This window comes from Nicotiana sylvestris, chromosome 5, assembly GCF_000393655.2.
Source record: "Nicotiana sylvestris chromosome 5, ASM39365v2, whole genome shotgun sequence".
Taxonomy (NCBI): Eukaryota; Viridiplantae; Streptophyta; class Magnoliopsida; order Solanales; family Solanaceae; genus Nicotiana; species Nicotiana sylvestris.
In genome coordinates this window covers 127,671,486-127,743,574 of record NC_091061.1, presented here as the reverse complement: position 1 = coordinate 127,743,574, position 72,089 = coordinate 127,671,486, and the positions used below count along the sequence as shown (strand labels likewise).

Below are 72,089 nucleotides of genomic sequence, written 5' to 3'. Positions count from 1 at the left end.
TGAAAATGTTTAAGGAAATTAGAAATAAAATCTGATTAAAAAGCAATGGTATCGGGCCCGTATTTTGGTTCCGGTTCCCGATACAGGTCTTATATATGTTTTAAGTTCTTCCTGTAAAATTTGGTTGAAATCGGACGTCGTTTGACGTGTTTCGGACTTAAATTTCTAAATTGGAAACTTGATGAAGTTTGAGTAAAAATTCTTGATTTTGAGGTTTGATTCATTGATTTTGAGGTTATTTAGGCGATTTGATCGCACGGATAAGTTCGTATGATGTTGTTGAGTTAGATCCTGTGTTTGGTTAGGAGCCCCGAGGGCTCGGGAGTGTTTCATAATGGTTTTTGGCTTTAGAAGTGTTGCAAATTTTCTGCTGTTGTGCCCAGGGATTTTGTTCTTCGCGTTCGCGTGGTCTCACACGCGAACGCGTAAGGCAAAGATCCCAGGTGCCCAGTTTCTTCTTCGCGAACGCGGGGTTGAGACGCAAACGCGAAGCTCAGGGGGGAAACCCTTCGCGAATGCGTAGGGTTCAGGGGGAGGGGCCACCAGTTTGTTCTACGCGAACGCAGCCACTGGCCCGCGAACGCGAGGGCTTTAGGTGCTAAAGCATCGCGAACGCGAGCCCAGTGTCGCGAACACCAAGGTCTTCAGACCTGACTCATCACGAACGCGTTGAGCTTATTGCGAACTCGAAGAAGGCTTTTGCCCAGTTATTTTAAAGTCCCAAAACAGAACCCATTACGGGATTTCACCAAAATTTCACAAACTCTTTCTTCTCCAAAGTTCTAGGGCGACTTTTAAAGCATCCTTTCACCATAAACTCTTGGGTTAGTAATCTTTAACTTATTTTCTTCCATTTTCATCAACATCTATTGAATTTCTAGGCCTAAAACATGTAATTAAAGGTAGAAATTAGGGAATTGGGTAGAGTTAGGGCTTTTTTCAATTAATTGTGATTTAGACCTCGTTTTTGGGTCGAATTCTGGAAATAATTATATATTCGGGCTCGTGGATGAATGAGTTATCGGATTTTGGTTCGAACCTAGTGTTTTGACTAAGCGGGCCTGGGGTCGATTTTTGGGATTTTGGGAAGAATACTTGGGAAGCTATAATTAGGCATTGAATTCGAATTGTTTAGCATTTATTGATGTTATGAAGTCATTTGTGTATAGATACAATCGATTTGGAGCCGAATTCGAGAGGAAAGCGGTAATTGAGGATTGAATTAGCCGTGAAAGTTTGAGGTAAGTGTTTGGTCTAACCTTAGCTTGAGGAATTAGGAGTTAAGTCCTATTTGCTATGTGATAATTGTTGAGTACGACATATAGGCATGGTGACGAGTATCTATACGTTGGTGTCTAGCATGACCGTGAGTCTTTATGTTGTGAATATCCTGATTTTGTTGTGTCTTTCATGCCTTAGTGATGATTTCTTTATGTTGTGAAAAGCCTGTGAAAGAAATTATGACCTTTGGGCTTCGAGGAGAATTGGCTCGAGTTATATTACAACGTGTGAAAGTATATGAGATGATTGAACCCTTTGGAGCATTGGCTCAAATGGTAAAGTGAGTTATGAAGTAAAAGTGAAAGAAAGAGAAAGAGTTATTAAATTGTCCCCTTGCCGGATGTTTGTTGCCTTGTTGATTATCTCCCTTGTCGGGATGCTGAGATTATTGATATTGTTCTCTTCCCGTGATTTAACTATTTAATTGTGTTCCCTTTCCGGGATTTCTATTGTTATTTGTTTACTCCCTTGCCCCTTTGTTTGTGATTGTTGTTTGGGTGAGGTAGAGCATTAAAGCACGAAGGGTGATGCCATGCATTGTTTGCTATGGTGAGGAAAGAGAGTAAAGCACGAAGGCGATGTCGTGCCGTACGATGTACCATTTTGTACCGATTATCATTGACTATATGGTGAGGAAAGAGAGTAAAAGCACGAAGGGTGATGCCGTGTACACTTTTGTTATAAAATATTGTTTGGTGAGGATGAGAGTAAAAGCACGAAGGGTGATGCCATGCACGTTGTTATTATATGATTGATTTGGTAAGGACGAGAGTAAAACACGAAGGGTGATGCCGTAAAAATTGTTGATTTCTGATTCTTGATGATATTCTAGTTATGTTGTTACTTTCCTTACCTGACGATTTCTATTCGGAACCATTATTTTCCCCACAACATGTTTCCCCTTCCCACATTTACTGGTTATTTCTGCATTTTCCTTTCCGCTGTATATATTTAAATTGCACAGGTTTATTTGGTAGTCTGGTCCTAGCCTCGTCACTACTTCGCCGAAGTTAGGCTAGACACTTACCAGCACATGAGGTCGGTTGTGCTGATACTACACTCTGCACTGTGTGCAGATCCCGGAGCAGCTTACAGACTGTAGTTGGAGGGCTTCCTTCAGTCCACCCGGAGACCCAAGATAGACTTGCAGGCGTTCGCGGGCCCTGGCGTCTCCCTCTAATAGTCCCTGTTTCATTTTCTTTCGTTCAGAAACAGTTTATTGTATTTTCTTCAGGCCTTGTTTGTAGTGACTCTTAGACAGTCTGTGACACCAGGTTTTGGGTATTGAGGTTTTGAAAGTTGTAATAGACATAGTCTTGAGTTATAAAAATTGTTGACTTCCGCTTATTTATTTAATTCAGTTGTTTTCATGTTATCGCTGGTTATTGAAAAAAATGATTTGTTAATGAAAAAGGTAGTTAAGGGTTGGCTTGCCTAGCTCTCATTAGTAGGCTCCATCACGACTCCCGAGGATAGAAAATCCGGGTCGTGACAAAGATCTATTTAGATTATGTATAAGATTCATTAAACTACTTCCATTAATTATATTTCTATTTATAATTTTTAATAATTAATGTTGTCTTAAAATTGCCAAGTGGCTTCATTTTCGATTGCCACTTGGCTTAACCACATGCTTCACTACTCTCCTTTTAATAAAATATATAACTAGTATTAGCACCCGCGCGGATGCGCGGACACTAATCATGTCAAATATTTATTTATTTGAATTATGTGTCAATAGTCTTAGAATTTAAACCTTCTTGATATAATTATTGGATATAAATTAAGAAACACTACATGAAAAAGATTAACCATTTCTCAAATTTCCTCGTTATAATTCTATTTTCTTTTTTGGTACCATTCTCAGCGGTGTCATTGGATCCTGAAAATAGTCAGGAAGCAAAATAATAACTCATATCTATGGCAAAACAATCAAAGGTTGAGGCTATGAGGGATTCTTTGGATATGGCTTGACTCTTGTATTACTACTTGAACTCTTATTTGGTGTGTTGATATCTTTCAAAAAATATTTCTATTTTAAAATTTCAGTTTCTAAAATTTTATTTTTCAATAATAATTATGTTTATAATAATGGAAGTAAAAATATTATCCTTTAATTCAAAAACTCAGTTTAGTCGGGTATCTAAAAATTTAAATAATTCTTTAGCTAGTGAATTTATTTTTTCCAGTATGACTTCATTTTGATATTTGACACTAACCATATTAAACATCTGAGTTATTTGAATTATATATAAATAACCTTAAAATTTAAACCTTCTATATAATTATAGATAATTGTCACATATTAATTAAGAAATACTACATGAAAAAAACTAATATTTTTTCAAATCTCGAAGTGATTTTTTTTGCACCATTCTTATTGGAGTCATTGGAACCTAAAAATAGTCACGAAGCGAAATAATAACTTGTATTTATGGCAAAGCACAAAGGTTGACACAATATGAACGACTTTTTGCTTACGACATGACTCTTTTACTATGACTTGAACTCTTCTTTGGTATGTTGTTATCTTTCGAAAAATATTTTATTTTGAAATTCTAATTTTATTTTGGTATGTTGTTATCTTTCAATAATGATTAACTTTATAATGATGCAAGTGAAGATATCATCCTTAATTTAAAATCCACTTTAATAGACTATCTAAAAATTTAAATAATTTTTTAGCCAACGAAACTTTATTTTAGTATGGCTCTATTTTGAGTTTATTGATATCTCTAGCCACAGATTTTAAATTTTGAATACCCTATATATACAAATTTTTTTCTTTGAATCATTAAATGTTAAATTAGTTGATTGTTATTATATAACATTGTACATATTCTCTTAAAATTATCAAGTAGTTTTTTCTCGACACAATACATGGCTTAACATGTCACGACCCGGATTTTCCAACCTCGGAAGTCGTGATGGCGCCTACTAATGGGAGCTAGGCAAGCCAAACCTTAACTACTTGCTACGCTTCCATATTGCTTCATTTTAACAAACACAAGGCGATAACATGATAACAACAGAACTTTAAATAATTAAGTGAAAGTCAACAATTAAATATCTTAAGTCTACGTCTATTACAACTTTTAAAACCTCAAATACCCAAAACCTGGTGTCACAGTGTCACAGACTATCTAAGATTTCTACATACAAGGTCTGAAGAAATAACAGTACACTGTTTCTGAATAAAAGAAAATGAAACAGGAAGTAGAGATAGAGGGAGACGCCAGGGCCTGCGGACGCCTGTAGTCTACCTTGGGTCTCCGGGTGGACTGAAGGAAGCACTCCAACTACTGTCCGAAAGCTACTCTTGGATCTGCACACAGTGCAGAGTGTAGTATCATCACAACTGACCCCATGTGCTGGTAAGTGTCTTAGCCTAACCTCGGCGAAGTAGTGACGAGGCTAGGACCAAACTACCAAATAAACCTGTGCAGTTCAAATATATATACAGCAACAAAGAAATACAGAAAATAACCAGTTAATGTGGGAGGGGAAAACATGTTGTGGGGGAGATAACAGTTCCGAATAGAAAGCATCAAGTAAGGAAAGAAATAACATAACTCGAATATCAACAAAGAATCAAAAATCAACAATTTGCACGGCATCACCCTTCGTGCTTTTACTTTCGTCCTCTCCAAAGCAATTTTATAATAAAAGTGTGCACAGCATCACCCTTCGTGCTTTTACTTTCGTCCTCACTAAATCAATCATATAATAAAGATGTGCACGGCACCACCCTTCGTACTTTTACTCTCTTTCCTCACCATATAATCAATGAAAATCGGTACGGAATGGTACATCGTACGACACAACATCATCCTTCGTGCTTTATACTCTTTTCTCACAATAGCAAACAATGCACGACATCACCCTTCGTGCTTTAACACTCTTCCTCACCCAAACAACAATCACAAGCAAAGGGGCAAAGGAATAAACAAAATAGTAATAGAGATCCTGGTAAGGGAACAACAGTTAAACAATTAAATCCCGTCAAGAGAACAACATCAATAATCTCAACATCCCGGCAAGGGAGATAATCAACAAAGCAACAATATCTCGGCAAGGGGACAATTTAATAACTCTTTCTCTTTCTTTCACTTTTATTTCATAATTCACTTTACCACTTGAGCCAATGCTCCAAAGGGTTCAATCATCTCATATACTTTTACAATTCATAATATAACTTGAGCCAATGCTCCTTGATGTTCAAAGGTTACAATTCCTTCCACAAACTTTCCACAACAATTAGAAATCATCACCAAGGCATGAAAGATACAACGAAATCAAGATCTTCAAAATTTAAAGACTCACGATCATGCTAGACACCAACGTATAGATACTTGTCACCATGCTTATACATCGTACTCAACAATTATCACATAGCAAATAAGACTCAACTCCTAATCCCTCTAGCTAAGGTGAGACTAAACACTTACCTCGATGCCACGAACACAACTCAAGGTTCAATTATAGCTTTACCCCTTGATTCCACCGCCAATTCGCTCGTATCTAGTCACAATTTACTTAATTACATCAATAAATGCTAAATGAATCAATTTGAATGCATGAAAATGGGTTTTCCAAAGTTTTACCCAAAAAGTCAAAATCGCCCCCGGGCCCACGTGGTCAAAACCCGAGGTTCGAACCAAAACCCGATTACCCATTCCCCCACGAGCTCAAATATGTAATTTGTTTTGAAATAGGATCTCAAATCGAGGTCCAAATCCACAATTTTTGAAAAACCTAGGTTCTACACAAAACTCCCAATTTCCCCATGAAAATCTTTGATTTTAAGTTGAATCCATGTTGAAAGGTGTTAATGATTGAAAAAAACTAGTTAAAAACGACTTACAATTGATTTGGAGAAGAAAGGTTGTTTGAAAAATTGCCTTTTATGTTTTTGGGGTCTTAAAAAATGAAAAATAACTAAAAATTCTGTCTAAATATACTACCTTCGGATGCCCTGTGCGGACCGCACAAAATCAACCGCAGCCGCACAGGCTTCCTGTGTTCTGCAGTGATAGGTCTTAGTATTTTGGCCATAACCTTCTCTACAGATATCCAAAGTGTGATTTCTTTACTTTTCTGGAAACTATACACGAAGGACTACAATTTTTGTTTTTGAATCATCTCAAAATTCCTTGTAGATCAAAAGATATAGGCATCTGAATTTGGACTAGTGAATTGCTCTTCACCGCGGACCGCACCAAAACTAGTGCGGCCGCACGGGCCTCTCCGCGGCCGCAGTCCATATCGTGCGGACCACACTACCCTGTTCAGAGGTCCTCCACCTCTTTGAGCCTGCAACAGCTCAGTTTTTTAAGCCTAAGACACTTCGGAACCTACCCGAAACTCACTCGAGCCCTCGGAACTCCAACCCAAGTGCACACAAAACCTCAAAAACATCCTACAGACTTATTCGTGTAATCAAATCATCAAAATAACAACATGAACATCAAATTAAATCTCGAGATCAATGAAATTTTTTCTCAAAACTTCTTTAAACATAAATTTGGCAATTTAAGTCCGAATCACGTCATATAACATCCGTTTTCACCAAATTCTACAGAAATATCTTAAATCATATATAAGACCTGTATCGGGTACCAGAACCAAAATACGGGCCCTATACCATCATGTTCTAATCAAATTTTATTTCAAATTTCTTTAAACAATTCCAGAAAACAATTTCCTTTGAAAACTCATTCCTCGGGCTTGCAACCTCGGAATTCGATTCCGGGCATACGCCCAAGTCCCATATTTTCCTACGGACCCTATGGGACCGTCAAGTCATGGGTCTGGGTCCGTTTACCCAAAATGTTGACCGAAGTCTAATTAGCTCATTTTATAATCAAAACTTATCATTTTTCACAGATTATCATATTTAAGCCTTCCAACTACGTGCCCGGACTGCACACGTAAATCGAGGTGACTCTAAATGAGATTTTCAAGGCCTCAGAACATGGAAACATTCTCCACCTCTAAAACAACCATTCGTCCTCGAACGGACAAAAGAAAAAAGTACTTGAGTCGGGGAAAAGATGGGGATAACGGCTCCACATATCAGACTTGGACTCCCAGGTCGATGCCTCAGGAGGCTGACCTCTCTGCTGAACACGAACAGAAGGAAAACTCTTCGACCTCAACTGATGAACCTGTCGGTCTAGAATAGCTACCGACTCCTCCTTATAAGACAAGTCCTTGTCCAACTAGACAGTGCTGAAATCTAACACGTGGGATGGATCGTCGTGATATTTTCGGAGCATGAACACATGAAACACTGGATGCACGGCTGATAAGCTCGACAGCAATGCAAGTCTATAAGCCACCGCTCCCACTCGATCAAGAATCTCAAACGGACTGATGAACCTAGGGCTAAGTTTGCCCTTCTTCCCAAATCTCATCACGCCCTTCATAGGTGACACTCGGAGCAATACCCGCTCTCCAACCATAAAAGTCACATCTCGAACCTTGCGGTCTGCATAACTCTTTTGCCTGGACTGAGCTGTACGAAGCCTATCCTGAATAATCCTGACCTTGTCCAAAGCCTCCTGAACCAGATCCGTACCCAACAATCGAGCCTCTCCCGGCTCAAACCATCCAACCGGAGATCGACACCGCCTACCATATAAAGCCTCATAAGGAGCCATATGGATACTCGACTGGTAACTGTTGTTGTAGGCAAACTCTGTGTCATGACCCAGAATTTTCACCCTCGGGAGTCGTGATGGCGCATACTCGTAGAATCTAGGCAAGCCACGAACTTAGAAATCTTTAACTATTCTGTTTTAATCCTTTTTACAACTTATATTAACAAGTGATGAACAACTAAATGGCAGTGGAATATGAGATTTAAGTGGAAGTCTTAAATAAATATAAAACCAAAATGTTTCGAAAGTAAACATATGCCTCTAACAAGAACTGGTGTCACAATATCCACGGACTACTAAGATCACTACACACAACTGTTTGAAAGAAAGAAACATTGTCTATTTCGGATACAAGAGATAACATAACATAATAAAAGATAGAGGAGACGCCGGGCCTACGGACGTCTGCAAGGCTACCTCGGTATCTCAGTGGAATGAAGGCTGGCTCCCCTAATGTTGTTGACCAAGGGCTGCTCCTGTATCTGCACATAAGTGTAGAGTGTAACATCAACACAACCGACCCTATGTGCTGGTAAGTGTCTGGCCTAACACCGGCGAGGTAGTGACGAGGCTAGGACCAGACTCCAGATAAACCTATGCAGTTATATAATATACAACGGAAATATAAACAGGTAATAACAGTTTAAAAGGGAGGGGAAACATATCAATTCTATCAGAAACTTAATAAAGTATGAAAGAACACTCGATGTCTACAATCAATACAATGACAATACTGTTGCGGCATGCAACCCGATCCCTTATCATTTAACATTGTTGCGGCGTGCAACCCGATCCATATATATAACTGTTGTGGCGTGCAACCCAATCCAATATATTATCTATTGCGGCGTGCAACCCGATACAATATAATATCTGTTGCGGTGTGCAACCCGATCCAATATAATATCTGTTGCGGTGTGCAACCCGATCCAATATAATATCTGTTGCGGCATGCAACCTGATCCAATATAATATCTGTTGCAGCGTGCAACCCGATCCAATATAATATCTGTTGCAGCGTGCAACCTGATCCACACATATAGTCAACAATAACCATAATTAACCGTCCCAGCAAGGGATCAACAATAGACTACACTATCCCGGCAAGGGAACTCAATAGTACAAGTATATACGTCCCGGCAAGGGAGAAACAACCATAACCAAACTTGTTCCAACATCTAACTATCTCAACTATAACTCAACTAGTTTGAACATCTAACTACCCATCTATAACCAAACTTGTTACAACACCTAACACGAAGAATTATCAACCTAAGCGTACGTAATATCAATTAAGAACACAGTGCAAGGGAACCTCAACTCAACCATAGCCCGGCAAGGGGGAAACATAATGATCTCTTCTCCTTCTCACTTTTACTTCACAATTCACTTCACAACTCGAGCCAATACTCTAGATTTTCGATTATCACTTATACTTTCACAATTCGTTATATAACTGGAGCCAATGCTCCTCAATGTTCATAGGTCACAATTCTTTCCACAACTTTACACAACAAATAGAAATCTTCACCAAGGCATGAATAATACAACGAGATCATGAAAATCACAAGATAAGACTCACGGTAATGCTTGACACCAACGCATAGATACTCGTCACCATGCCTATACGTCGTACTCGACAAGAAACAAATAGCAAATAGGACACAACTCCTATTCCCTCAAGCTAGGGTTAGACCAAACACTTACCTCGATGCCACGAACACAACTCAAGGTTCAATTATAGCTTTACCCCTTGATTCCACCGCCAATTCGCTCGTTTATAGTCACAAATTACTTAATTACATCAATAAACACTAAATGAATCAATTTGAATGCATGAAAATGATTTTTCCAAAGTTTTACCCAAAAAGTCAAAATCGCCCCCGGGCCCACGTGGTCAAAACCCGAGGTTCGAACCAAAACCCGATTACCCATTCCCCCACGAGCTCAAATATGTAATTTGTTTTGAAATCGGATCTCAAATCGAGGTCCAAATCCCCAATTTTTGAAAAACCTAGGTTCTACCCAAAACTCCCAATTTCCCACATGAAAATCTTTGATTTTAAGTTGAATCAATGTTGAAAGGTGTTAATGATTGAAGAAAACTAGTTAAAAATGACTTACAATTGATTTGGAGAAGAAAGGTTGTTTGAAAATTTGCCTCTTATGTTTTTGGGGTCTTAAAAAATGAAAAATAACTAAAAATCCCGTCTAAATATACTGCCCTCGGATGCCCTGTGCGGACCGCACAAAATCAACCGCAGCCGCACAGGCTTCCTGTGTTCTGCAGTGACAAGTCTTAGTATTTTGGCCATAACCTTCTCTACAAATATCCAAATTGTGATTTCTTTACTTTTCTGGAAACTAGACACGAAAGACTACAACTTTCGTTTTTAAACCATCTCAAAATTCCTTGTAGATCAAAAGATATAGGCTTCCGAAGTCGGACCAGTGAATCTCTCTTCACCGCGGACCGCACCAAAACTAGTGCGGCCGCACGGGCCTCTCCGCGGCCGCAGTCCATATCGTGCGAACCGCACTGTCCTGTTTAGAGGTCCTCCACCTCTCTGAGCCTGCAACAGCTCAGCTTTTTAAGCCTAAGACACCCCTGAACTTACCCGAAACTCACCCGAGCCCTCGGAACTCCAACCCAAGCGCACACAAAACCTCAAAAATATCCTACGGACTTATTCGTGTAATCAAATCATCAAAATAACATCATGAATATCAAATTAAATCTCGAGATCAATGAAATTTTCTCAAAACTTCTTTAAACATAAATTTGGCAATTTAAGTCCGAATCACGTCATATGACATCCGGTTTTCACCAAATTCCACAGAAATGTCTTAAATCAAGTATAAGACCTGTACCGAGCGCCGGAACCAAAATACGGGTCCGATACCATCATGTTCTAATCAAATTTCATTTCAAATTTCTTTAAACAGTTCCAGAAAACAATTTCCTTTGAAAATTCATTCCTCGGGCTTGGGACCTCGGAATTCGATTCTGGGCATACGCCTAAGTCCCATATTTTTCTATGGACCCTCCAGGTTCGTCAAATCACGGGTCCGGGTCCGTTTATCCAAAACGTTGACCGAAGTCAAATTAGCTCATTTTATAATCAAAACTTATCTTCACAGATTATCATATTTAAGCTTTCCGGCTACGCGCCCGGACTGCGCTCGCAAATCGAGGTGACTCTAAATGAGGTTTTCATGGCCTCCGAACACGAAATTTTGTTTTAAAACGTCATCACAAACATCAATGCAAACTACTCAAATTGCATCTAAATTCAGACTCAAATATCATATCAGTTTTTAGTAATAGTAATTTTTTGAAAACGACACACAATGTAAATTAGAAAAAAATATATTCCAAGATATCCTTATCTTATAATCTATGTATTTGAGTTGAATTTTTTTTTAAATCGATGAAATCAACTTCCAAATTTTTTATACTCAACAAAGATAATGAGAAGAAGAAATTCGTTGTCATCTCTATTTTCTGGTTCTTAGATTTCCATATATATTTTCTATATTCATTTTCTTTAATCTTATTTTTTATGTCTTTCTTTCTTTTGTAACAAAAAATTAATTTATTTCGCTATAAAAGGATGATTTTTAATAGAAATTGTCTACATAAGAAATTTATTTATATTTTTAGTTTTTGGTTAAAATTATTTCATATTTTTCTTTTGGCTTTATCTAATCAACCTAAATATGTGTTCACCTAACCACTTAAATTAAAAAATTAAAGAATGTGTAATTTAGATATAATCCATATATAATATGTGTATAATCATGTATCGTCAGTATATCATCTATCTATATCAGCTATAAAAGATCAACGATAAATCTAGCCGGGTATTTATGTAAATATTCCATAAGATTTCGGTTACTTGATTTCATCCATGATATGACTTCTATTATAACAATTTTAAAATTCTCTACTAAAATTCAAAAATATCTTATCCTTTTATTTTTAATATTACATTATATTTTAAAAAATAATCACATTTTGAAATAATTTTTTTACATTTAAAAAAATATATATATTTGGCGTCATACCATTTATTTTCAAAATATACTTTTTGTTATACTTGAAAATCGATACAGAAACTACCAATTAGAATCCAATATTCCTCTCGTTGAAATTCGAGAAACCTTTCACATAATTTAATGATTCAAAACTAATATTCTTCAATGAAAAAAATATTATACCCCTGCAATGTTGGCTTGACTGCAGCTAAATGAAAAGGTTTCAACTTATACCTTTTAATTCCTAAAAGATGCTAAATTAAAAGTAATGATAGCAATTGTATAACCAATATTTTGTTATTTTTTTGATGTCCATTTATACAATTTGACTCTTCAAACAAACATTCTTCAATAAAAAGAAAGACAAATAGCTTTTTTTTGAATATTAACGCATTATTGTGATGTTTCCTTCTATACCATGTAACTTTACTTCATTATATATGTAAGTAAACTTTTATTTGATTTTTAAACTCTTTTTTGTTATTTGAATAAACATAGACATGTACCCTATATATTATATTTATTTTAAAAGAAATCTGCTTTATTCAAATCCAGCTATAGTGTTTTAAAGAACTATAATTATAGGGTTTTAGATGTGAAAGAATTTAGAATTATATGGAGAATTTTTTTTTCTTTTTTGCCCGAGGCAAAGTAATATTTAAATAATTATAAAAAATTAACAAAAGTTCTTAACATGATTGCATTTGATCATTAACTGAATTAAGCATGATAACATGAAAACAAAAGATAAATTTCTTTTTATTTTTATTTTAACTCAAATTTTAAAACTTTATATATAAAATTCAAAATTATCTTTTAATTCAAATTCAATTATATATATATATATATATATTATATATATATATATTTGTATTTGACTAACATAATCAAATATAGAATAAAGTTACCATATATTATTAGCATTTATTAGCTTGCCACTTGGCTTAACCACAATGCTAATTATATTTGGTAACTTTATTCCTTTAATATATATATATATATAGATTATATATATATTTGTATTTGACTAACATAATCAAATATAGAATAAAGACCATACATTATTAGCATTTATTAGCTTGCCACTTGGCTTAACCACAATGCTAATTATATTTGGTAACTTTATTCCTTTAATATATACTAGTATTAGTACCCGCGTGGATGCGTGGACACTAATCATGTCAAATATTTAAGTTATTTGGATTGTATGTAAATAATCTTAAAATTTACACTTTCTCAGTAAATATAGATAGTCATTGGATATTAACTATATGAAAAAAATTAACAATTTCTTCTATTTTTCTTTTTTGATATCATTCTTGCCGGTGTCATTGGATCCTAAAAATAGTCAGAAAGCAAAACAATAACTCATTTATGGCAAAACAATCAAATGTTGAGACAATGAATGACTCTTTTACTACTACTTAGGGGTAATAAGATTTCCACAAAGAAAAAGTGTGTAGTTGGAAATCCGGGTATAGGTTAGGGGGTACTTATGCATTTTCCCAAAGTTTTTCTTTCTTACAGTTTCAGTTTCTAAAATATTATTTTTTAATAATAATTATTTTTATAATAATGTAATTAAAAATATTATTCTTAATTCAAAACTCATTTTAGTTGGATATCGAAAAATATAAAAAATTCTTTAGCTAGTGAATTGTTTTTACTCCATTTTGATATTTGACATTAACCATGTTAAATATCTAAATTATTTGAATTATATGTAAATAACCTTAACATTTAAACCTTCTAAATAATTATAGATAATCGTCAGATATTAATTAAGAAACACTACATAAAAAAAGACTAACATTTTCTCAATTCTCGTAGTGAAAATTTTATTTTTGCACTATTATCATAGGTGTCATTAGAACCTAAAAATAGCCACAAAGTAAAATAATAACTCATATTCATGGCAAAGCACAAAGGTTGACACGATATAAATGATTCTTTGATTACGACGTGACTCTTATACTACGACTTGAACTCTTATTTGATATGATTTTATCTTTCAAAAAATATTTCTATTTTGAAATTTCAATTTCTAAAACTTTATATATATATATATATATATATATATATATATTATAATAATAATGATTATCTTTATAATGATGGAAGTGAAGATATTATCCTTAATTTAAAATTCACTTTAATCGGCTATCTAAAAATTTAAATAATTTTTTGGCCGGATTTATTTCAGTATGACTCCACTTTAAGCTTATCGATATCTCTAGCCCCAAAATTTAAATTTTTAATACCTTATATATACAAAAAATTTATCTTTGAATCATTAAATGTTAAATTAGTTGATTATTATTATAAAATATTGCATATATTGTCTTAAAATTATCAAGTATTTTATTTTTCGACATCATACTTGGCTTAACGTCAATACAAACTACTCAAATTACATTTAAATTCAAATTCGAATATCATATCAGTTTGTTAGTAATAGTGATTTTTTAAAAACGACACATAATGTAAATTAAAAAAAAATATTCGAAAATATCCTTATCTTATAATCTATGTATTTGAGTTGAAAAAAATATATTTGAAATCGATGAGATTAACTTTCAAATTTTTTATATTCAACAAAGATGAAACATAAGAAGAAATTTGTTGTCATCTTTTATTTCTCGTTTTTAGATCTTTCTATTATTTCTTTCAATATTTATTTTCTTTTATCTTATTTTTATGTCATTATTTCTGTTGTTACAAAAAATTAATTTATTTCACTATAAAAGGATGAGTTTTAATAAAAATTGTCTACATATGAATTTTAATTATATTTTTAGTCTTTGGTTGAAATTATTTCATATTTTTCTTTGGCCTTTATCTAATCAGCCTAAATAGGTGCTCACCTGCCCACTTAAATTAAAAATTGAATGATGTGTAATTTATATATTAATCCATATATAATATGTGTATAATCGTGTGTTGTCGGTATATCATTTAATTATATTAGCTATAAAAAGTAAACAATAAATATGGCCAGATATTATGTAAATAATCCATAAGATCTCGATTTTTTGAGTTTATCCATGATATAACTTCTATTATAATAGTTTTAAAACTCTCTACTAATGTTCAAAAATATCTTATTTTTTATTATCTTTGAGTTAAAAAAGTAAAGAGATTTTTTGAAATAATTTGTTTACATTTAAAAAAAGATATTTCACGTCATACCAATTTTTTCTTTATATATACTATTTGTTACACTTAAAAGTCACTATAGAAACTATCAATTAGAAATCAATTTAACTCTTGTTGAGTTTAAAAAAAAACCTTTCACATACATGATTCAAAACTTATATTCTTCAACGAAAAAAATATTATACCCTTGCAATATTGGCTTGATTACAGCTAAATGAAGGGGTTTCAGCTTATACCTTTCAATTCCTTGAATGTGCTAAATTGAAATTAATGATAAAAATTGTATAGCCAAAATTTTATTATTTGTTTGATCTCCATTTATGCAAATTGACTCTCATACATATATTCTTCAAGAAGAAAAAAGAAATAACTTTTTTTTAATATTGACTGATTTTGTGATGTTTCTTTCTCCAGCATGTATGTTTACTTTATTATATATGTAAGTAAACTTTTATTTGGTTTTGTAAACTCTTTTTTGTTATTTAGATAAACATAGACGTGTACCCTATATATTACATTTATTTTAAAAGAATTTTTTTATTCAAATCTAGCTACAGTGTTTCAAAGAACTATACTTATAGAATTTTAAATGTGAAAGAGTTTTATAATTATATATAGTAATTTTTTTTGCTAGAGGCGAAGTAGTATTTAAATAATTATAAAAAATAACAAAAGTTCCTAACATGATTGCATATGATCATTAACCAAATTAAGTATGATAACATGATAAAAAAAGATATATTTTATTTTTAATTTAAATTCGAATTTTAGAAATTTATCTATAAATTCAAAATTATCTTTTAATTCAAATTCCGTATATATATATTAGATTATATTTATATATAACTAAAATAGTCAAATATAGAATAAAGTTACCATATACTATTGACATTTATTAGCTTGCCACTTGACGTAACCATAATGTCAAATATATATGGTACTTGCCACTTGCCGTAACCATAATGTCAAATATATATGGTAACTTTCTTGCTTTAATATATATATATATATATATATATTTATTTAACATTTAATGAAATTTAATAGAAAAACATTTAAAGTTCTATGATTAGGGAGACCAGTATTTCACCCAACCTATGCCCCTCTTTGCCGCCTGGGCCGCTACTCCACTTTTAGGATTTTTTGATTTTTTTTAGCTAAACGATAATTTATATGTTTACTTGAAAATGACGTACGACTTTAGCTCGAGTTTGATGGCGTTATTGTACCTCTTTTATCAATACTACAATACGCTAATGCATGAAAAAAGTAGAGTTTTTTTTTTTTTTCAAATTTACGAGATTCATATTTAAGATGTAAAGTTCAAATTTCATCAAAGGTTTTTCTTTTCTTCTTTTTCCTTCCCTTATTCCCTTTCCCCAAAAAAAAATTAGGAAGGAAGAAGAAAAATTCAAGTTTACCTTTGAATACAACTGCAAACTTTATGCTCACTCACAAAAGGAAATGGGGTTTGAAATAAAATAATGAGAGTGACAGAAAACGTTAGCTAAATGCAGGATAAAAAGTCTACACAAATTTTATAATTAGAGCAGCATACTTGATGTCACATATTTTAGTAGGCAAACCACAATAGCCGAAACAAAATTCGTCTCGTACGTATTTTATATGTTTAAGAAAAACATTGACACCATACTTTCACAATTTTTTTTCTCTTTCTGTTTAAACATATAACAAACTATAAGCATACAAAGACGATAAAAGAAAAAGATGTGGAGTATTAGCCAAAAAACTTATAATGTAAGGTTCTGGACATATACATACTCACAGAACGAAAAGGAAATTCCTCCAAAATTGAGTACTTAACTCTTGATTTTGACTTTCACTTTTGGAATCCGTTTGGTAGAAGGGATCATAATGGTTGATAGTTAAATCTAGATGTTAGACACAACAGTTGCAAGGTAGGCAGTAGCATTCACATTATTAATAAATAAGACGACTGTAAATGCACTTGTATACAAATGGAAATGATACGTTGACAACTAATGAATATCTTTGTGAAAGCTGATCGACATCTTTTCTCACGAAATTAAAGAAGGTAGTGTATAGGCCAAAAATTATCCTAGTTATTTGTGGGACACGTCAACACTAAGAAAACCCTCGAAGGCTGCCACGCGTCATTGATATGATTTCAACAAAAGATGGAGACGAAGTTGAAGTAATTTGATAAAGGACGAAGGAGAGATCGAGGAGTCAACAGAGATCGAGGTCGAGGACGAGTAGTTTCTTAACGTAGCAGTAACAACTAGTTTTAGGGATAAAACTCTAAAGAGAATATTTTAGTGAATATTCCTGGAATATGTACTATTAGGGTTTTGTGACCCATGTTCCCCTATAAATATATATATATATATTAGTTATAGAAGAGGGTTGAACACTTATTAAAAAAGGAACAACACTTTGACTTTCTTTGAAGATTCATGCTTTACATACATACAAAATATACCTTTCCTCAGATCTGATTTTTAACTTTTCTCCACGATCCAAGAAAAGTACGAATATTCAAAGGTCCATAAATCACTTATCATTTTCAGGGGGAATAACACCGAATTCAACCCTTTTCCGATTATCTCACTTGCATTTATTTACTTAAATACCATTATATTTCATTTATTACTATTAAATGCTATCTTCTTAGTTCTTGGGTCATTAAATACTATTGTTATTACACATTTATTGATATCTGACGGAACTTGTGACAGTTTGTCACAAAATCAGTTAAATGACCTTTTGGATATTAATATTGGATAAGATTAACTCTATTCTATTAGAAAATCTAATTGTTTAAACCTATATCTAAATTTTGGGTCAAACAGGTTGGTGTCGTCTGTGGGGATTTTCTCTGCCAATTTTTTAGTTTCCACTAGATCTACAACTCATGTGACTTGTTAATCTAACAAACCATAAAGTTTATCTCTCTTCTTTGTGCGTACAAAATTTCCATGGCAGGTAACCAAGGAAACAGAACGAGGGAAATAGATAATGTTCCCTTCAACCTTATAAATGTTATCAACGAAATCTATAACACACGTGATTAGGGGTTAACGCCTACGGCCTCTCTCGGACGAGAAAGGTCACTCCTACCTTTTTGCAGCCCAACAAAACCAAACGGGAAAGGACCCCCCACGTCCGCGGGAGAGGGGACGCCACACACTATGAAAAACCCCTCGAAGCATGACTAACTGATACCCTAGTCAATATACTCAGCAAACAAGCTCCATTCACGATTATAAAAACCACGAGAGCCCATGAAACACCATGAGGGGACAAATAGGATGACCAACCGAACCCTCCAACTTCAGGTAAAACTCACGATGTTACTGATAGTGCAAGTGATAGCATCCTCGCCAGTATCTTGAAAAGAATGAAGGAAATAAAAAATGAAAACAAGGTGCTTAGAGACCAAATGAAAGGGCACTAGGAACAAGTAGACGAGATACCTAGCGCCCCCAAATTGCTACCAAAAAGGGACGCCGGTAGGTTCATAGAACAACTATATAGCGAGGAAGCGGCTCCACTTGCCATATCAAAGACCTTCAAGATGCCCCCATATCTCAAAATATACGATGGGATGACCGACCCCAAAGATCATGTGACTCACTGCGTTAGAGCTGTAAAAGGCATCGACCTTACCAAGGAGAAAGTGCCCTCTATTTTGCTGAATAAATTTGGCGAAACCTTCATCGGAGCGGCATTAACATAGTATTCAAAGCTACCATCTCATTCCATAGAAACGTTCGAAGAGATGGCCGATAAGTTCGTGAGGCACATGTCGGGGCCAAGAAAGCTGAAACAAGAGTAAACGACAACTTTGCCATCAAACAATCCCCGAGAGAGGGGCTGAGGGATTTCCTCGCCTGGTTCAATAGGGTAAGGATAATCTTACCAAATGTTTCCAAAGGGATAACCATAGCAGCCTTTCAGAAATGATTGAGTATAGAGGGTTCAAAAGCGACTAGAAAGCTGCTGAGCCGATTAACGAAGTATCCTCCAACCACTTGGGATGAAATTCATAATGCCTACTCTGTTGAGGTCAGAGCAGATCACGACGACCTCAATAGACCAACTCGATGACTCATCTCGGTACAATCAGAGTCCAGGAAAGAACGAAGAGATAATACAAGGATATCACCCAGCCTCACGGTCGAACAAAAAGCGACACCAACCCTATATCAGGGCGTCCACTCCTCCCTCCTTTCGTTATGAAGATGGCCCATCTAGGCCGGGATCGGGAACTCACAGGAACGATAGAGGTATGTCCCCCTTTCTATCTGCTCACAATTTTTGTGTTTTACCTACAGAGGTGGTCCACGCCCTTGAGAATCTTGGAAAAAGGTGAAATAGACGCAAAAGATGAGGTCCGATACGAGCACCAGGAAATTCGAAGCCCTCTGCGAATTCCACCAGGAATGCGTACACAAAACAGAAGATTGCATCTCTTAAGGAAAGACGTAGCGAACATGCTACAACAAAGGCACCTCAAAGAATTGCTCAGTGACAAAGGCAGTAACACCACAGAAAGGGTTCGAGAACGTCAAGGCTTGCCAAAGCCACCTTCACTAGCTCGTGCCATCAATATGATTATTGGTGACAACGATGACGCCTCTATCAACGGCATCAAGTTCACCACCACCCATAAGATAAAAAGATCAATCACCTATGAACGGTATGACAGACTCGAAGAAAGCATCATCTTCGACGAGTCATATACCGATGATTTGACTTTTCCTCACGATGATGCCCTTGTAATTACTTTACGAATTTTATATATTGATGTTAAACGAATCATGGTAGATGAAGAAAGTGGAACGTGCATCATCCATCCCCGAGTCCTTGCTCAGATGAGACTCGAGGATAGGATAGTGCCACGTTGCATCACACTAACCTATTTTAACAATGCAGTTGAACACAATTGGGGAGAAATTACACTCTCTGTTCTCGCCAGTGGGGTGACTCTAGAGACAAAGTTCCACATCATGGACCAGGACACCGCGTACAACGTCATCGTGGAACTACCATGGATATATCCTATGACAGTCGTCCCTCCCAGCTTATACCAAGTGATCAAATTCCCAACACCTTGGGGAATATTCAGCATACGAGGGGAACAATGCACGTCCCAGAAATGCTATCGAATCTCCATGGACAGCACGACAACTCAACAAAAGAAAGATAAGGAAAAAGAAGCATAAGAATCAGCAGGGTCAAGGTTGCCACAATATGAAGATAGGGAAGTAATTTTGGAACCTGAAATAATCAAAGTCGCAGAGTCAACAATAGAATACCTCGACCCCGTCCAATTAGACCATAGCGACCGTCGTAAAAAAAGTCTACATCGACTTCAAACTCTAAGAACCAGGTAAATTTAGTCAATTCTTAATAACTAACGCAGATTTGTTTGCCTTCAACCATACAGATATGTCGGGCATCCCCATAGAGATCGTCGCACACAAACTGAACATCGATCCCTTTTATCCCCCAGTATGGCAGGTCCGACAAAAGTTCAACCCCACTATTAATGATACTGTCCACGAAGAAGTAGAGAAGCTATTAACGAACGGCTCCATCAAGGAATCGAAGTACCCCCAAATGGATACTAACATGTTGATGGTGAAAAAGAAAAATGGAAAATTGAGGATGTGTGTGGACTTCACATACCTAAACAAAGCATGCCCGAAAGATTCATTCCCATTGCCACGTATCGACCAACTCATTGACGCAACGGCGAGGTATGAGCTGCTGAGTTTTCTAGATGCATATTCGGGTTATAACTACATACACATGCAGGAAGAAGACCAAGAAAAACCACGTTCATCACTCTCAGGGGAATATATTGTTATAGGGTCAATGCCGTTTGGGTTGAAGAAATGAGGAGCTACCTATAAAAGATTGGTCACAAAAACATTTAAAGACCAACTCGGCAAAACCATGGAGGTACATATCAACAACATGTTGGTCTAATCCGTGAAGGCAGAGGATCATATCAATCACTTGAAGGAAGCTTTTGATATACTAAGACAGTACGTGATGCAACTAAACCCCGAGAAATGTGCGTTTGGCGTAGCCTGGGGAAGTTTTTTGGGCTTCTTAGTATCACAACGAGGAATTGAGGTCAACCCAGATCAAATCAAGGCTATCGACGGAATACACGAATAGTTGACTACTAAGAAGCAAGTCCAAAGATTGGTTGGTCGAATTTCCACGTAGTTAGATTTATCCTGCAGTCGTCCGATAGATGTCACAGGTTTTTTAGTGAACTCAAAAAAGATAACGGTCTCGGGTAGACGCCCGAGTGCGTACAAGCACTACAAGAACTAAAGGAATATTTGCCGTCACTGCCTTGCTCTCGAAGCCCGATCCTAGGGAACACCTCCCCGTCTACCTCGCCTTCTCCGAAGTAGTAGTAAGTACGGTCATAGTACAAGAAAATAAAGGTACACAATATCCATTTATTATATCAGCAAAACACTTATCGACGTCGAGACGAGGTACCCACACCTCGAAAAGTTAGCCCTGACCTTAGTCGTAGCTTCACGAAAGCTTGGACCCTATTTCCAGTGTCACCCTATCTCGAACGTCACCACTTTTCTTTTAAGAAGCATTTTACATAAACCCGAGATATCGGGGAGGATTGCCAAATGGTCCATAGAGATAAGTGAGCACGACATCACATATCAGCCTCGAACAACAATAAAGTTTCAAGTGCTCACTGACTTCATCGCAGACTTTAGCGCAAAAGTAATGCATGAGGCCAAGAAGGAAGCCGCTCAAGCTTCTCTTCAAACACAAGACCTCTGGGTCATATACGCCGACGATGCATCCAATGATTCCGGATCTAGACTAGGACCCGAGGTCCCTACTGGCGAAGTAATTCGCAATCCATAAGATGCCTAGATATGACTAAGAACGAGGCCGAGTATGAGGTTGTAATTGCAAGGTTGAGGCTAGCACTCAAATGTGGGGCGAAGCGGATGAAACTCCATTGTGAATCTCAACTCGTAGTCAACCAAGTTACAGGGACTTTCCAATTCAAAGAACAAAGGTTGAAAAAATATCAAGTCAAGATCTATAAATTGCTGCCCAATTTTGACGAATGCCAGCTCGACCAGATCCCATGAACTCAAAATATCGAAGCAAATAGCCTCGCTAAATTGGCTGCCACCACCAAAAGCATAACGGCTAGAGACAAAAGTGTAGTCCATATCCTCAACTCTTCACTAGACCAAGTCGAGGTAAAATCTATAAGTTTAACTTGGGACTGGCGCAATTGTACTATTACGTATTTCCAGGATGGCACCCTTCCAAACGACAAAAGGGAAGCTAAAAAACTAAGAATGCAAGCAGCTAGATACGGCCTCCTTCATAATGACTTATACAAGAGAACGTCTGGCGATCCTTTGGCAAAGTGTTTAGGCCCAAACCAAACCCAACACGTTCTAGAGGAAGTCCTCAAGGGCCATTGCGGCACTTATTTCGCTACTATTGACCCACCATGAAAAAGGACACCTCAAAGTTCGTGAATAAATGCGAGCAATGTCAGAAGTACGCCCAAATAATCCACCAAGCAAGCAAACACCTTCATTCGATCACCTCTCCATGGCCATTTATTAAGTAAGGAATGGACATCGTGGGTCCACGCCTGCCGGGGCGAGGTAATGTGCGATTTCTTTTAGTTTTAACTGACTATTTCTCTAAATTGGTGGAAGCAAGGGCATTTTCCCAAATTCTCTAACAAGAGGTAATCACTTTCATATGGAAAAATGTCATCTGTCAATCCAGCCTACCTAAAGAGATAAGCTGCGACAACGGACCTCATTTCACAGGAAGAAGAACCACTGAGTTCTTCGAAAAATGGCATATCAAAAGAATACTTTTAACTTCCTACCACCCAGCCGGCAACGCAAGAAGAATCCTTCAATAAGACAATACTAAACATCATGAAGAAGAAACTTGAAGAGGCAAAAGGAATATGGCCAGAAATACTCCCAGAAGCATCATGGGCACACAGGACTACCCCGAAGACGAGCACAGGAGAGACACCTTACTCCCTCGTCTACAGAATAGAAGCGGTCATACCAGTCGAAGTCGGAGAACCCAGCCTGAGGTACTCCCATGAAAACGGTACCAGCAACGACGATAATAGGAGGCAAGATCTCGACAAGGTCGAGGAGCGACGAGACATGAAGTACATAAGGATGGTCGCTCAGGAACAACAAGCAGAGCGCTATTATAGCAAAACAGAAAAGGTTCGACTGCTCAAAGTCGGAGATTACGTACTCAAAGCCAAAACCCAAGAAAATAGGAACCACGAGAAGGCAAACTGGGAACAAACTAGGACGTACCGCACAAAATTATAGGCAAAGTAGACAAAGGCTCATTCCAATTGGAAACTATGGAAGGGAAGCTCCTACCAAACAATTGGAATATCAACCATCTCAAGTACTTCAACTTCTAAGAAATAAGAAGTACCATGTAAGTCGTACTATTTTTCCCTCACTTGAGTTTTGCCCCTATAGGGTTTTCTCAAGGAGGTTTATAACGAGGCGACGAGCGGGATACCTCAAGTTGGAACGCACAAGAGCAGACAAAGTTTTCATTGCCTGACTCCTCAAAATTCTCCAACTTGAACTATGAAGGGACTAGATATACTGAGACTAGGACTGGAACGCCAGCCAACACCCAAAGCTTGTAACTTTCTCCAAAATTTGCCCAAGGGCAAAATAATGTAATCAGATCAACATTGTCAAAATAATAGAAGTACACATTTATCGAAATCGCTCCAATAAACGGTTAAGTTCGACCAAGCTCGAACAATACCTATCAGCCCTGGGCCATGATTTAACAAACGATTAAGTTCGACCAAGCTCAAACAACAACTATCAACCCTTAGCCACGATTTAATAAATGGTTATGTTCGACTAAGCTCGAACAACACCTATCGACCCTTGGCCATGATTTAATAAACGATTAAGTTCGACCAAGCTCGAACAACACCTATCAGCCCTTGGCCAAGATTTAACAAACGGTTAAGTTCGACCAAGCTCGAATAACACCTATCGGCCCTCGACCATGACTTAGTAAAAGGTTAAGTTAAACCAAGCTCAAACAACACCTATCGGCCCTTGTCAACGATTTAATAAAAGGTTAAGTTCGACCGATGTCGAACAACACCTATCGGCCCTGGGCCACATCTCAACTAAGAGACATACTCGAATTATGTAAATAAAGGGCCAATACGGCCCACGTCTATTCGACCCTAAGGCTACGACCACCTAAAGGATGGAAACAATAAAAAGAATAAAGAAGAAAAACATGCAAGTACAAAAGCAAAACATAAAAGTACAGAAACAAAACACCAAAATGAAAAAGGTACATGTAAAACAAAATTCACCTTTGATATTCATATTCAGATGAAGAGTTTTTTATAAAAGTGCTCGAAGAGGCCAACAAAAATACACAAGAAGTAAAAATAAAAACTACCGGCCATCGCCATCCCGGACTTGAACGCCATCGCCATCCCAGCCTTCGACGCCCTCTGAGTCCCCACCTTGACCGTAGGAAAAGTCATACCAAGCTCTGTCCGTGAGTCGATCCACACCCTCGTCCTCATCCTCATCAGAACCAGGTCAGGGCATAGCAGGATCATAACCACAAGAAAGTCGAGCCTCATGATGTTTGACCCGATCATCCTCGAGGGCCGCCTCAGAAATAGAGCATGTTGTATTCAAGTCAAAGAACACATCCAGTCGGCTTCAACATGGATCCACTACTTAGACGAAGAGGGCCGCACAAGCAGTTAGGCCTTCTCGGCCTCTAGAGCAACAACACGATCATGCAGCTCGGAGTTTTCCTTGTCCAACTCCTCTATCCTCCCCTCAAGACGGTCCTCCTTAGCCCTAGTCGTTGACAAATCATTTTCTCGTTCAAAACGGAGAGTCATGTCCGCCCACTCAAGGATGTTAATCTTTCTCCGAGCATCCAGTCGGGAAGACTTCGCCTGCTCAAGCAACTTGCTGTTTCTCAGCGATCTCCCTATTGAGAGTGTCGATTTCAAGCTGACACTTGTCCAACTGACTTCGCAGTTGAAACAACTGAGCCTGAAGATCACTGCACTGGGCCTCCTCGCCCTTACTTATCTCGAGCTCTTCCCTTTTCTTCAACATTCCATCGAGGACGCTGAACCTCTCCACGACTGCCATCAGCTCATCGTCCTTCTTCTTCAAATTTTCTCTTAAATACGGCACGTCACCCTCCTCACGTAGCCGCTTCCGAAGGTCCCAGTACTTTTAACGGTACTCTATGTACTTACCTTCAACTTCACATAAATTTCTTTACGTCTTTTCCCCCTCCGAGCACTCTCTGTTTCTAGAATGACCATCTGCAAATCAAAGAAAAAGCGAAAGTTTGAACTTAAAAATAAGCTAAGACAAAAGGAAAAGAACGGACAACAACTGTACTTACCTTGAGAGCGAGACCGATGACATTCTTCGACAAGGTACCATCAGTTATTTCCTTGAGGGTCACACCCTCGGAGTCAGAGCAGAGAGGACCGAGAGTAGGGACTACCTCCTCGGTATTTCACAACAAGTCATGATCCATTGGGATCATAATGCTCCTAGAGCCTCCCTCCATCCTCGTCTGGAGTTGGGTGAGCCCCCCGTCGATCACTCTTAGATCATCAAGGTCCATGTCACAACTCGACTCATCATCCTCATTAACGACGACTTTTCCTCCGTCATTGACTGGCGGAGAAGCATCCACTGCTGTGATGGAGGATAAATCCTCGTCTTGTCTCAGAGACACGGGGCCATCATCAGGTGTCCTCTCCACGACCATCTCCCCTTAGGACATATTAGCACGCCCGCATTCGTCTCTTTTAGTTGTGGGGCCTCAGAGCTCGCCCCAATATTATCCCCAACATCGTCTCCGATGTGTATCGTCGCTGTCTCTTGAAGAGTGAAGTCAACCTCCACTGAATCGATGGCCATAGGGACTTCCCCCTCCCCCGCGACATCCACAACCTTCCCTTGCGAGGGCTTAGATCCTCATCACGGGGGGAGGGGGAGTCTTAGTCATCCTCATCAAGAAGTGAGAACAACCAGGGAACGGACTCAGCAGCCAGGATGGGGGGCTGGTGCAGAAGGCGCAGCAGCCATGACGGGGCAGAGACAGAAGGCGTGGCATCCCTTCTCTTCCTAAATGAGGGCACAAATGCCCTACTCCTTCTGGAAGACCTCCTGACTGGACTTGAAGAAGAAAAAGCAAAGAGGTTTTACAATGATGCAAGCCGACATAAAAAGAAAAACGGACACGGCCAGAAAGGAGAAATTACGTGCCGAAGGGAGGGCCGGTCTGAACTTCTGAAATAAGCTCGGCCAGTCACGAATCCCAACGGCGTGGGGAGGAATCTACACGACCTAGTCGACGATATGTATAGCCAGAGGGGGAAGGTGGTTGTTGGCTGCAGGGAAAGAAGAATTATTTAACTAATTAGAAATATATGAAGAGCTTCAAAAGGTAAAAACGAAAGAGACCCGAACACTTACGTGTATGGTTCCAAGCCTCAGGGAAACTGTCGACATTAGCCATGACGGTCTTAATTTTGACGTAAAAGTAGTCAAGCCAGAATTGGTGACTGGCCTTGTCGTCCATCTTCACCACTAAAATTTTGCCTCCATGGTGACGAAGGTTCAACATCGTCCCTGTATAGAAGCCAGGTGCGAGCAGGTAAGGGACGAGCTAAGTGAGGAAAACGCTATAGTGGTGGCAAAACTCCTCCACCAGCGGAAGAAGAGGAAACGAATAGCCAATGGTAAATGGGTAGGCATAGAGAGCACAGTACCTAGGACGGTGAACGTGCACCTCGTCCTCGTTAGCAGGAATCAGTTCAACATTGTTGGGAAGGCCAAACTTACCTTTGAACTCAGCCAACTGCTTAGGAGCCATTGATTATAAAAAAAATCGGGCGCCGTGTTCGGCTACCGTTGGAGGTCAGGCCTAGCTCATGGTTGCCAGGGATGATCTCTTCCACTGATGGACGAGATTCATCTTCTGCAACAGCAACAACGTCCTCCCCGTGAGCAGGGAACACAACTGCCAAAGGGACGACACGACTCTCTTTACTAGCATTAGGAGAAGGGTTAGACATGGTTATGGAAAAGATAGGAGTATAGAAGAAAATCAAAGCTCAGGAGATGAAAGAAGATTCAAGAGAGAAAATGGAGTTTATTTATGAGAACAAAGAGAATATGAAAAGAAGTAAAGTTTGAATAATGAAGAAGCAATCCCTATTTATAAAGATTGAGGCACCAGAATCGAAACGGCAGAACCAATCAAAGGTCATGCGCGAATTGACACAGTGCGTCGAGAACCAGCATTATCATAACGTATGACGTCATGATGTCACTCTTTCTCTTAGGATAGATGGTTCCAACAAATCACCCGAAAAATTTAAAGGATTTGAAATATGCGGCCCACAAAGAGCCACGTCGCATGTTCGTCACAACGAACACGGCCAATGTTATCTGTTCAGCGAGCTCGACCATAAAGACGATCATGAATGATATTATCCACTCATTGACCTCACCCACGAAGAGGACCTCAACGAGCAAAGGGACTAATTGTATGGGCAAAAATTATCCTAGTCATGTGTGGTCCATGTCAACACTAAGAGAACCCTCAGAGATTGTCACGCTTCATCGATATGATTTCAATAAAAGACGAAGACAAAGTCGAAATGATCTGATAAGGACGAATGCGAGGTCGAGGACGAGTTCTTTCCTTAACGGAGCAGTAACGACTAATTTTAGGGATAAAACTCTAAAGAGAATATTTCAGTGAATATTCCTGGAATCTGTGCTATTAGGGTTTTATGACCCATGTTCCCATATAAATAGATAAATATATAGTTATAGAAGGGGATTGGACACTCATTAAAAAGGAACAACGCTTTGACATTCTTTGAAGATTCTTGTTTTACATACATACAAAATATATCTTTCCCCAGATCTGATTTTTAACTTTTCTCCACGATCCAAGAAGAGTACGAATATTCAAAGGTTCATCAATCACCTACCATTTTCAGGGGGAATAACATCGAATTCAACCTTTTTCCGATTATCTCACTTGCATTTATTTACTTAAATGCCATTATATTTCATTTATTACTATTAAATGCTATCTTTCTTAGTTCTTGGGTCATTAAATAATGTTGTTATTAGATATCTGACGGAACTTGTGACAGTTTATCACGAAATTAGTTAAATGACCTTACCTTTTGGATATTAATATTGGATAAGATTAATTCTATTCTATTAGAAAATCTAATTGTTTAAATCTAGATTTAAATTTTGGGTCAAACAGATTGGAAGGAAATTTACTAAGTATTTACCAAGTATATTTACATAATCAGGTCTCTGGAATAGCAATAGTAACCCTATATAAGAAGTGCTGATTGGTAAGAAAATAACATCTTATAAATGATAAATAATACTCCCTCCGTTTCAATTCATGTGAACCCATTTGACTGTGCACGGAGTTTAAGGAAAGAGAGAAGACTTTTGATCTTGTCGTGTAAAATAAGGCACATATATTTTGTGTGGCTATAAATCATTGTGTAAAGGTAAATTGTTTCCAAATAAGGAAAGGGGTCATTCTTTTTGGCACGGACTAAAAAGGAAATAGGTTCACATAAATTGAAATGGAGGGAGTATGTTATAACACGTTAAATTACTACACTAATACTGTAGAAAGCAATGGCCAGCTCAAACCCTAGAGATGACACAAACCCTAGAGATGACTTTAGACAACAACAAACCCATTAATTTCCCACAGGTATGGGGAGAGTAAGATGTACACAACCTTACCCTTACCCTAGAAGGGCAGAGAGGCTGTTTCCGATAGACCCTCGGCTAATGACTTCCAGACAACACACTACAGTCTTGAGAGCTCAATTTGGCCAGTACCCAAAAGTATCGAATATTTGCAGGTAAGCTGGGAAGAAACAGCAATAAACTTAGTAGTCAATTTCAAACACAACCTCTAGGCTAACACAGCTTAAGCCCTTCTAGCCTTCTGCTAACTGATTTAATAAATTATGGTCCATACAATAAATACCCAAAAAATCATTTTGGACACAATCACAGCAATGAAGACGACTCACAACTGCATTTTGCCAGAATTAGCCAAAGAGATCCCAAAGAGTTTATGTACAGAAATCATTTTTCACTTTTGCTGATTTCTCAAAGAATGACTTGGAAACAAACCAAAGCAAAAAGGAAAACTTGAAAAATAAACACATTAACAATCCTTTTCTTTTCCTCTAGCTCTATTTGAACTATATGTAAAAGAGTGAGGGAGAGGGAGAGGGAGAGATTATTCAGCAATGCGACACGCAAAAACAACAATGAACACCTCTGGCCTTTGCGCAGAGTAGACACAGCAAGAGAGACACTTAGATTCTCAAGCTAATGGATGCTAAATATCCCAGAACAGGGTTAATAGGTGAAAAATTACACGTCGTCTTCAGTAAGCTGCACATTGTATCCATGTTTTATCTCTGCATCAGTGTAAAAGTTGGGTCAAATTCAAGAATAAGATGCATCACAATTTAAATTCAGAAACAGCTAGACAGGGAAGTAAATGTATACCAATTTCAACAGGAACAGTAAACGTTTAAAGAAATCAGAACAATTATAAACTTTCATGTACAACAATGTGCATTCCAAAAATTTGCTTTGACGACAAGGCTAGAACTCTCATCCAATTAGGTCTTAGTTTGATTAGGTATGTCCAACAAAAGTAAGTTAAACACTTTGTACTCCCTCTATGCCAATTTTTTAGCTGCTCTTTCTTTTTCTTGTCAGTCTCAGGAAGATTGGGACCATTTCATATTCAGGAACTCTTTGATCTTTACATTGTCATTTTCCCTTGCTCTTATAGGCTTTGACATGAATTATTGTGGACCCCACTGGAAAGATACATTTGGTATTCTATGCATATTAAGCTTAAGAGTGGACCATAACTTGGAGAGACAGGAAAAAAAGGAAAGTAATAAAATTTTATTGGGATGGGTGAGAAACAATTAATGCAGAAAGTTAACATACAGAAGCAAAGTTCAAAGGATATACTGAACTCTGTAAAGTTAAGGATCATCAAATTCATTATATTAATTTTTTTAATCGCCAAATGTAAAGATAAGAGAAACACAAATGAAACAAAGAGAAAAAAAAAGAAACATAAGAAAGAAGGGCAGACTTAGTTAACATTCCCCTTTATGTTATGGTTGGACATATGAACCACGGTCTTACAGCTAATTCTGCACTTGCTCAACACGCCCAACTACCAAGAACTCATAGGCAAAATATTGGGATCCCTCAACTAACAGTGACCCCAACGATGCCAATCTTTAAGTATTACTGTTTAAACAATAAAAATGTCTAGACAAGGATCAGCAGGATAACACATTGGCATTTAGATAATGCTAAGTTTAAAGCTGTAGAAAATAACATGAAGAATCCGGGAAGAAAGTGTTTAAAAAACATTTGACACTGCTAGAAAATAAAGATTTATTATTTATGAATTTCATAGTAAGTGTCCAAGATAAGTCCTTATTAGATATTTGTTTCGTCATTCTAATCTTTTACTATTTTAAGGAAATCATATACTTGCATCACAGGCTGTTTAATTAAATAATAACTTCATGTCCAGCTTGCTCCCCTCTCTTCAGGAAGTAACCACAATGGATAACACCACTGGTCGTCCACCATTTAACCGAGTTAAGAAAGTTGCTTATTCATTTCTCACTTTATATATCATTGTTCAAGATTTCAATCACTTCCCAAAAATAGTGGTGGTATGATCATTTATTTGAAGCCATAGAAATGTGTATGATGGATTAAAATTAACCTATTTGAACATATGCATTCTCACAAATCACTATCACGAATGATGAAAGTAAAGATGGATAAAAGAACAGCGCTCTACTGCCTTAGCAAAGTCTAGAATGCAGTAATCTGAAAAATCTGAGAAATACAAATAAATGATATATGGAAAAATATTTAAAAGGACAGTCATCAGATTTTTTTTGGGTGAACGAGGGACTGTCATCTGAAAAATCTGGTACTGAACATATTAAATATGATTTCCAGAAAAATCGGGATACATACATTGACAGTTGCTCTCAACTGTTTAACATCATAGACAATTATTGTGTTCACCAAAACCTCTCACCAAAATGGACTATGTACTCAGAAAGAGTTGGAGATGGGATCATTTGAGGCAAAACAAAGGTTGTGAAAGATCCACCCACTCTACACTGAATATAAGTTTTTTTTAATTATTATGAAATCTATACTGAATACAAGATTAATTAAGCAAGGACGATAAAAATCATAACTTCAGTCGACACATACACGGGATAGCTTATATTCTCAAGATGGATAAATCACCAATTCTATAAGCTTAGAGTGATAGATGCAGTTAAACATTAGAAATTAGGAATCAAATTACCTTTGATTGAAGCCTTTTTGTACTTATCCTTCCTTTCAACCTCATTTTCCCATCCACAAATGTCATCACCAATTTCATCCCTCTCCTCATTTCCTATTTCACTTTCACTTGCTGTCTCCCATTCAGAATCATCAGTTTCCTGGCCACACATGTCTCCAGCATCACCCTCACAGTGAACTTCACCATGTTTAATAGCAGCCTCTCTAAACAACCACGCTGCACGCATCTGCTTTTTTACTAAACGCTCAGCATAATCAGGAACCTTGTTTTGTCTCAAAGACAGATCAGGATCATTTGATTGAGAACACTCATTTATAAACAGAATAGCATCTAGTAAGCTCTCCTTGGCTAAACCAAGCATGTCGTACGCCTGTGCTCTTCTCCAAAGGCTTTTGGCATGACGATTCACAGGATTATGGAGACACAATGCACGAGAAGCATCACCTATAGCAGCCAAGGGTTGTTGCAACAAAAGATGACACTGAGCGCGATTGCTGTATAGTACCACTCTCTCTTTCTTTGACCTAATTGGGCATAATGCCAATGCTTCTGAGTACTTAGCTGCAGCCCCGGAAATATTTCCTGATGAAAACAGGGAATTTCCTTCTAGTTTTACCACCAGCGCTGCTGCCTGTTTGATATGAAGGTCCTCTTTAGGCATATTTTTCTCCCATTTTAGTCTCTGTTTGGAATTCAGTAGTTCTTCAATTTCTTCTTTTACATGGCTATTGATTTGAGTACGACCTGTCCCTTGTGATTCCATACATTCCTGAAGAACATTGATTATAGAGTCTCCAAGCTTCTTATGATCACCAAGGGATGATATCTCTGCAAGATCCACAAGTGCAGGTACAGTCTTTTCAATCACCTACAGAAAAAATAGTAGATAAGAACTTCGACATTTTTAAAGGTGTCCAGATCTATGGTTAAGATACTGCATAGAATGACTTCTTAAGATTCAGCTTATGGCTATAATATAATATTGTAAATTGCTATCAAAGAGAAAATAGGAGAAAGCTGGGGACTATCTCATCCTATGGGCACCTCTTGACTATGAAACCATAGAGAGATCACGTCTAAAGGATTCCATTTCTATTCAATTGATACCACATCCGATTTGATTTAACTCATAGATCCAGTTGCTAAGGAAAGGCCAGTCTGCAGACTGGAGTTAAATTCCTTGAAAAACTCCTAGTCTTCTGATACGTATCTGAATGTAATAACTATAGTTAGTGGATAATCATAGTTAGTAATCAAGTTAGTAGTTGAGTTAGTAGTTAAAGTCGTTAGTAAAGGTTGTTAGGGAGCACGTGCAAGTCATGTGATTTCCAGAAGTTAGTTATAACTAACTCTGCATCACGTGGGTTCATATCTAGCTCCCAAATCCGTTCTCTGTATTTTCAACTATTGTTGTGAAGATCAATAACACTTCCTTTTCTCTGTTCTCTCAACTCTTTGGGCTTCATCAAGCTCTTGGAATCACTGTTCAAGAGTAGTTCATCTCTTACTCTTTAGGTGTTCCTTCTTTTTTGATTTTCAGAAATTCTATTGCATATCATTGGTATCAGAGCTCTGATTCCTTGGCTACGACAATGGGCGATCACAATACACGAATGGCAGAGTTACGCAAGGACGTTGACAATCTCAAGGGTTCTGTGGATTCTGTAGTTCACACTGTGGCAGAATTAACTACTTCTGTAGAAGCAAAATTTGCCCAGGCATTAGAAGAAATTAAGAAGATGATGTTAGGCAATGGGAATAATCATGCACACAATGGACCAGTAGCAGATGGGGGTGAAGAAGTTCTGAGGAATCGTGCAGAGGATCGAGTGGCTAGAGCTGTTGAACATCAACCTCCCTGTAGAAATTACCAGGTGGATGTGGCTATCTCTAAGTTCGATGGAACAGGATCGAAGGATTGGCTCTATAAGTGTGAGCAGTTCTTTGATGTGGATGGGACACCTGAAGATTCAAAGGTGAAATTGGCTTCCTGTAAACTTGAAGGTCAAGCTTTGCCATGGCATCAAGGGTTCATGAAGTCGAGGGTTACAAGGGAGTGGCCTCGATGGGGGAGTATGTAGGATGTCTCTATTCGAGATTTGAGGCAGAATTGTTTGACGATCCAATGGGGGATTTCAAAGACCTAAGACAGGTAACAACTGTTCAAGAATACATTGATCTATTTGATGAATTGCTTAATAGAGTAGAATTGCAAGATGAATATGTCGCTAGTTGTTTCATAAGGGGGTTGAAACCTGAAATTGGACTGCCTGTTAAAATGTTGAATCCTAGATCCTAAGCCAAAGCCATAAGCCTAGCCAGAATACAAGAACAAACCTTAGAAGTCCAAAAACAAATTTTTCTTTCAACACCTATTCTGCCAAATCCCAGAAATAATCCTAGAAACTTCCCTATGAAATCACCTTCTTCTCACTTTGGACCAAGCCAGTCATTCACACAAACCACTGCCCAGAATTTCCCAAAAACCCAACACCCTTACCCTGTTAATCCTAAACCACCCTACAAAAATGCCAAGCTTTTGAGTCATGCTGAAATGGAGGAGAGGAGAAGTAAAGGATTATGTTTTAACTGTGATGAGAAGTACACTCAAGGCCACATCTACAAGAAGAGGAGGCAATTCTTTTCCATGGAAGTGGATGAGGATATTGAACCAGTAGAGATAGAGCAAGGAGAGATGTTGGATCCTGCAGAATTATTAACCATGATAGCACAGGGTTTAGAAACTGATCAGGAAGGGTCCATTCTACCTCATGTATCTGTTCATGCTATGAATGGTATTCATGACTTTAGAACCATGAGAGTGACAGTCTCTATTAAAGGAAAGGCAGTACATGTGCTTATTGATACTGGTAGCACCAACAACTTCTTGGATCTCAACACTGCCAAGAGATTGGGATGTGCTCTGACTGCCATTTCACCCTTTGCAGTCTCAGTAGCTGATGGTAATAGGGTACACAGTCATTGTGTGCAAGAAATTGATATGGAAAATGCAGGGAGTTTCCTTTGATTCAGATATGCTAGTATTGCCCATTGGAGGGTGTAACATGGTGCTAGGAATTCAGTGGTTGATCACTCTTGGAGACATCACGTGGAACTTCAGGAAGCTCCAGATGGAGTTCACTATCATGGGCCAAAAGATATCCTTGAGAGGTATCCAGCCTCCTGCTGCTAAGCTAATCCAATCTGGCAAGATGGATAAGTTGCTAGCTAAACCTGAGCTATGCATGATATCGTTGGGCAAACTAACAGAAGAAACAGTAGAAGGAGATATCAGTCTGTTCTCTTTGGAATCTCAAATGAAAACTCAGAGTGAACCTGTAGAATTGCAACTCATATTGCAGAAATATGGGGATCTATTTGAAGAGCCCAGCACACTTCCTCCTTCTAGGATGCATGATCATAGAATTACTCTGAAGGAAGGTACCTCTCCAGTCAACAAGAGGCCTTATAATCCAACTATTCAGAAGAATGAAATAAAGAAGATGGTGGATGAGATGTTAGCTTCTGGTGTAATCAGACATAGCACCAGTCCTTATTCTTCACCAATTGTAATGGTAAAAAAGAAAAATGGCACTTGGAGGATGTGTGTGGATTACAGGGAATTGAATGATTGTACAGTGAAGGACAAGTTCCCTATTCCTATAGTTGAAGAACTATTAGATGAACTACATGGAGCTAAGTATTTCTCTAAGTTAGAACTCAGATCTGGATACCACCAGAACAGGATGTATGAGCCTGACATTCCAAAAACTGCCTTTAGAACTCACTATGGCCATTCCAAAAACTGCCTTTAGAACTCACTATGGCCATTATGAGTTCATGGTCATACCCTTTGGCCTTTGGCCTAACCAATGCTCCATCAACATTTCAAAGTCTAATGAATCAGATATTTCATGACTTCCTTAGAAAATCAATTTTGGTCTTCTTTGATGATATCCTTATATACAGTGCTAGCTAGGCAGATCATCTGATCCATCTTGAGGAAGCTTTCCAAGTTTGAGATCCCATGTGCTCTATGTCAAAAAGAGCAAGTGTGCCTTTGGAGTAAAACAAATAGACTACTTAGGTCATGTAATCTCTGAAGAAGAAGTTGCTATGGACTGTCAGAAGGTAGAATCAGTGGTGAACTGGCCTCAACCAACTACTCTAAAGAGCTTAAGAGGTTTCCTAGGCCTCACTGGATATTACAGAAGGTTTATAAGGGGGTATGGTACTATTGCAAGGCCCTTACATGACCTGTTGAAGCAAGGGAACTTTATCTGGAACTCTGCTGCCACTAAAGCAGTGGAAAATTTGAAAAGGGCACTCACTACAGCACCTGTTCTGGCATTACCTGATTTCAACAAGGAATTTGTAGTGGAAACTGATGCTTCTGGTTCTGGCATTGGAGCAGTGTTAGCTAACCACACCAGGCCTATAGCCTTTTTCAGCAAGGGTTTATCAGAGAAAAACAAGGCACTATCAGCCTATGAAAGGGAGTTGCTAGCATTGGTCACTGCAGTCCAAAAATGGAGACCTTATCTACTGGGAAGACACTTTGTAATCAAGACTGACCATCACAGCCTCAAGTATCTACTTGAACAGAAGATCACTACTCCTGGCCAACAAAAATGGTTGGTCAAACTGTTGGGTTATGATTAAACCATATCCTACAAAAAGGGTAAGGACAACATTGCAGCTGATGCCCTTTCCAGGAAGGAGGATTCAATTGAACTATTCAGCATTTCTGGGGTCTCTTTTGAACTTTTGGAAGCAGTTAAACACAGCTGGACCCAAGATCCAGCACTCCAAAAGTTGATTCAAGGCCTGCAATCTGGTACTTGCTCTAAACCTCACTACTTGTTTCAAGGTGGAATACTTAGCAGGAAAGGAAGAATGCTGGTAGGTGCTGATCAGGACTGCAGGTAAAGAGGTCATTTTTGTAGTAGTCGACAGGCTCAGTAAGGCTGCTCATTTTATGGCCCTCAAACATCCTTACACAGCTTTAGAGGTGGCTCAGACTTTCATGGAGGGAGTGTTCAAACATCATGGAATGCCAAGAACTATTGTGTCGGATAGGGACAAGGTATTTACAAGCAGATTTTGGCAAGAATTATTCAAGTTACAAAAAGTCTCACTCCTGACTTCTTCTGCCTACCATCCTCAAACAGATGGTCAAACTGAAGTTGTTAATCGATGCTCGGAATGCTACTTGAGGTGCATGACAATTGATAAACCAAAGGAATGGCCCCATTGGTTACCTCTTGCAGAATGGTGGTACAACACAACCTTTCACTCAGCCACCCATATGACCCCATATGAAGCTGTTTATGGTCAGAAACCACCTCCTCTACTTCCCTAACAACCCTTTGATTCCCAGTTGGATGTGATAGATAGGAGCTTACAGGCAAGAGAGGCAACACTAAGGGCCTTGAAAGCTCACTTGGAGAAAGCTCAACACAGAATGAAAATGCAAGCAGACAAAGGCAGAACTGATAGGAGCTATGCAGTAGGTAATTGGGTCTTCATCAAGTTACAACCCTACAGACAACTCTCTCTAAAGAGCCATTCCTACCAGAAATTAGCTGCCAAGTTCTTTGGACCTTTCCAAATCATTGCCAGGGTAGGCCAGGTGGTCTATACTCTAGCTCTACCTCCACACTCCAAGATCCACCCTACATTCCATGTTTCTCTGCTCAAGAAGAAATAAGGAGCTCACACTGCTTCTGTGACACTACCTGTGGTACATTCTGACTCAGGCCATGTACTACTAGAACCTGAGGCAATATTAGATAGGACGCTGGCCAAGAAGCATGGCAAGGCAATAGCACAAGTCCTTATCAAATGGCTGAATGCTGCTCCAGAGGACAGTACTTGGGAGGATCTGCAGGATTTCAAGCTCAAGTTTCCACTTTTTAATCCTTGAGGACAAGGATTATCTGAAGAGGGGGGGGGGGTATTGATACGTATCTGAATGTAATAACTATAGTTAGTGGATAATCATAGTTAGTAATCAAGTTAGTAGTTGAGCTAGTAGTTAAAGTCGTTAGTAAAGGTTGTTAGGGAGCACGTGCAAGTCATGTGATTTCCAGAAGTTAGTTATAACTAACTCTGCATCACACAAATCCCTTCTCTGTATTTTCAACTATTGTTGTGAAGATCAATAACACTTCCTTTTCTCTGTTCACTCAACTCTTTGGGCTTCATCAAGCTCTTGGAATCACTGTTCAAGAGTAGTTCATCTCTTACTCTTTAGGTGTTCCTTCTTTTTCGATTTTCAGAAATTCTATTGCGTATCATCTTCCTTATTACTTTTCCTTTTTTTTTTTTGATGAGTAAGATAATATCATTAAAAGGGCATGAGGAAGATGCCGAATTACAACTCCATGTTACTTTTACTTTTTGTATTTACGCTTTCTTTAATATATGTAAACAACAACAACAACAAATCCAGTGTAATCGCACAAGTGGGATCTGGGGAGGGTAGTGTGTACGCAGACCTTACCACCTACCTTTAAGAAGGCAGAGAAGCTGTTTCCGTCAAACCCTCAGCTCAGGGAACAAAAACTAAAATTCTAATATATGTAAACAACAACAACATACCCAGTATTATCCCACACTGTGGGGTCTGGGGAAGGTAGTGTGTACGCAAACCTTACCCCTACCTTGTCAGGATAGAGAGGTTGCTTCCAATAGACCCTCGGGTCAGGAAAGCATGAGCACCACATTAATGAAAAATATAGACAAGAAGGGACAGTACCAAAAAACCATATAAAAGCAGAATAAAAACAACAAGATAGTAAGGTGATCAACAATGAAAGAAAACAACGGTTAGTCATAAAAACCTATTACCAACAGAAAGCGAGATTGCGTGCCAATACTACTGTTATGAACACTCTAGACTACCTACTCTACTACCCTAATCCTTGACCTCCATACCTTCCTATCAAGGGTCATGTCCACCGCCAGCTGAAACTGCGCCATTTCTTGCCTAATCACCTCTCCTCACCTCTTCTTTGGCCTACCTCTACCTCTCCATAGGCCCTCCAATGTCAACCTCTCACACCTCTAGGGGCGGATATAGAGCATGATATATGGGCTCCCAGGAACCCAGTAACTTTTGCGTATACCCTATATTTTTGTTAAAATTTTTATTAACTATCTATTTGTGAACCCAATTATTATTATATATTAATTTGAGATTGCGACAGGAACCCATAAATTTAAAATCCTGGATCCGCCTCTGCACACCTCCTCACCGAGGCATCTGTGGTCCTCCTCCTCATACGACCAAACCACATAACCCGCGCATCCCACATCTTGTCCTCAATAGGGGCCACACTCCCACTCTCGTGAATAACCTCATTTCTAATCCTATCTAACCTGGTATGCCCGCACCAGTGTTTTTGAGAGCGCGAAGCGCAAAAAAGCAATAAGGGCTCGCCTCGCTTCAAAAGCGAAGCGCACGCTTTATTAAAGTGAAGCGCAATTCTTAAAAAACAAAATGTAAAATTATAAATAATCAAAAACTTCAATTTAAAAACTTAAAAGTAGGTACTAGGTACCACCAAATCCTCCACAAACCATAGGACAAGCAAAATCAAAGCTACTAAATTACTAGAATCAAGTCAATCAACATCTTATTCTTCTACTCTTCTTGTTCTTCTTCAAGATTGTCAAAATCTTGAATTCCTCTATTATCTTCATATTGCTCGTCATCTTCTTCTTCCCCGTCCTCTTCATGATCACTTTCATCTTCATCAATTAGGGATAGGGATCGACTTGTAGTAGCCACACTTTTTCCCTTCCTAATCGAGCTTGAACTTGGAGTATTCCTCCGTAAACCATAAGGATCCTCCCCAACACCACTACCAACCGCAACATAACCCCAAGTGAAATCAGAGTCGCCTTCGAATACTTCTTCATCTTTACAATTTTCGGGGACTCCGGTTAGCCACTCATTAGCCTCATAATATTGTCCAAAAAAAATTGGATCAATTATATTGCGGTGGTTGTAGCGACGCCTCAATGCTCTATTGTATTTTATGAACACTAGATTATGGAGGCGCTTCAAGGTTAGTCGATTCCTCTTCTTTGTATGAATCTGCAAACAACATGTGTCAACTAATTAGTAGGAGTTGGACAATTGAGATATAATTTACTTTATCTCAAAACACGAAATAATTCTTTTTATTTCTCACGTGTTCAAAAACACTCCAGTTCCTTTCACATCCGGATGAGCTACAAGTTAAACTTATAACTTTGATGGCGAAAATCTATAAATCCGGAGTCTCTACACCATATTGGTCCCACCATTCAACTATAGAAGTCAAAAAAAATGTTCAGGAGTTAATAAGTAAAAACAATACATTAAAGTTAGAGCTATAAAATATAGAAACACTTGGTCACCTGGCGACTTCGTCTTTCTTTGTTTAATAGCAATTCGGAGCTTAAAAAGTCCTTCAGATGCCTTGTAAATAGCAAGCTGATCTACTATCTTTTCTTGCAAGTCTTCATCTGGGTCAACTTGATAACAACCTGATGGAATCCTGTCCACACTTCTTTAGCCAATGAATTATTCTCATGCTGATCATAAAAGAGTGACGGGTTCAGAATAAGTCCAGCTGCATGCAAAGGTCTATGAAGTTGCTCATTCCATCTTGCATCAATGATCTGAAAGACCTTTGCAAATTTCTGCTCATCAGTGAATGATGCTTGAATAGCCTACTTGGCCCTATCAATAGCTTCATCGAGGTAGCCCATTAGTGGTTTTTGCTCCTCATCCACCAAACAAAGTACTTTAACCAAAGGGCCACCAATTTTAAGAGCACGAAGGACATTATTCCAAAAAGAATAAGAAAGAATAATGCGTGCAACATCTTTCCCCGCACTTTCCTTTGCAAATTTACTCTTGCTCCATTCCTCTGAAGTGAACAACTTTCTCAAATTGGCTTTTTGCAAGTGGATACTATGCAAAGTCAAGAAAGTAGTGGCGAACCTTGTCTTGTCTGGTTTCACCAATTTTTTTTTGCATGGTGAATCTTCTCATCATATTCAATAACAAGGGCCGCTGAGAAATATAAGAATGTACCCTAACGCCCTAGCCAAAAACTGTAGAGAAGGGGTTTTCCTTGAAAATGTCCCCGAACATTAAGTTGATACAATGAGCCACACATGGAGTCCAATAGACATTCTTGTACGCTCCTTCAATCATGCCACCCGTTTTCACATTTTCACCCGTATTATCAGTGACCACTTGAACAACTTTGCTTGGGCAATCTTTTCAATGGTGTTATGAAACAAGGTGAACATTTTGATGTGGTCAATGGATGAGTCACTAGCATCAATGGACTCAAGAAACAAACTTTCCTTAGGAGAATTCACCAACACATTAATAATCATTTTCCCAGTTCTTGTCGTCCACTTATCCATCACAATGGAGAAGCCATACTTGTTCCACACAACTTTATGCTCCTCAACAATTTTATTAGTCTCCTCCACTTCCTTATTTAGATAAGGGCCTCTGATTTCATGATAAGTGGGAGGCTTCATTCCAGGTCCGTATTGACCAACGGCCTCAATAAAGTCTCCAAAAGTATCATAGTTGACACAATTGAAGGGGAGCCCAACATCATAGACCCATCGTGCAAAAGCTCTAACTGCACGATCCCTCAAAATGTCTTTAGCAATTTTTTGTACATCTTTTCCACCGCTCTTTGCTTCCGGCTTCTTTGGGAAATAGCAATCTATAGGACATTTAGTTGATGATCCATGGTTTGAAGAGATTGCATCTCTTCCCCGTTTTGTTGGAAGTGACAATTCTTCAACATCATCATCATCAAGATTGGTCACCATTGGTTAATGACTCATTTGATTTTTTTGCTCCTTCTTCTTTTCAACAAAATTTTTTATTTCTTCCCTCACCTCCGGTGGGTATTTCGGACAACTTGTGACGTTTCTATCGCCACCAATAAATGGTATTTAAAGCAATAAATTTCACCCGTTGTCGTCTTGTTACAAAACTTGCAAACAACTTTTGTATTCTTCTCATTAACTCTATCGCCATATCGCCAATTCTCTTTCGAACTTTGAGACATTTTGAAATCCCTATTAAGATATAAGAAAATACATAATCAAATAAACTGAAATATAACATATATATATAATAATAATATATATATACATATAAATAATGAATTTTCTAAAATGAAATACATATAAAATTAATCAAATAAACTAATTATTATATATAATAATTAATTTTATATACTGAAATATAGACTAAAAAATCAAATAAACTAAAAAATACAACATATATAAATAATGGAAGAAAGAAGGAAAAATGAAGCAGAAGAATCAAACCAGCGCTGGACTCCAGCGAATGGTTCTGACTCAGAAGAAGAAAGAAAGAAGAAGGAAGAAGAAGGAAGAAAGAAGGAAAAAGAAAGAAAAAAAGGAGAATCTGGACAAGAGAAGAAAGAAAGAAGAAAGAAAAAAATAAGAAGGAGAACAAGAATTTACCTGGACTGGAGAAATGGCAGAAACCCTAGTTTTGTGATGAAGAAGAGAGAAGGCGTCTGTTTACACTCTGTTTTGTCGAGGATCAGTAATAGCGAGCTTAGGGGTCTGTTTTGTATAATTTACAAGCAGACCCAATCTTTTTTTTTAAAAAAAAAAGGGCCCAGCTGCGATTTTTTAACAGAAGCGATCAATTCAGTCGCTTCGTCGCCTCGTCGCCTTGTCGCTTTTTTCACTGAAGTGTGTGCTTCACACGATCGCATCGCCTTAGGCAGTAAAAAGCGATGCCCTGTCGTTTCGCGCTTAAAGCAACGAAGCGATCGCTTTTCCAAACACTGGCCCGCACATCCAACTCAACATCCCCATCTCTGCTACCTCCATCTTCTAGACATGAGCGATCTTGACTGGCCAACTCTCAGCCCCATACAACATCGTTGGCCTGACCACCACTCTGTAGAACTTACCTTTAAGTTTCAGTGGCACCTTCTTGTCACACAAAACACCGGAAGCGAGTCTCTATTTCATCCATCCCGCCCCAATATAATGTGTGACATCTTCATCAATCTCCCCATCCCCCTGAATAATAGACCCAAGGTACTTAAAACTTCCTCTCCTATGAGTCCAGCCTCACCTCCTCTTCCCCTCCTTGAGTCTTGCCACTGAGCTTACACTCCAAGTATTCTGTCTTGGTCCTGCTCAACTTGAAACCTTTAGATTCCAGGGTCTGCCTCCATACTTCTAATTGCGCGTTCACACCGTCTTGCGTCTTATCAATCAATACAATAGCATCAGCAAATAGCATGCACCACGTCAACTCCCCTTGGATGTGGCGCGCCAGTACATCCATCACCAGAGCAAACAAAAAAGGGCCAAGTGCCGACCCCTGATGCAACCCTATCGTAACCGAAAAATGTTCTGAGTCCCTACCCACCGTCCTCACTCGGGTCTTTGCTCCATCATACATGTCCTTAATCAACCTAACATAGGCAACAGGTACACCTCTAGCCTCCAAACATCTCCACAAAACCTCCCTCGGAACTTTATCGTGCGCCTTTTCTAAGTTTATGAACACCATATACAAGTCCTTCTTTCTCTCCATATACTGCTCTCCATCTTGTTGAAATAAAGTACAAGGCAATAGTATGCATGGACATGTCTGTTCTTTATTTGACGTTTTCATCTTCCTCGAGTTGCACTCTATTCACAGTGTAAGTCATAACACTGACATGGCCTCTCTAAAATATATTTGATAAGTCAAATTCATACCATTGATAAGACAAGGGGTCTCAAAAGTATTTATAGCGTGACGACTTTGCTAGCAACTATTAACCGTATAGTCTACTCAAAGTAATTAGTCCTAAGTTCGAGAAGTGTCTTGAATCTGTCAAATATGTTAAGCCTTTTCTTCTCGGTCAAAATATAAATTTGATAAAGGACATGTACGAAGGTGCCATCATTAGCGTGAGAATAGTAGACAGAGATACAACAGCGTTTCCCATCATCGTGGGTTTACTCAATGGATCGGCATTGAGCCTATACTTGTTTATCCTAGTTATTGATGAGCTAACCAACACAATACAAGATTAGGTTCCATGGTGTATACTATTTGCTGACACTATTGTGCAACGGTGTCAACCAAAAGCTAGGGCTATGGAGAAGCACTAAAGAGTTTAGGATAAGCAGAAGTAAAACTGAATGTATACACTGCAAGTTAATGAGCATGGGAAGAGTGAAACTGAGGTGAAATTAGACGTGATTGTGGTGCCTAAATGCAAATAATTCAGATATTTAGGCTCATTGTTCCAGGAGAATGAGATTATAGATAAGAATGTTACACATAGAATCAAAATCGAATGGCTGAAACATAAAAGTGATATTGGGGTGTTATGTGATATAGAGATGCCTACCATAGTGAAAAATAAGTTATATAGGATAGTTATAAGACCGACAATGTTACATGGGAATAAATTTTGGGCCGCTAAAGTTAAACACATCCATAAAATGAGTATTGCAAAGATGCGGATGCTAAGATAAATGTACGGTCATACAAGACTAAAAAAGATTAAGAATTAACATTTGCGAGAAGGTGCAAGTAGCACACGAGGAGGATAAAATGAGAAGTCTATTAAGATGATTTGGTCATGTCTTGCATCGACCTCCCGATGCACCGGCCTATAAGTGCGAAACTATGGTGAGTGAACATGTTAAAACGGACGAGGTACACCTAAAATCACATGAAAGGAAGTTGTCTATAAAGACATATGCTTTCCTTGAATCCATGCAGCTTTAGCTTAGGATAGGGCACAATAGATGTAGAATATCTATATAGACGATACTAGTTAGTTAGAAATATGTTTTAAACATGTTAGTACATTTACTTTAGATCTTATGCTTTCTAGGAGTCTTTAGGTCCTACTAGAAATTCTTATGCCAACAGAAATATAAAGAACTTCAAGTACTTCTTATTTATTTTGTACCTTAGATGAATCTAAATAGAGAAACCTGGTCAATGGGGATCCATATAGCCGAACCCAATTTGCTAGGGACTGAGGCTTAGTAGCTGTTGTATTCCCTTCTCAAGTCAAAGTAGCTACAATATTCATTTCTCTTAAAACTAGAAGATGAGAAAGACTTTCATAAAGCACAACGAGAAAGACTTTGAGTGTGTCCAATACCTAATGTGTAATGGTGCAAGTAAATTAATATAATTATTCTTCTCGTAAGAGTTGGAGTTAATTCTCATTGTGCAAGTAGATTTTTGCTATCTGTTGCAAAAGGTCTTAACCAGGTTACTCCAGAGGATAATATAATTCCATCACATTGTGTCATTTCACCTCTAAAACAGATTCCACCTGAAAATAGGTGTTGGGCAAAACAAAACCTTCTTAATGATTCACAAGAATGCTTTCAGCCATAATTGTATGGCTCTGCTGATTTGGTGCATCTCAACAACAACAAGAAAGAGTTGTCTTTGTGAACAACAACAACAACCCAGTCAAATCCACAGGTGAGGGATCTGGGGAGGATAGTGTGTAGGCAGACCTTACCCCTATCCCGATGGAGTAGAGAGGTTGTTTCCGATAGACCATCGGCTCAAGAAAACGAAAAAGATGAAAAGAGACAACAGAAATAACTTCTTGTTAAAAAATTCTCCATCTAAATGCAGAAGTAGATCAATCAAACAAGATGCTCATTTTAACCTTTTTGACAAAGTAAAGCCAAACACCTTCAAGACAGATTGGCACCAAAGCTAGTAACAATAGTGCAAATCAGGCTCGATAGGATAGGAAAAAGAAATTCTTGCAAGCAAACATGACTAACGTCCTTGTAATAATCGAAAATTTTATATATACTGATTAACTCAAAGAGTTTAAAAAAAAAATTTAAATAGTTAGTGGGCCTAATTTATTATTACATCTATTGGTTGGATAATAAAGTAGTTGGGATAAAATATATAGTAAAAAGTTAGAGCTATATATATATATTCTGGCGGCACATGAAAAGACCTAATATGCCGTGGTCTTAGTTAATAATAAAGAAAGAAAGGAGAAAAATGCGTATCGATAAAGGACCTAAGGCGGCTATCACTGCTCGGGGAGAAGAAAGAACCAGGTATACATATGTTCATATGAACATATCCTACTACTGTGATTCAATTGGTATATATTTGTTATTATTTTTATCAAGATAATAGTTATAGCAATGGGTAGGGAAAGACATAATGAATTGACCATGATTAAATAATTAGTGGAGTTAGTCTAAAAGTTTGGATTTCAAGAATGAATAATCTGACATGGAAAGTAATCGATGTAGGCTACAATTCATTTTTTTTTGCCTCTTTAAATTGGAGATAATGCCTAATAATTGGAGTATGATGATAATGATTAGTTATAGAGTAATCATGTGGCAATGATTAGATTTGAGCATGTTAGAGAAGAATTGGTACAAGTCACCGTGACATAATGAAGTCACTGCCCCAGCTTGGTTTACGTCGTTTTTTTTGACATAGATTTTCATTAATTGAATCGGGGGTTAGACTTTGATTTTTGATTTATTCTAAGATTATGGGAATTATTCGCGTAAACTAATTAGAACGTGTTATTCAATACTTTGGATAGATTAAGGCCATTGGAGACTGTTTGGTTGGTATCTAGACGTCGCAAGGTTGGGGAACCTCCCGTTAGCGAGGTAAGTGAGACTTTAAGCTTTGATACTTGCTTTTCTAAAACCCGTTTTGAAAGTGTGTTTTCTCTGCCTGGTCCATGTGTTGGGACAAGCGTTCGCTTGGCAGAGTCGGTGGTCTTAGACTAGCCGCAAATATATTATTTTACGAAAAAAAATATTATTTTATAAGTTGTTTGATAGTGTGATACGGCTGTGCGCCATGAGGTTGAGTCTTATAGTTTAATTCGGCTGTGAGCCATGGTGTTGAGTTTGATATGGCCGTGCGCCATGATATTGAGTTTGATACGGTTGTGCGCCATGATAGAGTTTGATACGGCTGTGCGCCATAATGTTGAGTTTGATACGGCTGTGCACCATGATGTTGGGGCATTATGTATGCCTTTGTACATCACCCGAGCATTGTGTATGCTCTGTTACATATTTGAGGAATTGTGGTGCCGTTGTGGACTCGTAGGTGTGTTGGTAAATTTCTTTCACTGCAATTATGATAAGTCCTTAGTGGGTATCCTTGTTGGTTAATTCTTAATAACTCTGTTGATACACATAGATTGAGTTATTGTATAATTATCATATTTACTATATCATTCGTGTTGCAGTGTGTTTGTATTTTCTAACACTTGTTCCAGAGGTATTTAAAGTGGCGGGTCGAGGATCTGGGTTATATTTACATATAACTCACTCTTTACCTGCATCTCTATGCAGATACCGTTGCGGGAGATAGAGCTTAGTGGCTGACGAGTTGTTCGAGTGGAACCTATTGCTGAGGTGAGCCACCGCATTATTCGTGGAGGCTTTCATTCAGACTTGCTTAGTTCGTGTTAGTTATCTCTTTTTTTTGGGGTTTGCATACCCGTCAATAAAACTCATATTACTCTGTTAGATGCTCCATGGTCTTAGTGTGGGATTTGGGCTAGAGTTTTACAAGGTATTGAGCGATACTCGTTACCTCTTTAATTATTAATAATACTTTAGGCATGTACTTTTTCTCTCAGTGTTTGTGTAAATGGTTAAATGTTAGAGAAAGGGGTTGCCTGTCAGGAGATGTTAGCTAGGTGCCAGTCACGTCTAGGGGGTAGTTTGGGACGTGACACACACACCTTCATATGCTAGGACACGCACACCTTCATCTGCTAGACGTGGTGCTGGACGAGGTACTACCCGAGGTGGTGGTCAAGTTGGGGCTCATTAGACTAGAGCTCAGACTAGTAGACAGGCTGCTCTCCAGCCTGAAGTTGTGAACACGGGTCAATCCCAAGCTACTATGCCAAATCGAGTACAAGAACAAATGGTTCATGATGCTCCACCATCAGTCCCAGTTGATGTGCCTACTGTTACCTTACCTGCAGATGCAGTGGTGAGGTTGTTGAATGTGTTGGAGGCGTTAGTGCCTACTCAGGGTGGACTTCCAGCTCCCCAGACTACTTCGCAGGCGCAAGCACAGGTTCAGTTGAATGTTGCAGCTCCTCAGATAGCTCCTCAGCAGGTTGTTTAGCCAGTTGCAAATACAGGGTAGTCTAAGGATCTTAAGAATTTCATAGATCTTAAGCCACCAGAGTTCGATGCTACATAGGCTTCTATTGAGCCCCAGAAGTTCATTCAGCGTTGTGAGAAGATACTATCTACTTTGGGGCTGAAGGAGACTCGAGGGTTGGAATTTGCTACTTTTCTATTTTCAGGATCTACAGAGTCATGGTGGAATTCAGTTCAAAGAGATAGACGAGCAGGTTTGCCACCTATTACTTGGTCAGAGTTTTCGGCTATGTTTATGGATAGGTTCGTTCCACTGAGCAAGAGAGACGACATGAGACGTCAGTTCGAGCAACTGCGCCAGGGCAGTATGACGGTTACAGAGTATGAGGCTAAGTTCACTGACTTAGCCATTTATGCACCTTTTCTAGTTGCAGATGAGCATGAGAAAGTGAGGAGGTTCGTAGATGGGCTTGAGCATCGTTATCGGGGTCATGTGGTTAGGGATGTTAGAGGTGGTTCGTACGAAGAGGTAGTGGATACTGCTCTCCGTTATGAGTCTTATCAAGAGAGGGACAGGACCGAGCGAGAAAGCAAAAGGGCTCGTAGCGCCGGCGGGTTTAGTGGAGCTCCATCTGGGGGCAAGAGTGGTTTTAATCGTGGGCAGTCCAGACCTACTCAGTCAAAGTCAGTGGTGCAGTCTTCTAGGAGTACTTATCCAACTAGACAAGGGCAGCATCAGACACAGAGGAAGGATAATAGCTCATATCAGTCAGGTCAACATCCGAGGTGTTCCAATTGTGGTAGAAATCATAGTGGTCGTTGTTTTGGAACAGATGGGGCTTGTTTTACTTGTGGTCAAAAAGGACATATTGCTAAGTATTGTCCTAGAGGATATTCTGCTACTAGCCATGCCACTCCACAGTCGCAGAGAACGTTTACAGGTACAAAGACTTAGACTCAGCTAGCTAGAGCCGCTCCGTAGGTTGCTCGTGGACAGGGTCGACAGGGTACACAGACTATTCAGGAAGCGGGCGGACCGTCGAGATTCTTTGCTATGGCCAGACAGGATGTCGAGGCATCTAATGCAGTCGTCACAGGTATTATCACTATCGGTTCTTATGGAGCTTACGCTCTTATTGATCCTGGTTCTACGTATTCATATGTATCTCCATCTTTTTCCATATACTTAGAGCGAGGAATTCAGTCTCTTAATGTGCCTTATATTGTGGTGACCCTAGTGGATAGAGTCTATAGAGATTGTGTGATATTTATTCAGGGCAGGACACCGCAGTTGATCTACTAGTGTTGCCTATGTCTGACTTTGATGTGATTATGGGTATGGATTGGTTAGCGTCATGTTATGCTTCAGTTGATTGTCATTCCAAGCGAATACGTTTTGATTTTCCGGGAGAACCATGTTTAGTGCGGAAAGGCATAACTCCTCTGACTTAGGGAAAGATAATATCCTATGTAAAAGCCCGTTGAATGATTAATAATGGGTGTTTGGGTTTTATTGCTACCGTTCATGATACACACTTGGAGGATGTTACTATTGATAGTGTACCAGTGGTTCAAGAATTTGCTGATGTGTTTCCAGAAGACTTACCCGGGCTGCCTCCGATGAGAGAAATTGAGTTCAGTATTGATTTGGTGCCAGGAACTCAACCTATCTATATTCCTCCATACCGTATGGCTCCAGCGGAATTGAGAGAATTAAAGGTTCAACTTCAAGAGCTACTTGATAAGGGATTAATCAGGCCTAGCGTGTCACCTTGGGGTGCACCTGTGTTAGTTGTTAAAAAGAAAGATGGTACGCTAAGAATGTGTATTGATTACAGGCAGCTGAATGAGGTAACGATCAAGAATAAATATCCGTTGCCACGTATTGATGATCTATTCGACCAGCTACAAGGTGCAACTCACTTTTCAAAGATTGACCTGAGATCGGGTTACCATCAACTGAGAATTAAGACCGAGGATATATCCAAGACAGCATTTTGGACCAGGTACGGGCATTTTGAATTTTTGGTGATGTCCTTCGGGCTTACTAATGCCCCCGCGACATTTATGGACCTCATGAATAGGGTATTTAAACCATTCTTAGATCATTTTGTGATTGTATTTATTGATGACATTTTGGTCTACTCTCGAAGTGAGGCAAAACATGAACAACACTTGAGAGTTGTGCTATAGACACTTCGGGAGCGAAAGCTTTACGCCAAGTTCTCAAAGTATGAATTTTGGTTGGATACAGTTTCCTTTTTGGGACATGTGGTGTCACGAGATGGGATTCAAGTTGATCCAAAGAAGATAGAGGCAGTTCGAGATTGGCCTCGACCCACGACTCCTACAGAGATACGTAGCTTCTTAGGCCTAGCCGGATATTATAGAAGGTTTGTTGAGGGTTTCTCAAAGATAGCGACTCCATTGACTCGATTGACTCAGAAGGGTGTTGCATTTCAGTGGTTAAATGAGTGTGAAGAAAGTTTTCAGAAATTGAAGACCGCATTAACTATAGCTCCGATTTTGACACTACCTACAAGTGCAGGGGGGTTTATTATTTATTGTGATGCGTCTCGAGTCGGTTTGGGTTGTGTGTTGATGCAGAATGGCAAGGTAGTAGTTTATGCTTCTCGACAGCTAAAGAACCATAAAGAGAATTATCCAACTCATGACTTGGAATTAGTTGCGATCGTATTTGCACTTAAGATCTGGCGTCACTATCTTTATGGTGAGCCGTGTGAAATCTATACTGATCACAAGAGTCTGCAATATATAGTCAAGCAAAGAGATCTGAATCTGAGGCAGAGACGGTGGTTAGAATTACTTAAAGATTATGATCTTACTATTTTATATCATCCCGGGAAGGCGAATGTGGTGGCAGACGCCTTGAGTAGAAAGTCTATGGTAGTTTGGCCCGATTTACTGCTGAAGAACGACCTATGGTTATGGATATTCAGGCATTGGCCAATCGGGGAGTGCGTATTGATCATACATTGCCGGGCAGATTACTTGCGGGTTTGGTAGCACAATCATCCTTGGTTGGACAGGTCAAGGCTTGTCAATTTGAAGATCCCCATCTAGTTAGACTCCGAGATCGAGTGCAGAATGGTGGTGTTAAGTCATTTGCTATTGATAATAAAGGTGTGTTACGACGGCATGGTAGATTGCATATCCCCATGGTGGGTGATGTAAAGCAGTTGATTCTTGAAGAGGCTCATAGCTCCCGTTACATCCATCCAGGTGCTACTAAAATGTATCAAGACTTGCGTGAATTGTACTGGTGGAAAGGTATGAAGTATGTTATTCTGAAACATGTAACTAGTTGCTTAAATTGTCAGCAGGTAAAATATGAGCACCAAAAACCAGGAGGTGTGATGCTGTAGTTGATTATCCCTGAGTGGAAGTGGGAAAGGATTACTATGGATTTTGTAGTTGGGTTGCCACGTACTTTTAAGAAACATGATTCAGTATGGGTGATCGTGGACAGACTCACAAAGTCCGCACATTTCTTATCAGTTCGAGTTACTCATACTGCTGAACAACTAGCAGATATATACCTCTGTGAGATAGTTCGGCTTCATGGTGTGCCTATTTCCATAATATCGGATCGGGGTGCACAATTTACTACTGAATTTTCGAAGTCATTTCAAAAGTCTTTGGGTTCTCAGGTTAAGTTGAGCACAGCTTTCCATCCACAGATGGACGGACAATCCAAGCGGGTTATTCAGATCTTGGAGGACCTGCTTAGAGCTTGTGCCATTGATTTTGGTGGTCATTGGGACGATCAATTGCCGTTACCAGAGTTAGCTTATAATAACAGCTATCAGTCGAGTATACAAATGGCGTCGTTTGAAGCTCTATATGGTCGTAAATGTCGTTCACCAATTGGATGGCTTGAACCTGGTGAAGCACAGCTATTGGGTCCGGATTTGGCTCAACAAGCTTTAGAGAAAGTTGCATTGATACGTGAACGACTTCGGACAGCTCAAAGTAGACAAAAATCCTACGCAGATAAGAGAGTTCGTGATTTGGAGTTCATGAAAGGAGAAAAAGTCTTTTTGAAGGTGTCCCTTATGAAAGGAGTCATGAGATTTGGGCGCAAAGGTAAGCTAAGTCCGAGGTATATTGGTCCGTATGAGATTTTAGATCGAATCGGGTCGGTGGCGTATAAACTTGCCTTGCCTCCGAGGTTGTCTGCGGTTCATCCCGTATTTCATGTGTCTATGCTTGGACGATATGTTCGTGATAATAGTCATAAGATTCAGCCAGAGGATGTGGAGCTTGATGAGAACTTAACTTATGAAGAAGGTCCGATATCTATTCTTGATAGGCAAATGCGGCAATTGAGGTCAAAAAAGATTGCTTCAGTGAAAGTATTATGGCGTAACCATCCAACAGAGGAAGCAACGTGGGAGTCCGAAGCAGACATTCGAAGAAAGTACCCCCAGTTGATTGAGATGTCAGGTACACTTTCTAACTCGTTCGAGGACGAACGCTTGTTTAAGTGGGGGAGAATGTAATAACCGAAAATTTTATATATACTGATTAACTCAAAGAGTTTTAAAAAAAAAAATTAAATAGTTAGTAGGCCTAATTTATTATTACATCTATTGGTTGGATAATAAAGTAGTTGGGATAAAATATATAGTAAAAAGTTAGAGCTATATATATATATTCTGGCGGCACATGAAAAGACCTAATATATATATATATATATATATATTCTGGCGGCACATGAAAAGACCTAATATGTCGTGGTCTTAGTTAATAATAAAGAAAGAAAGGAGAAAAGTGCGTATCGAGAAGGGACCTTAGGCGGCTATCACTGCTCGGGGAGAAGAAAGAACCAGGTATACATACGTTATACGAACGTATCCTACTACTGTGATTCAATTGGTATATATTTGTTATTATTTTTATCAAGATAATAGTTATAGCAATGGGTAGGGAAAGACATAATGAATTGACCATGATTAAATAATTAGTGGAGTTAGTCTAAAAGTTTGGATTTCAAGATGAATAATCTGACATGGAAAGTAATCCCTGTAGGCTACAATTCATTTTTTTGCCTCTTTAATTTGGAGATAATGCCTAATAATTGGAATATGATGATAATGATTAGTTATAGAGTAATCATGTGGCAATGATTAGATTTGAGCACGTTAGAGAAGAATTGGTAAAAGTCACCGTGACATAATGAAGTCACTGCCCCGGCTTGGTTTACGTCGTTTTTTTTGACATAGATTTTCATTAATTGAATCGAGGGTTAGACTTTGATTTTTGATTTATTCTAAGATTATGGGAATTATTCGCGTAAACTAATTAGGACGTGTTATTCAATACTTTGGATAGATTAAGGCCATTGGAGACTGTTTGGTTGGTATTCTAGACGTCGCAAGGTTGGGGAACCTCCCGTTAGCGAGGTAAGTGAGACTTTAAACTTTGATACTTGCTTTTCTAAAATCCGTTTTGAAAGTGTGTTTCTCTGCTTGGTCCATGTGTTGGGACAAGCGTGCACTTGGCAGAGTCGGTGGTCTTAGACTAGCCGCAAATATATTATTTTATGAAAAAAAAATATTATTTTATAAGTTGTTTGATAGTGTGATACGGCTGTGCGCCATGAGGTTGAGTCTTATAGTTTAATTCGGTTGTGAGCCATGGTGTTGAGTTTGATACGGCCGTGCGCCATGATATTGAGTTTGATACGGCTGTGCGCCATGATAGAGTTTGATACGGCTGTGCGCCATGATGTTGAGTTTGATACGGCTGTGCGCCATGATGTTGGGGCATTATGTATGCCTTTGTACATCCCGAGCATTGTGTATGCTCTGTTACATATTTGAGGCATTGTGGTGCCGTTGTGGACTCGTAGGTGTGTTGGTAAATTCCTTTCACTGCAATTATGATAAGTCCTTACTGGGTATCCTTGTTGGTTAATTCTTAATAACTCTGTTGATACACATAGATTGAGTTATTGTATAATTATCATATTTACTATATTATTCGTGTTGCAGTGTGTTTGTATTTTCTAACACTTGTTCCAGAGGTATTTAAAGTGGCGGGTCGAGGATCTGGGTTATATTTACGTATAACTCACTCTTTACCTGCAACTCTATGCAGATACCGTTGCGGGAGATAGAGCTAGTGGCTGACGAGTTGTTCGAGTGGAACCTATTGCTGAGGTGAGCCATTGCATTGTTCGTGGAGGCTTTCATTCAGACTTGCTTAGTTCGTGTTAGTTATCTCTTTTTTTGGGAGGGGTTTGCATATCCGTCAATAAAATTCATATTACTCTGTTAGATGCTCCATGGTCTTAGTGTGGGATTTGGGCTAAAGTTTTATTATTTGAGGGATTGTTGGTTTTTCTATCAATTCACTAAGGTGTTGAGCGATACTCGTTACCTCTTTAATTATTAATAATACTTTAGGCGTGCACTTTTTCTCTCAGTGTTTGTGTAAATGGTTAAACGTTAGAGAAAGGGGTCGCCTGGCAGGTGGCGTTAGGTGGGTGCCAGTTACGTCTAGGGGATAGTTTAGGACGTGACAGTCCTCTCACGACAGTTTTGCTTTATGTCCGTCCTTCTAATACATGAACATAAACTGTCATCCATAGCACATGCACACGCTGGTGTTGGGGAGAAGAAACTGGGGGTTGGTAGTTGAAAAAGCTTTCCAATTGTTCATGTGATTGAGAGGGTATACATCACACTTCAGAACTCAGGTTCTCAAAGGCAGAAATTCTCAAGAGTATATGTAAAGCGTGAAACTTAAGTGTGGTGTTGAAAGTATGTGCACTCTTCTATTTACTGATTGATTCTTTTCTTCATTTCTATTTCTTTATAAATTTTACTAATACCATCTCATTAGATATTACACCTTTCAGGTGTTACATGTTTATCTTCAATACTTATTCTAGTATTAATAGACGGTTTTTGAATACTTATTCTAGTATTCATAGACTTCATCAAATGGAGCTGAATATCCCAAGCTAAGTAGCAGAATACTAGAAAAGTATTCCAAACCTGTTCTGTGGGCATTTCATTTTTTCTTTTTTGGAAAAGTACAGCGGAACATTGCTTTTAAGATAGAAGGTTTCTTATGAGGGTGATCGCTTATGCCCATACCAATAGCATACTTTAAAGTTTACACAGAATTCCCATAAATATAACACTCATCTTTTGTTTCCTTCTTCTCTCTACAAATTATGGACTTACACGTACATGCTCCCAAATACGAAATCTTGCACATTCTGAATGACCCAACCTCTTTGAATTAGAGTTGTATGAACAAAATTGACTTTAAAGATCAGTTAAACATCTACGATGAGACATCTACATTGTGAACTAAGAAAAGAGGCACCCAATGAGTGAAGTGTATACCTATTTTTGACTAACAAGTTCTGGAGGCAAACATGCAACATAGGAGAAGAAATGGAGCACTTCCACATTTAATGGATGAACTTATGTGATTAAAGTTAAGCTCCAAGAAGTAAAAGAGAAAATAAATTCATTCGCCAAAGCTGAGATGGTTCGAACATGTGAAAAGGAGGGATGCAGATGCCCCGGTGAGGTGTGAGAGGTTGGCCTTAATGGGTCCAAAGAGAGGTAAGGTAGGCCTAAGAAATATTATGGAGAGGTGATTCGGTAGGATATAACGGAGTTTTAACTTACTGAGGACATGAACATTGATAGCAGGGTGTGGAGGTCGGAAATTAGGATAGGAGATTAGTGGGTAGTCGAGCGTGTTTCTATGTTGTACCAGCAGGTAGTAGTATTAGTCTTATACTCTCGTATTCTTTGTTCTATTGTTACCTATTGTTTCCTTTTCTTCAGTTAGCTTATTATCTTATTGATATGTTACTGCTTGTTGATTTCTGCCCCTTTTTTTCATTTTCCTTGAGCCGAGGGTCTTCAGAAACAGCTTCTCTATATTCACAAAGTAGGGTTAAGATCTGCATACACAGTACCTTCCCCAGACCCCACTTGTGAGATTACACTGGGTATGTTGTTGTTATTGTAATTAACATAGAACTTCCCTGTTCCACCACCTGATTCAATTGAACCTAAAACCAAACTACTGAATAAAGTATTCCTGCCACATTAGTACCCTATTCCACCGCCTGATTCTATTGAACCTAATATCAATACGGCAATACCGAATAAAATATTCCAGCTTTTAGCTTCAGCAGAATAGTTTTAAAGCACATCATTACCTTATGACAGGTACTTGGATCCTGGAGCAACCACAAAAGACAGTCAATTGCCATATACTGCCAGTCATCTGATGAGCGAGCTATATTGCACAATGCCTCTATAATACCAGGACATGCAGCAACAGGCCCTCGACCAAGTTTGTGATGACAAATTGTCCTCAGTAAACCAATTCCAGCAGGGGAATTTTCATTAACAAGCCCACCCCACATTCCTGGAAGCTTTGCTAGAAATTCCGGCTTGCATATAGTAGGAAGAAATTCAGGTTTGAAAGCAAAGCAATTAATAAGCTGAAGGGACCAACACTGTAGCTGACTAGCCCATTCTTCTGCTTTTCTGGACTCCATTTCAACTCCACCCATGCCGCGCGTAAGAAGGTCACAATGATAACTAAGTCTTCTATCAACATACTGGTAAAAATGGGAGTAAACAATTTCAAGTGAACTCATCGCGAGTTGGATGGAGAGCTCTAGAATCTCACCGTGACTTGCAACAGTTGGAAAGGTGCTGGCATAGGTAGCTAAATGTCCTAACGCTCTCACTGCAACTCTCTGTTCCACCCAAGTTAGCCTACCTCTCAAAAGTTCAACTAAAGGAGGGATGACTCCAGCACGCACAGCTCTTTCAGCAAACTCTTCCATATTCATGGTGTACGATCCAATTATATGTGCCGCATAATAAGGTATATATATATTTTGGTCATGTGAAAGCCAGCGGCGGTTCTTTAAACCCTTCCAAATAAGTGCTGACATGCATTCAAATATCCCCAATTCAATAAACTCCGGATCATTAGGATGCGCCATGGCTGTATTCCATAGGCCACTAATGGGAAGAACTTGACCATCATCATCCTGTGAGGGAAGTTCTCGAAAGAACTTCAATATACTTGCTCGGCGCTTGCTTGGGTTTGCTTCCTTCATAACACAGAAGAAGCATCCAGGATACGGACAGTCAGCAGAAGCTTTCTCCATGCTCATTCGACCGAAAGAGCCAGAATTCACTTTTTGATCCACCTTTTATAGGCAACGGTACCTGCAAAGATATGTTGGATTGCATTTGTAAGTTCTGAAATGCATTTTGCACCATAAACCACAGGAACAGTAAGAAGTCAACAAATGTGCATAACATAAGAACTTTGATACTCTTCCATTAGTCACCGGCAACACATCAAGTTAGAGGCTTCGCACCAAAACAAAATATATTTTTATACATTTTTTTTAATGACCGAGAAATCCATCTGAAGCTGACCCTTTGGCCAACCGCAGCTTTCGAAACTCGGGATGATGGGCCTGCCCCTCTACCCTTCTTCACTTAAATACCAGAGTTAGTTCGCTTGGCGTCGGGCTCAAACCTATGACCTAAAACACAAGTCCCTCAACCTGTGCCAATAAACTCGTGAATTTGGTGCTTCATCGCCCCTCCTGTCACATTTGCTTAGGGCAACAGTAGATCCACGTATGATAGGACATTAGTCAAAACTAACCAAATAACAAGTAAATTGGCCTACCACATCACAAACGGAGCTATAAAAATAGTAAGGAACTAGAAATGTGGAAATTAAACTTAAAAATCCCAGTACTTTCACATTTACCATTTCTTAGACAAGTTCCACAATCAAGTGGACTTCTTTATCCAAGTTCAGTAACAAATTACACAATATCACAGTAAAAATCTCGAAGACAAGAACTTTTAAAGAACCCAGTTACACTTGTACCTTAAGGCATCAATCACTACAAGCAGGGCGAGCAGTCCATTTAAAGATGAAAAAAAAAGACAAAATGCATAAAAGTCCTAGTCTAAAATGCAAATGAGTCTTCCAGAAAACAGAAAAAACCACTGATCCTTCCCATAAAGTTGGTATCGTGCAAAATCAAATAGATCTAAACAACAATTAAAACAAATCAAGAACAAGTTACACTTAGCAGAAGCTATAAAGAAAATTTGAACCCCATATAATTGTAGATAAATTGAGATTCATAAACAAGCAATAAAAACAAGAAAACAAACCAACCTGTCTTATGTATACGCAGTAAATAAAAACCAAAATCAAAGAGAAGAAGTGAGAAAGGAGCAGAACTTGGGGCTATGAAAAAGAGTAGAGAAAGAAGCAGCTCTCGGACAAAAAGATTGCGCTTTTCTTGGAGAAATTTTGGATAGTCAAATTTTAAGACCGGTTTTTGAGTAAATTTCTCTTTTCTATTTTTATGCAGAAAATATAGCTGCAGATTACGAAATTAATTCCAGTGAAGGAAAGAAGGAAATAGGGGTTAGGGGGTCAGCTTTCTTTTTCTTTATGTGGAACAGACGCGTTTTCAGTCGCACTTATCACACGCGCTAGTCGCACTTATCTCACGCGCTAGTCGCACTTATCTCACGCGCTAGTCGCACTTATCTCACGCGCTAGTCCCAGTGTTTGGCTTTGTTGGTGGTCTTCTCTTGGAATCTTGGATTTGAAAAACTTTTATAAACCAAATAAATGTAAATAAAAAAATAGACCGAGGACCCGTTTGGCCATAGATTTTGCCAAAATAAATTTGGATTTTATTTGGGAAACACATATTTGGCCATAACTTTTACCTATATTTTGGCCAAATCCCAAATCTCAAAACCAGCTTAATAGCTAGTTTTGGGCAAAAATAATATACATTTTTTTCCAAAATAAATTTGAGAAATATATTTTGAAAACATATGTCCAAATACATTTTCATCTTCAAATCAAACTTCACCCAAATCAGATTTTTTTAAATAAATTTGGGAATCTATAGCCAAACGCTAGCTTAGTTTTCCTGAAATCAAATGAAATGTCCTTAAAAACAAAATATATGAGAAAATTAATTCTTAATAAAAACTAAAACGTGACTTTTACTTTATTTCTATAACTAATTGAATACAGTATATTCTTGAATTATTTCTCTAATTTTTTTTCAAGAATAACATATTCTTTAGATTACCACCTAATCGACTACAAGAAAGTGAAGACACAAATGATATAAAAATTATAAGTTATCTTTATTTTTTCAATGAATTGATTATTGTTAAATTTGATGGTAAAGAAGACTTAGGCATTATTTTTTATTTTTTAAGATTAAGACGTCTAAATCTAAATACACATCTAAATATCAAGATGTGTATTAAGATTAAGACATTTGAATCTACAAAAATTGAATATTAAGATATGTATTAAGTTTTGAATAATAAATGATTAAGACTGTTTGTTTTAACATCTGAATGTATAAAATTTATCTTTATTTGAAAATTAGTAAACATAAAATTTAAATAAAATACTAATTAATACTATAATATTCTATCAGTAAACTATATATTTTTTTATAAAAAAATGATATTTAGTGGCGATGATGGCTAATGGTGGTACTTGTGAATGTCGACTAGAAGTGGTGATTGGTGGTGGTTTTGGTTTATGGTGGCGGTTCTAGATAGTAGCTAGTTGTGATTGACGGTGGTGGCAATTATGGTTGAGGATGGTGATGGTGGGTGGTGATAGTTAATAATGGTGGATGATGGTAGTGGTGGTAGTGGTGGTTGTGATTGAGGAAGATGATGGTAGGTGCTGGCAATTTATAACGGCGGGCAGTGCCGGCTTTGGTTGTTAATGGTGATGAGGTGGCTAGTTGTGGTAGTTGAGGTGGATAAGTGTGTGGTTGTGGTTGAGAAATGGTGGTGGTGATGGTGGTAGTAGTGATGGTGGTGGTTGAATATGGTGGTGGTGGTAGCTGGCATAGTGGTAGTTGATAATGATAGGCGGTGGCGACAGTTAATAATGAATGTCGATAATAGCATTTAATGAAATTAAGTCTTTGTTATAGATTTTAATCATACAGACCTATTCAGACCCATTAAGTGGTTGTGAAATAAAAAAATACATTTAATGATTAAGATCTGAATGATTAAGATCAAACACACTTAATGTCTGAAATCTGAATAATTAAGATTCAGACCTTTATTAAGTGCAGCTTTTATATGGGAAGAAGTAGTGGTGTACCTCATTAAATCAAGTATTTAATGTTCAAAAAAATAATAACTGAAAATTGATCTGATATGTCACAACCCAATTCTTCCTAAAGGTCATGATAGCGCACAACGTTACCGTAAGGTAAGCCAACAGTGAACTAACTATGTGATCTTTTCTTTTAAAAATTTAAAATAATTAATTGTTAATTATTCTGAATTCAAGAAGTGAAAAAGGTAGTAAAATGAAAAAGTAAACAATTTTAAAAGCAATGGGATAAAGTAATTACTCAAAAACCAACAAGTGTCTGCTAGCATAAATCTCCAAGACCTGGTGTCACAAATGTATGAGTTACTAGCAGAATATACAAAAGAATATTATACTATTGTCTGAGAATAGACAGAAAATAAAGCAAAAGAAAGACTTTGGCTGTTGCAGAACGAGCTTAGAAGACAGCTCACCGCTAAGTCTCGTAGTAATCAAGGATGGACCTGCCTCATATCCTGCACGATTAGTGCAGAAGTGTAGCTTGAGTACATAAACAACATGTACCCAGTACGTATCCAGTCTAACCTTGAAGAAGTAGTGACGAGAGGTCGACTCCAACACTTACTATGGGCTAACAATAAAATAATGGAATTATAACTAAGCATGGACTATATAAATACAACTGAAACACAATAATAAGAATAAATGAACAATTCTTTCACTAATAGTAAGTCCCAGTTAATTGTCATCATTTAACAAATTAATCTATCAAGCAAATGAAACAATATCAATTATAGTTGGGCATCAAAAATTATTACGCACGAATTATGCCGAGGTCGTACGGCTCGACCCAACATACAAATATTTAAATAATGCACTGTCGAGGGTCAAATGGTACGAACCATAGATGCATCCATTCTATTACCGAGGCGTTCGGCCCGCTCCACAAGAAGAGAAAATACTTTATAAATAACCGATTCAAAGATTATTAAGAGGCTAATATTCAAGGAAACATCAATTCTCATTAACGGTCAAGTAACCCGTCCAAAACTCAAGTAAATGAAATTCGACCTTTTAAAATTCCTTTATCAAATCCGATATGACCTATGCATTTAAACTAGCAAGTAGGGTGCAACTATCGTAAGTATCACATGATTTGGATCTTAAATTTCCCGGACATAAGCATAATTAGTAGCTACGTACGGACTCTCATCACCTCATGCGCACGTAGCTTCTATAAATAGGAGTACATATTAAATCAATTCACTTATGGGTTAATTCTCTCTTACAAGGTTAAAAAGAGACTTACCTCGTCTAAAAGCTTACTTTCCGGTATACAATTGTGCTTTAAACCCTCAATTCGGTGCCAAGCGACTCGAAATTAGTCAAATATTATATAAAATTGTCAATACATGTTCAAAAATTCATATCCTAACTATTAAAGTGATTAACCAACCCCAATTGAAGAATTCCTAAAATTCACCCCCGGACCGATGTGCCCGATTCCGGAATTTTTCAAAGAAATTTGTTACCCATAACCTCATGAACTCAAATATATGATTTTCACTAAATTTCATAATTATTTTCGTGGTTAAATTCAATTTTTACTAAAACTAGGTTTTCATCTAAACCCATAATTTTCACTAATTTACTTGTTAAAATCTATCCATGAACCGTGTATTTAACCCACATTAGGTAGAAATTACTTAACTCAATTAGCTAGTGAAAATCTCTCTCTAACCAGCTCCAAAATCGCCTCAAGAAGTGTAAGAAATGAACCAAAAATGTCTAAATCCCGTATTAAATGAGGTTCTGTCTCCAGCTATTCCCGCATCTACGGATCTAGGGTCGTAGCTGCGGAAAAGTCATCGCAGGTGCGGTCCTAGCCCAGGCTAGTTGGCTCCGCTTCTATGGACGGGGGTCCCGCTTCTATGGACGGGGGTCCCGCTTCTGCAGAGGCTTCTCCGCTTCCGCGGACCACTTGCCAAATGTCCAAAGCCGCTTCTGCGGCCAAGAGCTCGTACCTGCGGCTGGCCAAGCGCAGGTGCGATTGCACCAGAAGTTGGGAGCTTCAGCTGTTGCTCCCAAGTTCCAACTTAGTCCGAGCCTCGTCCGATTAACACCTCGGGCCCTCGAGGCCCCGCCCTAACATAAAGTTTGAAATCATAAAACAGACTTGCTGCCACCCTCATAATGCATAAAACATCAACAAAACTAAGAATCACACCCCAAAACAAATTGAATCAATTTAAGAACTTCAAGTTCTTCAAACTTACTCCGAAAGCATCTCAAACATACTTAAAGTACTCGAAATGAAACCAAATTTTGCGTGCAAGCCTTAAATCACTATACAGAACTATTCCCGATCTCGAGATCCCAATTGGGCCTCAATAATACCAAAACTTACTCCAAACCAAATTTAAAGAACTTTAAAACTTTCAAAGAGCCAACTTTCACTTTTAGGCACCGAAACGCTCGGGGTTATCTAAAATCCGATCCGGGCATACTACCAAGTTCGAAATCATCGTACGAAACCTATTGGAACTGTCAAATCCTGATTCCGATGTCGTTTGTGAGCACGTGATTTTTGCCTTATGAAAACTACTCCAAAATAAATCAAAAAATAAAATAAATTTCTTTTACTGTGTAATTCTTGAATTTGCGTGGAATTAAATATTTGTGTTACGTCCGTAAATGTTTACTTTGTCATAATAAATTGAAAAAAATAAAATAAAATACATGTTGCATGCATATAGGATTTAATTATGTATTTAAAAGATAATTTAAATAAAATCACAAAAAATATGCATTCGTTCTATTTTTAAATGTGTCGTTATGTGATTAATGTTTTATCTACGTGTTAATGGTTATTAAAAGATAATTAGTATTATTATAATGATAATTTTGTTTTTATAATTTTTGATTAGGATTTTATTAATTAATAATAAAATAAAAATATAAGTTAGAATATGAAAATCGGACCTGGATTAAAATCCAGGCCCAAACGAAATGAATCCCACAGCCCAATCCAACATCCCCCTGTCCGGTCCAATTCGAACAAGCCTAAACGACGTCGCATGATCATCCTCCATCAAGGGTCGTTGGATTAAGTCCATCCAACGGCCAAGATTTAATCACCCTAACCCGAGATCCGTACCCGATCTAATACCCGGTTCAACCCGTCCCCTAACTTAAACCAAACGACATCGTTTGGTTAAGTGAATAGATCTCAGCCGTCCATCCTGCCTAATCCAACGGACAATATCAATCCACCCCACCCCTATATAAGTCCCAAGCCCCTACCCCGGCCCCGAACCAAACACCCCCCTCCTCTCACTGTTCATCATCGTCCTCAAACCCCCACTCTTAACCCTAGCCGCCCTAGAATCCCACCGCCTGAAACCCGGCGGCATCAACGCCGCCGGTCACCAAAATAACACCCTAGAATCCCCTGAACATCCTCTACACCGATCTGACCTTAGTTTCCTTCAAATCAGACCCCAACTCTTCGAATATTAAATCGAAGGTGGGTCTGAAAACTTAAACCTTTCCAATGGCTCTCAAATTAACACCGCAGCTTCTCCTAAATTCCCTCACCAAGGATCTGTTAGTTGCATGGTTCGAATCATACTAGAACTACTCGAATCTTCATTTGAAGATTCGAGTACAACCTGACCTTATCCCAACCTACTTCAAACTCACACCAGTTACCCCCTGACCTCCCTCGTGCCTAGAACATCTTTGGTTTCCCTCGAATCTAACCAGAAATGAGTAAATCCCAAATCGAACCTTTAGGAACCCTAGAAATATCAAACATCTGGATTTTGTCCAAATTGATTAAAAGATTGAGGTTTAATCGACCTTAGTCGAAGTATTTTCAGTGGAAAATACTTCGACTAAGGTCTGTTTGATTTCAAACAAAGTCCGAATCCAAGTTGAGTCCAAGTCGGAATAAAATTGAAGGATTCAGAGGTATTTTTTCTATTTCTTTTGTGTATTCTACGTGTATTGTTGTCTGTCTTAATAGCTTGTTAAATTTTTCATGATTTTATTTGATTAATTCTGTCATCTTTGTCTCATGCCCGTCTATATGATCAAATATGAAATTATTTCTGTTGGTTGTGATTATTTACAGTGTAAGTAATCGACTCGATTAAGTTCGTCGATTAGTTATATTGTGAATTATCATTTATGATAATGCTAATAGAAACAGTCTGCTTCTATTGTTTTAGACTGATTATGGACAAATGTTGTAAATAGTCCACTGATTAATACTTGTCAATTAAAGCATGTTTGTTTGCAAATCAGTAAATTCAAATGTATGATGTGTATACATTGTTTTCTGAACAGGGCATTGTCAGTATATTGACAATGCTCCTGTGTTTGTTTGATTTATTGTTCGAAGTTAAAGCTCAGTTCACTGAACTCAGTGTAATATGTTGCTATGATGATTGGTTCTGAATTCAGTATGATTCTACAAATGTTTGATTGGATGTAATTGTGTTAGGAGTTACATTCTTAGTCAGGATTCAGTCCAAACTTTAGGATTGGTTATAGCTGCTTAAACAGATTTTAAAATCTGTATTGTGAGATTCTGAATTTAAGATAGTAATAACAGTAATTACAGTAGAAAATCTGGGACATTTTTTGGACAGAATAGTGAGGGTAATATGATATAATAGTGAGCTGATAGTGGAGTGATAATGACTATTAGTTAATGAGTAATAATGGGGAACAAAGGGTAATGGGGCTGCTGAAAAACAGGATAATAGCACTCAATAGGATTTAAAGTATTCAAAAGTAGTTTTAATGGAAAAACTTTCTGATTTTTAAAGGAGAAAAGGGTCCATCCAGCATTAAAAAGTATAGGACCAGCCCTGTATAAATACAGGAGCTGGACAGACAGAAAAAAAAAAAGAATTTAGATGAGACTTTAAGAGTTTTCAGAGAGAGAGAGAGAGAGATATACAGAGAAGAAAGATAAAATTTGAGAAAGGAAAATCAAGCAGAAACAGAAATCTGAAAAAGGAAGATAGAAAGAAAGGAAAACAGAAATATTAAACAGAATTCTACATCGGAAGTTAGTATTGAAGCTGATTCTGTGTTTTGAAATTGAAAGCTTTTTCAGTCTACTTTGTTTTAAGTCTCAAAAATCAGAAATATTACTCTTTGTATTAAATCTGTCCGGATTTGTTCGATATCATTGTTCAGTTAAAAATCTGAAATTTCTTAAAAGTACTGTCACTGTGCATCTGGGTTCCTCGGGTCTTATTATTGCTCAAATCTGTGGGAATACTGGTATTTTGCTGTTTTTGTTACTGCTGCAACTGCTGAAACTTACTTCTTCTACCTCCATTTCCAGGTACATATCCTTTTAAATTCTATGTTGGAAAGAGATTCAGTATGACAGATAAATGAAGCTTGAATTGTAATAATATCTTTATTCATTTGAGCTCTTTAATTAAAAATTCAGTTTTGTTTCTGGATCAAATAAGTAGTATATGTTGATAGGATGACTGTAAGTTAAATATCCTTTATTGAAGACTGTATAAGTGTTGTAACAAGGTTAATTTTCTAAATTTTCATTAAAGTATAGTTGTGATTAAGATTGTCAAGGTAGGAAACATGGCATAAAGTGGGCCATTATTTAAATTTTATGGTGTTGTTAGCTAAGTAAAGAGTAATGTAGAAATATCAAGAAAACTACATTACTAACTCTTGTTGTTAAATAAGGTTAAGATGGTATTGATGGTATATTTTTATAAAGATAATAGATGTGTGTATAAACGTTGGCGAAAGGTGATATGATATAGCTTGTTACGATGTTAAAACGTTGAATGTTTACGACATACAGTTAGGTTGCACGTGAGGTAATTTTATTGAATTGGCTTGTATAATAATTCCTTTCCTATAAACTCGATGCCTATCTACCTTCATAAAATAAATTAACCAAATAATTAGGCCTATTGGATTAAAAGCAAGTATATGAGAATAAAATGAGATGTACAAATTGCAACACTTTACATCAACGACAATTAGAAATAGGACTTGCATTAAATAGAAATAATAAAAGTTCTTGAAAAAAAAATTCTTCCCTTTATAAATCATTTTTAATTTCATATACAATTCATTATTGGGCATATAGATATATATGTCGTATTTGTGAAGAATAGTATTAATCATGTTCTTATTCTTTATTTAGAATTTGAATAGTCTTGGATGAACATAAATTATACGCGAAAATTATAATCGACGGGCAACCTTTAATAAATTGTGAATTTTTTAGAATTAAGGGGTATCTTAAATGGAGATTTCTCATAATAATAAACAATTTGAAAAAAAAATAAAAAAATCCATAATACTATTAACAAAGATTTTGCGCAATCAGGGATGCGTTCGCGCGCCCTGATTATATTTTAAAAGTAAATTCGGATTATGCGTACGCGCAATTTCGAGCGATTATTTAATAAAAACGAATTTCTTTGAAAAATATTAAATAATTTCATATAATCCGAGATGTGCAGTTCATTGTCTAAATACAAGGGTGATGATGTTCCTGATTTTATTTTAAATTTCGAACATATGTTTTTTTTGTTGATAAAAACTATAACAATTTTATTGTGTACACGTACGCGTGGCACGATCCCCGATAATTATAAAAGGTATATAATACGAATATACGTACGCGTAATTCGTCCATATAAGTGTAAACAATAAGTAAAGAACGGTAGTAAAATCATGCAATAAAACGTATTTAATAGAATCAAGATAATTAAGCCAGTAATAAAAACAGTTAAGCGACCGTGCTAGAACCACGAAATTCGGAAATGCCTAACACCTTCTTCCGGATTAACAGAATTCCTTACTCAGGATTTCTGGTTCGCAGAATAATAAACAGAGTCATATTCTCCTCGATTCAGGGATTAAAATTGGTGACTTGGGACGCCTTAAAATTCCCAGGTGGCGACTCTGAAATAATTAAATAAATCCCGTTTCGACTGTCCTTCAATTGGAGAAAACTCCCCACGCGCCCTCGCGGGCGCGGTAAAAAGTAGGTGTGACATTGTTTACTCAAAACGTTGATCAAAGTCAAACTTAGCCCTTTTTTGCCAACCTTAAGGAACCAAGTATTCTGATTTCAACCCGAACCCTTCCAAATCCGAACTAACCTCCCTGCAAGTCATAAAACAGTAAAAGCACATAGGAAGAGTCTTATTTAGGAGAACAAAGTTCTAGAAAGCAAAACGATCGATCGGGTTATTACATGATATATGACTTTTGAAGTCCATGACCATTCAAGTTCTCTATAGGGATAATTTTTATGTTTATTATTTTATTTTTATATTTTTGTTAAATATTATGTGATCTTGCTGAATTAATAGCACTATTATCTACGCACAAGGTTAAATACATAAGGTTGAAATATCATGGTTGTTATTTTCGTAAAAATACATTATTCGTACAGTAAATAATTGTTCTCTTATATAAATATATTTTTTGTTGCTATTTTCCTATTTAATGAGCTACCAAATAAATGTATGATAATAATTTAAAAGTTTGATTTTTAAAATTAAATAATTTAAATACCTAATTTACAAATATCTTCTTGAATAGTAGTCTATTTAAGATTATAAAATATTTGTCTATATATATGTTTTTTAGACGTGCTATCAATATATATGTTTTTTAGACGTGCTATCAATCAAACTTATATTTATGAGATAAGAATTATCATGTTCCTCTGCAAATATCATATAAGAAAAACTCTCATCTTAACAATGGACGCTACAACCTATATAGATTTCTTATTTTATTGACATTGAAATGAATGAGGTAGTAAGAATAACTTTTTGAGAGATTTTTCAAGTGAAATGTATCAAGCTTGGATCTATTTTTTCGTGCGCTCATTTTTCTTTCAAATAAAAGAAAAGAGACTAATGAGTTTAGCTCAAGCAGACAATATAGGGCATCTAATTTTTTTTAATGTAGGTAACGTTATTTTTGGTAATAATGAGTTATCCTCTGTTCCATAGCAAAAAAAAAAAAAAAATTGAAATAAAACAAAATAGTATGATGAAAATCTAGAAAGGTAGGCGAAATTCTATATTTTTTTTCCTGGAGGCCAAATTCTATTCATTCACTCCCTAAAAACAAAAGTTTAAAAGAAGCGCGTGGGGTGGATGGATTCATTTACAATAGAAATTTAAGGAGGAGGTGTGCTACGCATTATATCTGCACTATTATTGCGCCCGCAGTGTGATTTTCCCTTATTCGGTTTCGGGTTCCCTTTTTGGCCTTTGGTCCCATTTTCTCTCAGATCTTCTTCAATTATATGCTTACTTTACCGTTGCAGTGAACAAGTACATGCTATTGTTGTGCATGATAGGCCATGAAGGACTTCCAGTTTCCTTGATTTGAATTGAGATACTTATTGTTGGCAGAAAAAAAATACATTTGGTTAGTTTTCTCTGAGTTATGGTGGATTTTAGCTACTATAATTATAATGATATACAATCAGACTTCTATATAACTGTATATCTATATAATAGTCGTTCATTATAAAAGTCGAATTTTTCTCGGAGTCGAATATTATATTATGTTATAATATATTCCCTCTATAACAACACTTCACTATAGCAGACAACGGATTTCAGAACAAACGAGACTGTTATAGAGATGTTTGACGGTAGATTATTGTTTGAGGCGAGGGTCTGCCGGAAACAATATCTCTACCTTCACAAGGTAGGAGTAAGGTATACATAAGGGTGTTCAAACCGAACCGGAAAACCGCACCAAACCGAAAAGTCAAACCAAAAAACCCTTAGGTTTGGTATTGAGTAAATAAACCCGAACCAAACCGACATATAAATATATAATTTTTATATATACTTAAGACTTTATATAGAATTTTCTTTTAAAAATATCTAGAAATATTTGAGACATGTAACATTTAATAGAAATATAAAGTTCATTCATTTTTATTTACCTTAAATAATGGGTTGTATCATTTTCTTATCAAGTGTTATTGAAATGCATCAATTATCTCTTTGTTCTTCCATATTCATATGTCAAGATTTCTTATATCTTTTTCGAATTTGAAATGGTATTTTGATAATTTAGAATTAAATAGTACATATCATTATTCGTGTATCCTATTGATTTTTATGTTTAATTATTAAATTTGGTTAACCTTGAAAGCGTACACCAATGAAAAGTTATTGTTAGACGACTAAGAAAAAAACTATTATGTGTTACTAAAAAAATTATCCCATAAGAATATTTTAATAGGTGTTTGTCTTTTTTTATTTTATTTTACGAAACATATATTCACTTATCAAAACTTTATCTATAACTTTAACAAAGTAAACTTAAAATAATATTCATGTAACAAAAAAAATCTGAAAAATCCGACAAACGGAACCAATCCAAACCAATATAGTTGGTTTGATTTAGTTTTGATAAAAACTGTACCAATCCGGTCCATGTACACCCCTATGCGTATACATTACCTTTCCAGACTCCATATTGTAGAAATATACTAGATATATTATTATTATTGTTGTATTTATAATTATATAGATTATTATGTTGTGGTCATTTGCTGATATATGAATTATTTGTGGTGGTGGTGGTGGGTGGGGGGGGGGGGGAGAGGTTTTGGTGGTGAACTGGTGATTGGTAAAGAGAAATGGAGATAGGAAACACAATAGTGTAATTTGTCATGTTTCTAAAATGAGAAGCCGAACGTCTTCAATCTTCTAAATTGTAATCCAGCGTGTATCCATTGCTTAAAACAATTAGTCTAATCGTGGAGGTGGAGTGATATTCCAAAAGTTAGAGATTTCAAATAACAAAATCATAACTAATTATAAGTATTATTTATTTACACCAAATTTAGTAATTTAGTTATAGCAATTAAAATTAAAATGAGAATATTACGTATTACTTATTGCCTATTTGGCCAAGCTTTTCCAATTAAAATCAAAGTTGAAGTGTTTGGTCAAACAGGCTATTAATCATGATCAAATGATAATATGTATAAGAAAATATATGTTTTGTATTTATTAGTTTGATGTAAACACCAGCAGAGACGAATTTATGAGTTAAACTTAATGGTGTAAACATTAATAGACCTTATGTGACAAATGTGCGTAAGAAAGACATATATTTTTTATATTTATTAATTTGGTATAAATATTGAGAGAAACGATCTAGAAATTAAATTTGATGGGTCTGGGTGTTCGACCTTTAATATATCTATCATAGGGTTTGGCATTTAATATTTGTTGAACTTTCTGTAATATTTACAATAATATAAATTTTTTTGGTAGAAAACATTAAGTTTGGTTAAATCAGTAGCAAGCATGCTATATTCGTCCCTAAACACCAAATACGAGTCAATTTTACCATTTTATATCAACCACGTTCCCAAAAATGTCTCTTAATTAAATGTTTGTTCATTTTCAACCTTTGACACCATCATTGAAAAGTTTTTGTCATGTAACAGAAAATGGAGGCATAATAACTCAATTAACTAGTAGCTTTATTGCTCTAATGGTTTAAATTCTGATACAATGAATTCCACCTAAGTAAGTTCCTTCATAATGATGCATGTTTGTGTTTTGCCCACACGAGTTCCCCCATTTGTTTTAACCCAATGTCTGAACTTCCTTCAAGAAAATTAATAAGAAATATTGATTTCCAATGTGATATCTAATGTTGGTGAATGAAGAAAGAATTAGTAACTAGCCCAAAGATACTCTTCAAATGATATGATATTATACGCTTTGGATCGAGTTCGCACGGTTTATCTCAAAAGGTCTCGCCATTAAGAGATCCCTACACCTTATATGTAGAATTCCAATCTTTTCAATTGCCAATATAGGACTTTGTTCGTACACCCCAACTGTAACGAAATATTTGTGAACATAAAATACAATTGTCGCGACTAATTACTATTGTTCAGAACACAATAAAGGTATCTATTGTTGTTCAAAAGATAAAAGATTAGTAGGACTCTAGCCAGTTCAGAATTCACTTATTATATGTCCATCTCAAATAAAAGAGCACATTTTTATATGTAATTTACTAGTACTGATGTTATTAAAAAGTTATAGAATATACTTTTACTCAACTTTAGCTAAAATTCTTTTATAGGACAAATAATTACTATTATTACATTACTTACAGGAGTGTGAAAGGAAGCGAAAACAAAAAAGATATGCACGCAAAAGTTTTTTCGGGAATTTATTACATACTACCTGAATATCTTTCTTGTCTCATCAAATAATCTGTTTAGTGATTTTATCCTAATTAGTGAAATTGTGTCATTTTCCACATTAATTTTGCGTATGTATTATCCATATAGACCGCAAAATAAAAATTATCGTCCTTTAATGGAAAGACATGACATAACCAAACAACCAAATATCCAAACGATTAGGCTAGCATTTGGACATAAATTTAGTTCAAGCTTGGAAAAAAAGATTTTGTTATAAAACAATAAAAGAAGAAACATAGTATTGTAAAGAAAAGTAGAGAGACAGAATTCTTGTTGATTTGGGATGAATTACAATAGAATAGAACTCCTCTATTTATAGGGAAAGAGTGACTTAGCCACCAAGTAATAATCCCTAAATCCTCTCTAAAATATAGAAATTCACCTTAAATAAAATTCTATTTATAATATTCCCCCTTGAATGTCTATTCAACAAATATTGTGCTTCGTTAAAACCTTAACTAAAATAAAATCCAGCAGGAAAAAAAATTCTAGAGAAGGAATTAAAAAGAGTACACATATCTAACAATACGCCTTTTGGTTGCCTCGTTAAAAACCTTGCAAAGAAAACCCAATGGGACAAAACTTTGTAAGGGAAAAAGAGTACAACGCGTATTAACTTCCCTTGATAAGATAATCAATTCACCTCTTTGAGTCTTCGCAATTCCAATCTTGTGCACCATTTTCAAAATATCGTGGTAAATATTTGATAAACAAATTCGCCATATTAACTTGAATGAATATGTTGCACCTTGAAATCATCATTCTTGAGAGATGTGTAATACTTTCATAAAATGCCGTGGAAT

The 72,089-nt window shown here is 37.4% G+C and overlaps 3 protein-coding genes and 1 long non-coding RNA gene across 4 annotated transcripts; 2 read left to right on the top strand and 2 right to left on the bottom strand.

Moving 5' to 3' along the window:
* Positions 1-19,363: 19,363 nt before the first annotated feature.
* LOC138869295 (uncharacterized) lies at positions 19,364-20,347 on the top strand. The gene is made up of 2 exons (XM_070146902.1): positions 19,364-19,408; positions 19,457-20,347. The coding sequence occupies exons 1-2, from the start codon at positions 19,364-19,366 to the stop codon at positions 20,345-20,347; spliced, it is 936 nt and encodes a 311-aa protein (XP_070003003.1).
* Positions 20,348-23,092: 2,745 nt separating this feature from the next.
* Positions 23,093-23,512, top strand: LOC138869294 (uncharacterized). The gene has a single exon (XM_070146901.1). It carries the CDS (start codon positions 23,093-23,095, stop codon positions 23,510-23,512), a length of 420 nt encoding a protein of 139 aa, XP_070003002.1.
* Positions 23,513-29,302: 5,790 nt separating this feature from the next.
* Positions 29,303-58,273, bottom strand: LOC104232656 (uncharacterized). Its single transcript, XM_009785911.2, has 4 exons — positions 58,062-58,273; positions 56,053-57,082; positions 31,665-32,532; positions 29,303-29,712 (listed from the first exon to the last, which is right to left on the bottom strand). The coding sequence occupies exons 2-4, from the start codon at positions 57,025-57,027 to the stop codon at positions 29,666-29,668; spliced, it is 1,890 nt and encodes a 629-aa protein (XP_009784213.1). The 5' UTR covers positions 57,028-57,082; positions 58,062-58,273; the 3' UTR covers positions 29,303-29,665.
* Positions 39,155-41,147, bottom strand: LOC138891287 (uncharacterized). The gene is made up of 3 exons (XR_011407672.1): positions 40,074-41,147; positions 39,866-39,984; positions 39,155-39,768 (listed from the first exon to the last, which is right to left on the bottom strand). It is a non-coding gene; the product is annotated as an uncharacterized lncRNA (long non-coding RNA).
* Positions 58,274-72,089: the final 13,816 nt, after the last annotated feature.

Coding starts and splice junctions, on each gene's coding strand:
- LOC138869294 (XM_070146901.1), top strand. CDS start 23,093: ATGAAGAAGAAACTTGAAGAGGCAAAAGGAATATGGCCAGAAATACTC.
- LOC104232656 (XM_009785911.2), bottom strand. CDS start 57,027: ATGAGCATGGAGAAAGCTTCTGCTGACTGTCCGTATCCTGGATGCTTC. Junction 32,533..56,052: donor ATCCAAGTACCTGTCATAAG/GTAATGATGTGC, acceptor TTTTTTCTGTAG/GTGATTGAAAAGACTGTACC. Junction 29,713..31,664: donor CAAAAAGGCTTCAATCAAAG/GTAATTTGATTC, acceptor ACACTGATGCAG/AGATAAAACATGGATACAAT.
- LOC138869295 (XM_070146902.1), top strand. CDS start 19,364: ATGGCCCATCTAGGCCGGGATCGGGAACTCACAGGAACGATAGAG. Junction 19,409..19,456: donor AACTCACAGGAACGATAGAG/GTATGTCCCCCT, acceptor TTTTACCTACAG/AGGTGGTCCACGCCCTTGAG.